This window comes from Chenopodium album, chromosome 16 (genome assembly GCF_948465745.1).
Source record: "Chenopodium album chromosome 16, dcCheAlbu1.1, whole genome shotgun sequence".
Classification (NCBI taxonomy): Eukaryota; Viridiplantae; Streptophyta; class Magnoliopsida; order Caryophyllales; family Amaranthaceae; genus Chenopodium; species Chenopodium album.
The window spans coordinates 3319632-3391720 of NC_137849.1; the positions used below are offsets into that span (position 1 = coordinate 3319632).

Here is a 72089-nt window from a genome sequence, read left to right on the forward strand (position 1 = left end):
AGCTACTTTCGGCCTGATTCCTAATGGATACGTAGGCAACCTCACATTGGGGTGCGGCCGTAATAAAAATACATTCATATTCATATTCACGCACGTACACCATGATCGTATCAAGGAATTTCTAATGCTCATCCCTATCCATTTAGAGCTAGACTTGGGGGCTTGATCCCTACATCATTAGCTTACCTAGCCTAAGAGTCACCATCATTTGACTCTTCTTTAAATAATATTTTTCATACTGTTAGCCTTTGCAGCCTAGCTTTAGTGTCACTTTCACACACGTCACAGATACATGACCAAATAATCCACCTCTTAGGAACCTTTTGTCATAAAGTCTTAGCATAACGTTGAAGCATGCCTTGTCATATCAAAATCACTCATCATTGCATCATTAAGTATGAAATACTTAGCCTCCGTGCCTAAGTTACCTAAATACTTTCACTATCAAGTCACTAAGATAGTCTAGGATGTTACAATCCTTGCACTATGAGATACAAGGTGGAAATCTATGAGATACAACGTCGACGCCTACACTTGACTAAGCTCATTCAACATGCACCTTCAAAAACTTCACTTCTTCCTTTTTTGTGTCTTACCCTCCACAAAAATGACGGAAATTTTTATTTTTCTGCGTTTTCGAGTAACACATTGAGTCATGAGTCAACACTTTGCACACACGAGTCACATGAAGTGAGTCATCATTAAGTCAAGTTTATACTTTGAGTCGAGCCATGACAAGTCATATGTGTTGAAAACAAATTAAATATTGTGCAACGAATCAAGCAACACTAAGTCTTAGGACAACCCTAAAAAAATGAGCAAAGTCCTATAGTCCAAAATATAAATGTAGGTACGAGCAACCTTTACAAAAGATTTAAAGCAAAAGGACGCAAATGGCTTAGCAAATCAACCGCTTCCAGTCATGGTTCCAAACCTTTTGGACACAAATATTATGCAATGGATTTGTACCTTCATCCCCGAACTTCCAGTCATGTTTCCAGTCCTATTGGAGTTAACGATCTCCTGGATCGTTAAGGGGTGTAACCTTCACCCTGTGAACGATTTACAAGTTCCTAAAACTTGTTGGCGACTCTTTTACTCTAACTTCTTTCCCTTTGGACGCCACCATGCTTAAGTGTGTGATTACAGTGGGGCTCAAGTGTGGGATGCTTGAAATATTCCCTACAGGTAATTTCACTACTTTTAATTAGAAAAGTAATACGTAGTAATGGTTTTTTAACAAAAATATCATGAAAAAAAAAACAATTATAATATACTCCCTCCGTCCCATAATTTCGTGTCTGTAATCCATTTTGGGTGTCCCAAAATGTTATGCTTGTTTCTAAAAATAACCCATAATCATTACTTACTTTTTATCTTTCCCATACAAAATACACATATACTTAAAAATCATTATTTACTTTTTCTCTTTTTCATACAATATTCTCTAGTTTTTATCTTTCCCATACAACATTCTCTACTTTTTATCTTTCCAATAGAATATTCTACTACTTCCACCATTCTCCTTAATTACTGTGTTTTTTGAGAAATAGACACGAAATAATGGGACGGAGGGAGTATTTATTAACACGACTCAACCTGACTAAAAAACCTAATAAATTATGGAAATTTTCATAAATTTATTGAATGAGGCTAATATTTTTTCATATAGCATGACAACATGACATGAAACGGACACGAAAAAAGCGGGTTTGTGTCAAGATTTTTCGACTTGTTAATTAAACGGGTCAGCATTTTTTTTTTGGTGGAAAAGAGGGGCAAGCCCCAAAGAGAACTACAAGAAACAACTAAAAACCGAAACAAAAGCACACAAACAGAACAAAAAACAAACAAACAAAAAGAAAAGAAAACCAGGAAACTAAAAATAGCTCTACGCCTTAGTTCTTTGAAAGAGAAACCATCCGCGGCCGAGCCATTCCACCCAAATCCTCCAATAAAACGGAAAGAAGATCTCTGGGGACCGCTTCGAAAATCACCATCTTTTGATCCAAATTGACACCATAGTTCGTTGACCAATCAGCCGTGTGATTAGCTTCCCAATATCGATGCAAGATGAGAGCCTTACATTTCCTAATGATGTGAATATATGGAGAGGTGGGAATGGGATTCCTCCACCAAAAATCGACATGACACAACACATTTGTCATGACGTACACGACACATTTGTCAGCTCTAATTTAAAAATTAAAATATACAAAGTAAAAGATAGGGAGAATATTGTATTATAAATAAGGAAAATACATGAATCAAAATTATTACAGTTATATGATATGGTGAATATTTTATGCAAATTTAAAGTAGTAAGTAGTTGATAGTATATATTGACATAAAAATGAAAAAAAACAAAATAAAAAGGGGAAGGGGATTTTTAGAGGGAAAAAACAGCATCATGAATAGACACGTGTCACTTCTGGTGTCTATTTTAGTAATATACTAATTTTTGGCCCCGTGCAATGCACGAATTTAAAAAGATTTATTAATAATAAAAATAATAATAGTCAATTGAAATTAAATGAGTAACAATTTTTTTCAAATTTGAATTTATTAATAGAATTTTTTTAAGAAATTAAATAAATAGCATTTTGGAGGGAAAATTTTTTACAAAATTGTGCTAAGTGTCCTGTTTGGTGATTATTTTAGTATATAGTATAGATAGATATATATTGATTGATTGATAGATAAGAATTGAACCTACCCATAGATTGAAAGATTCCATACTTCCTTTAATTTCTTGCACTAAGCCAAAACTTTGTTAGTCTTTACACTTTATATTTTGCTGCTAATATTTGCTAGTGTCACTAATCAAAGTTGTTGATAGTTAGCAGCTAAACTCATCTTGATTCTTGATTCAGCGTGCCATGTGCTAAATGTGACACTTTTTGTAGCTAGTTATTACTTATTTAATACTATGATTGTACATTTGTACCTATGTACAAAATATTGTCTTTATTCTACATATACTCACTATATAAATGTACTATATATAACAAAAAATACATATATTCCTTAAAATCATTCCAACTTCCATCTCAAAATATTACTACATACTTATCTTAAATGGATACATGCACTTTACATCCCAAAAGAAGAAGAGTTCGAAAGCATAACAAAAAATTGCAAGGAGCTAATTTTATCCCATCCTAAAGTTAAAGGATGGAGAACACCAAATCTCTATCTTTTCCAACGTTTTTGGTGTCAGCCCAAAGAAATTCAGGCCATAATCTCAGCTCAAACCCACTTTGAAGCTCATGATAGTGATGTGATCATTGCTACTATTCCAAAATCCGGTACTACTTGGTTAAAAGCTCTTGTTTTTGCCATGGTGAATCGACGTCGTTTTGATGTCAACTCCATAGACCACCCCTTGTTAAGGTCTAACCCTCATGACCTTGTACCTTTCTTGGAGTACAAGGTTTATGCAGATAATCAAGTTCCAAATTTGTCAAATCTTGATTCTCCAAGGCTTTTTGCATCTCATGTACCTTACAATTCCTTGCCTAAAACCATGACTAAGAACACCTCTAATTGCAAGGTTGTTTACATATGTAGGAACCCTTTTGACACTTTTGTATCAATTTGGCATTTCATGAGTACAAAAAGGCCTACAAATCTGGGGCCTTTCTCATTAGAAGAGGCCTTTGATATGTATTGTATGGGTCAAGTAGGATATGGCCCATATTGAGATTATATGTTAAGTTACTGGGAAGAAAGTCTAAGATCACCTCAAAAGGTTATGTTTTTAAAGTACGAAGATTTGAAAGGGGATATTAATCTTCAAATTATGAGATTAGCCGAATTTTTAGGGTGCCCATTTTCAGCACAAGAGGAGAGAGATCATGTTGTCGAGGAGATTACAAAGTTGTGTAGTTTTCAAAACATGAAGAATGTGGAAGCTAACAAAGATGGAAAATCTATACTAAACTTTAATAATAAGGGCTTATTTAGGAAAGGTGAGGTGGGGGATTGGGTTAATCTTCTAAGTGAGGAAATGGTGGAAAGATTGAGTCAAGTCATGGATGAAAAGTTGGCTGGTACTGGCTTGGAGTTCCAAACATATTGAAATCTTAGAGTTTGATGGTTTATAATTTGTTTGTGTATCTTTATATTTTCAAAATTTGCTTAATATGTGTTTGTAATATATGTAAAGTACTTAGGTTGTCTTATCTTATTCCCTATTTCACCTTTATATGAACTAGTTTCGGGTTCAAGAGATGTTATGTATTGTTGATTTGATTTTGGAATTCATATTTTGACTCGAATGTCAATCTGTTTTAGCTATTGTCATCATGATCTTAGTTACTTATATGCATTTCTCTCTCCTTCAAAATGATGTACTTTACTAGTTTTAATAGAAGATATAATACATATGTATGCCTAAACTAATTTTTTTTTTGTAACCATCAATGATAATCCATGGTTTTACTTCCAAAAAGAAAAAAAAATGTTTGACAATTTTCTCTCTTCTTTTCTTCTCTCGCCAAGTGGAAAGGATAAGATCGAACTTAGTACATATTTATCTTATGGTAGTCAATTTTCAATTGACCCACAATTTTAACTTTTGATGATGCTAAATTTAAAAAGTATGAAGTACATTGAAAAGTTTGAATAAACAAATCCTTACCGGAAAAAAAAAAGGAAAAAAAAGCGTGAATGTGTAATGAATTGTCATAGTACGTGCTTCCCATAATATCATTTGCCGTACTTTTTTAATCTTTAAATTAAGGGATCTAATTAACAACTAACGATTAGAAGGCTTAACTTTAATTTATTCAATTTTTTTTCTTCTTTGTTTATGAGAGGATAAATATGCTTCCATTTTTCAATAATTAATTTGACGTATTATTATTATTTCACCCACCAAATTTCCACGAGAATTGTAGAAAGAACAAGGAAATGGCAAAAATGGAAGCCAAGCTTCTATTATTCAGCACAATGTTGATCTTTGCCTATGTCTCCTTTCCAGTCTATTCATGGGTAAGAATCAAAATTTTTGTTTGTTGTTAGATGATGATTCTCGTTTTTGTTCTTTTTCGATTGATTTAGTTGATCACGAGTTTAGCAAATACTCTGGCGTATAGTATTGTTTTGTTGACCTTTAATTGATAACTCTCAAGAGTCATGCAAAAAAATAAAGTAACAAGGGTAATAAAAGCAAGAGTTAGAGATAGAATATACAGAGATTGTAGGATCGGTCTTTGGCAAAATAGATTGAGATTGTCGAAACATCCAATAACACGAGGCAATCAATTAAACTACTTAATTTAAACCGGTTATATTAATCAGCTATTATAGCTTAGCGGGCAATATATATTCATTTGTTTTGTTTATTTATTATTTTTTATATTTGGAACGGACTTGTTTTGAATCTTATGATAAATATTGATGATTAAGTTACGCCCCATAATTCAATCAATCTAATGGTGAATGGGATTTAAACCCGTGACATTTGTATCATGCTGGTTCAGATAGCATGTTACTTAACCATCTCAACCAAAAATTTAAAGTGATGGTTAAAGCCCGTGAATATGTTTTTATTCTCTATCAATTTACACTTTTTTTTTTTGACGGGATCAATTTACACATTCAATCAACCTAAAATACTTAATTTGTTCAATATTTTCAGTATGATGATGAATATGTTTTTATACTCTATCAATTTATACTTTTTTTTTTTGACGGGATCAATTTACACATTCAATCAACCTAAAATACTTAATTTGTTCAATATTTTCAGGATGATGATGAATGCACCTACGTAATTTACGTGCAAACCGGCAATGCACAAACCGCAACAACGTATGCTAAAGTGAACCTTGAATTACGTGACAAATATTTCAATCGCTTAAACATCACAAACCTTCAATCTTGGGGGATTATGAGCAAATATCATTACTACTTTAAAAGGGGAAATTTGGATACATTTGCTGTGAAAGGCAAATGCTTTAAAGGCCCCCTTTGTAGCATGACATTGAGTCATGATAACACCGGCGTATCTCCCGGTTGGTACGTGGACTATGTTGAAGTTACCTCTATTGCACCAAGTCGGGGTTGTCGGAAGATTAATTTCCCGGTTAATGCGTGGTTGGCCGTCGATGAGCCACCGTTTGGTACCACTAGTAGGGGTGTGTATTTGTGTGATGAGATTATTGGTGATAATGGTAAATGCTCCTAGCTAGAAGATTTGATCCTCAAACTTGGTTATGCTACAATTAATATAACTTGTAGTGCATTATTGCTTAGTTATTGATTGAGTTTTTCCCTTTTGCTTTTATTGGAACGTGAGATGAAAATGAGAAATGTGTTGTATGTATTGGGATATTTTTATATTTAAGTAAGTAGATTAATTAGGTCATGTAATACGCACATTAATTTTTATTGTTTGTAACTTCTTATGTTCATTTTTATTTGTCCTATTAGAGATAAATTAACAATCTATAAGCTTTTATTTAAAACGATCTTGTTAGATTCATCTCGTAGTGTAGTATTGAAAATATGTAATGTTAACTTTTTTTTTATATACTTTTTTCAATATATATCGCATAGTTAAAAGTATTAATGTTTTAACTAATGCGTTGAAATTATGAAAAAACAAATAAAACAAACAAATAAAAAGGAATAAAGCCGGTATTAATTTAACAATATTGTAACCTTTAATGTATTTCATAACTCTCACATTTAGTGTAGAACGTTGGAGAAAGTATTGAAAGTAGGGCATAGCATAAGAAAAATTATACCTGGTACAAAAGAGTGTTGCAACTTGCAAGTAGAAACTCTGTTATGGGCACCATCTGCAATCCTCATGTTGCAACAGTCCTCAGATGCTCCCGTGGCGCATAGCAATTCGGAGTGCATGACTACTTTTTCTGACGTTGATAGTCATATGGATTCACATGAATTGGTGGGAGAAGTTAGTGATTTCAATTTTCAGTTTTCCACTTTGCATTCAAGTGCCAAGTCTTCGGGTCAACCAGTTCACCGACAACAGTCTATTTCTCATCCACGGTTTAGGGGAATAAGTTCTTTGATTGTTCGACTTAGGGCCTGCCCACTTCAGCTTAATTTCAGTTCAGTTCAGTTCAGCTTCTAATTTCCTTCTCTCATAAAATATTCATTTCAGCTCTATTCAGTTCAGTTCAGTTCAACTCCAATCAGTTCAGTTCAGTTCAGTTCAATTCAGCTCCAATCAGTTCAGTTCATTTGAGTTCAGCTCAGTTCAGTAAATGTGAACAGGCTCTTAGATCATCTATAGGTTTCCAAGTGGCTCGTGTGGGTGCAAAGCGTGATCGCAGGCCTAGTGTGGACTTCAAGTACTCCGACTTGGCTCAAACAAAGTTTGCTCGCAAATGTTTTTGCTTAGTCTAGTTTGTTGGTTGTCTTTGTTTTCAATTTTTCTTTAAAAGTACTCATTGTCAAAATAAAAAATAAAAAATAAAAAATTTGCAAGTAGAGCTCTTCTAAAAAAATTTGACATCATAATAAGAAAAAAAATTATAAAACAGGTGGCAATTGAGTAATTTTTTGCAACTTTTTTTTAAAAAAAAAAATTGAATAAAAAATCAGATATTGGAATTTCAAATCTACTCAGTAATTCAGTATCACGATCGCAAGTTCGCAACAACCACCACCACCCAAAGTCCATCACAGCTACCACAATCCGTTTTTTCGTCGATCAATCACGGAGGCTTTCCTCTTCTTCCTGCCGCCTCTTCTAGTCCATCCTCAACCACAATAACCCAACGCCGCTTTACGATGGTAATAAAATGACACCCTATTAGCAAAGAGTGTAAATTGGCGCCTCTTCTTGTTCATCCTTTCTCGACCGCAATGACTCAACGCCGCGAAAGCGGCGATAATGTAATACCCCGTATTTTTAAGTCGTTTAATAATTATTAAATATGGATTTTCTGAAATATTTTATCATACAAAAGTATTTATATGATTTTACGAAGATAATTTTATACCTATATTTTATAAAGGTTTTAATTATACGAGTCAACTTAAATTTGTCGTATCCAAAAATCAGACTTTTAACCGTTAACACTTTGTAACCGATTCAGACGACAAAGTACAAAATTTGCTTTTATACATAGTTCAATTCACATGTGTAGTATACTAGTACTACACAAAAATAGTACGTCAACTTACCTAGCATTCTATTGCAATATAATAATAATAATAATAATAATAATAATAATAATAATAATAATAATAATAATAAATGATGAAGCTATGTCGGCAAGGAGGAAACTAACAATCCACTTGCCTCCTTCATTGATTGCTATGGTTGAAATAGTACCAAAACCTTCACTATAAATAGCCATGAGATCATGAGCTACTTCACCCCATCTCCTTCTCTAAGTTCCTATTCTTACTCTCTTTCTCCTAATAGCTTCCCTCTCCTCCGCATCACCACTGGTCGCATGCTACGAGGCCGACCCTCTGTCGTCCCGTTACCATCCGAACATCCACCCCGCCAGCCTCCTTCTCTTTTCTCCCCTATTCCTTCCCTTTATTCGGACCCCTGCTTCAACTAAGAGACCAAAGTGGCCTTTGTTCTTTGATAAATACTAAAGAGTAAGCTGGACTTTCTTCCTATATGGCCTAATAATAGTACTGTACTCCATATTTCTATTTCAAGAACATATATATTTGGGTCCTTGAATTACTTTATTACTATCATTATTATTGTTATGATTATTACTATTATTTTAAGTGGTATTGCTACTTACATCTACTATAAATAACTACTAACCCTATTCACTACTACTTACACCTAAATTACTACTCTTACCTACGTACTGCCACTACTACCTTTTCATTATTATTATTATTATTATTATTATTATTATTATTATTATTATTATTATTATTATTATTATTATTATTATTATTATTATTATTATTATTATTATTATTATTTCTCAAAAACAGACGAAGTCATATAACCTGTAAAAAGTTAGTGGGAAGTCGAGATACAATCTGGGCCCCCTCCTCTAGCTATAGCAAATCCTACCCTATTAAATATGTGTACAGCAGCACGCGCCCCAATGTCTTGCGTCGCGAGAATTTCTGAACCCGCTTAAGCAATGCAATAGCCTCCTTCTCTAATTCCCCAAGCGAAGAAAAGGAGAATGGAATGAAACCATATCCAATCGTTTGACAACTAGATTGGTACTTGACCCGCTTCCGATGTGCCGCATCAGCCACAACCCGTCCAGGAACAAAGTCAGATAGTCCAGACTGTGTCAAAAGAGAAGACCCTGTCAAGTCAACACAGACATCGCGACCACGATCCCAGGAATAAAGTAACTATTATTATTATTATTATTATTTTACTACTAGCTACAAATACTTGCACATTTACTATTACTGCTACCCACATATATAGTTATATACTAGTACTACTTACTTACGTATAGTACTACTACTTCTATTATTATTATTATTATTATTATTATTATTATTATTATTATTATTATTATTATTATGTTTTACAACAAAGGATTTCAAAGAGATCAAAAGAAAGCTTTTAGATACTCTGATAATTGTTGTGTATATTTCCTTCAGATTATGCGGGGATTTATAGTACCCTTGCATGAACAGTGTTTACTCGATATATTAAACATTCCGTGAAATGTCTAATCGAGCATGAGGTTTTGAGCGGCGATATTTACTCTTGCATGGGAAGCTAAACGGTGATATTTGGCGGTATCCTTAATCCGTTCATATTACGCATACGATGCGTATTACAACACTCCCCCTTGAACGAAGTTCTATAGGATGACTCCTATCTAAAATTTACATTTATGTAAAAATAAATATTACCGAAATTGTACCTATATGTTTACCTGCCTCATTAAAATCTTGCCAAGAAAAATCTTGTGGGATAAAAACTTGGACAAAGGAAAAAGAGTACAGCACATATAGGGCTCCCCTTAAGTTTAACACAGATCACAAAGACGATGCATGCTTGTCATATGCATGAGTTCTTGAAATTTGCTAGGTGGTAATGCCTTCGTGAATATATCGGCTAAGTTGTTGCATGTCTGGATCTGCTTGACATCGATCTTGCCTTCTTTTTCCAAGTCATGAGTAGAAAAGAACTTGGGGTCGATGTGTTTTGTTCTATCACCTTTGATGTAGCCTCCTTTAATTTGTGAAATGCAAGCAGTGTTGTCTTCAAAAATTGTAGTTGGGCCTTCTTCGATTGTTTTGATGCCACTTTCTTTTAGTATATGTTGGGTCATAGATCGCAACCATGTACATTCCCTACCAGCTTCATAAAGGGCAATCAATTTAGCTTGGTTTGATGAAGTTGTTGTTGATGTCAGCTTGGTTGACTTCCAAGAGATCGATGTATTGCCATAGCTGAAAAGATAACCTATTTGTGATTTTGATTTTACTGAATCTGATAGGTAACTTGCATCAGCATATCCCATGAGAGTAGGATTTCCATTTCTTGGATAGAAGAGCCCTAAATCGATTATTCCACGTATATAGCGAAGTAGGTGCTTCACTCCATTCTAGTGTCTGCTTGTAGGTTCAGAGCTATACCTTGCTAACAAGTTCACCGAAAATGCAATATTTGGCCTGGTGTTGATGGTCAGGTACATCAAAGCTCTTATTACACTTAGGTATGTGTAGGGAATATTTCAAGCATTAACCCCAAGCTTGAACCCCACTGTGATCATACACTTAAGCATGGTGGCGTCCAAAGGGAAAGAAAAGAGAGCAAAAGAGTCACCAACAAGTTTTAGGAACTTATAAACCGTTCACAGGGTGAAGGTTATACCCCTTAACGATCGATGAGATCGTCAACTCCAAAAGGTCTTGAACCAAATAGGGTTCGGGGATGAAGGTACAAATCTAACCTAAAAAAGATTGAACCTGCCCTAAAAAGGCCTCTACTTTATTCTTCTCGTATTCATGTGCACTTTCTGACTAACATGCAATCAACAGATTAACCCTAAACCTGTTTATCTGTGTTGGTTGAATATTAATGCACAAGCAAAACTATTATTGGTGATCACTTGAATTATAATAATATTATCCTAAACAAGATTATTAATTATCTTATTAAGCGTGATTACAAGTACCAATTCCCTTTAAACATGCATAAAAGGCGTGATCAAGCAATAACAGTAAATAAATATCAAGCAACATAATAATAATCATCACAATTATAATCATGTTAAAGCATAATAATAGCAAGATCCTAGGCATGATACTAACAAGATTAATAACAAACCCTAGCATGTCACTAAGCAATAAAGATCAAAGCTTTAGCCCTAACATGATACTAACATGATATTGATATGATATTAGAAAAGAGTAAAAGGCACCCTAAACATGATACTAGAAAACAATAATAACATCCTAACATGATACTAGGAATTAAACAAATTTAAACATGCTTTCTACAAGAATAGAGCAATAAGACTACATACATTGATGCCTCGTGCCTCTTTCTAATAACAAAATACACGTGTTAGTAACTTCAAGGAAAATAATAAATCAAACAATTAAATTAAATAATTGAGAGAGAGATTAGGGACCAAACCCTCAGAAATTATAACCTTTCACGTCTAGGGCGAAGGTAACTTCGAACTTGGCTAGGTGTTTCTAGATCTCGTGTATGCGGAATTGTGTTTATGAAAAGCTAGAGAGAGAGAAAGAGAAGATTGATGATTGTAGATGATAGTTTGTTGATGATTGTGAATGATTAAAAACGGAGGTTCAGGACCCTATTTATAAGAAAACAGTCCGGAAATAGGTAGAATTTGATAAGGAATAAAACTCCACGCTGCCGCCGCTAAACCGACCTTGTCGCCTGGCGACAAGCTCTGTCGCGTGGCGACAAGGCTTGTCGCGTTGCGACAGGCATGTCGTTTGGCGACAGCCTGGATTCCTACGCGCTTTCAAACACGGAGTCCACTTATCAATTAAATTGTCTCGTAAAGTCCGTATGAAAACTGAAATCGTATTTTTCATAAAATAATATTTTATTCCAAGTAAAACTTATCAAAATATAATTATTAATTCTAATCTTATTAGGATTAAAGAACCTTTTAGAAAATTCTAGAAGACTATAATTAATTCTAATAACCTTAGGAATAATAATTAACATTGGGCCCTTCCCTAGATCATCGGGCCGCATGTAAAGATCAAACCGGGCCCAGTTTAGTATTTTGGCCATAACTTCCTCATCATTCATCGGAATTGGGCTTATAATATATCGTTGGAAAGCTCTTTGCAAGCCCCATACAACTACACTATTATTGAACCCTTGTCGTGGACAAACTAAACTGGATTGGTCATTTTCATAAAATAGAGTTGTTTTTTCGAAAACAGAAAGAAAGAATTTTAATAAAAACTAGCCGCAACACCTGACCTTTCACACTTTCACCTTATTCGATTATCATTCGACGCAAAAGGTATTCATTACTGGGTTTGATTTGGGGAGACACATTTGGGTGTCTACAGTATGGCACCTCTAGGCCTAGTACAGCTTCACCTTCTTCTCGGGGTCGAAATGGATCATCTTTGATGTTTAGAGCACGAACAATCATTGGTGAACTCAATGGGTGTGCTTTGTCCATATAGAACCTTTTTTATACTTTCTCGGCATAATTGGATTGATGAATTAAGATACCATCTCTTAGATGTTCAATTTGTAATCCGAGACAAAATTTTGTTCTTCCAAGGTTTTTCATTTCAAATTCTTTCATCATGCATTTAGCGGTTTTCTTCGATTTCGTTATGTGTTCCGATGATGTTTAAATCATCAACATACACCGCTATTATGAAAAAACCATTTTCGGACCTTTTGATGAATACACATGGACAAATTTGGTCATTCTTGTACCCTCCTTTGAGTAGGTACTCACTTAACGGTTAAACCATATCCTCCCAGATTGCTTTAAACCGTAGAGTGATTTTTCAATTTTATGGAATGTAGCTTTCGAGGTTATGACCATAAAGGTTCAGGTAGTTCAAGTCCTTCGGGGACTCTCATATAGATGTCAGTATCAAGTGACCCATAAAGGTATGCAGTTACAACATCCATCAAACGCATTTGCAGTCCTTTGCATGCTGATACACTTATGAGGAACCTTAGTGTCGTGGCATCTACCATAGGTGAATATGTTTCCTCATAGTCGATTCCTGGTCTTTAAGAGAAACCTTGGGCTACAAGTCTAGCCTTGTATCTTACAATTTCGTCCTTTTCATTTCTTTTTCGTATGAACACCCATCTATACCCGACGGGTATCACTCCTTTTGGAGTCTGGACTGCAGGACTAAAAACTTCGCGTTTTGCGAGAGATTTTAATTCAACCTGAATAGCTTCTTTCAATTTTGGCCAGTCACTCCTTCATCGACATTTATCTACAGATGATGGCTCGGTTTCCTCAACATCAGTGATGATTTCTGCGACAATTGAGTATGTGAATACATCATTGACATATGTTTTTACTCTATCCCACTGTTTTCTAGTGTGAACGTAATTTATTGAAATTTCATGATTGTCGACGATTTTGTTTTCACGCTCCCCCTCATATGTACCATCCGACTCTTTAGATTCATCTTAGGGGTTGATGATATTTTCATCATTTTGGATTTGATCCACTTTATTTGAGGAGTTTTCACTCTTTTTATTCCTCATTTCCACTATTTTAGATTTTCTCGGCTTTAGATCTTTAGCTCCGAAGGGTTTGCCACGTCTTTTACGTGCTGCAAATTTATCTGAAAGTGGATTATCCATTTTCTTTGCTGGAATTTCAACCCTAGCAGGAGCATTTACTAAAGGTACATGTGACTTTGTCACTCCTTTTGTATCAGTGAATGCGTCTGGCAATTGATTTGCGATGTTTTGCAAATGTATTATTTTTTGCACTTCTTGTACGCACGCATTTGTCCTTGGATCAAGGTATGATAGATTTTGGGAATTCCATGATATTTCTTTCCAGCATGGGCCCTCTTTATCTCCCCCTAAGGTTGGGAAGACTATCTCATTAAAGTGACAATATGCGAACCGAGCTGTGAAAAGATCACCAGTCAATGGTTCGAGATATCGTGTGATGGAAGGTGCTTCATAGCCAACATAGATTCCCAACCTTCTTTGTGGGCCCATTTTAGTACACTGGGGCGGTGTTATGGGAACATTGACTGCACATCCGAATGTTTTTAGATGTGCCAGGCTAGGTTCATTTCCAACTACTAGTTGCATTGGAGATAACTTATGCATCACGCTCGGTCTTAGTCGTTGCAAAGCAGCGGCATGTATTATTGCATGTCCCCATGCAGAAGATGGGAGTCTTGATTTCATGAGTAATGGCCAAGCGATTAATTGTAATCGCTTTATTAATGATTCTGCAAGGCCATTTTGTGTATGAACATTGGCTACTGGGTGTTCCACGTCTATCCTAATTGACATACAATAGTCATTAAATGTTCGGGATGTAAATTCTCCGGCATTATCTAGCCTAATCCTTTTGATTGGATAATCAGGGAATTGAGCCCTTAAATGTGTGATTTGTGCAAGAAGTTTTGCAAATGCAACATTCCTGGTGGAGAGAAGACTAACATGTGACCAACGTGTTGAGGCATCAATTAACATGAGGAAATATCTGAACGGTCCACATGTCGGTTGTATTGGCCCACAAATGTCTCCTTGTATTCTTTCTAGGAAGGCAAGATTTTCACCTTCAAGTTTACCTTTTGAAGGTCTAATGATTAGTTTTCCAAGTGAACAAGCTTTACAATGAGGTTCATTTGATTGTGGGATCCGTATATTATTTAACGGGTGTCCATTTGAACTTTTAATGATTTTTATCATCATGCTTGTTCCAAGATGACCCAAACGGTCATGCCATATATTAAACATTTCCTAGTTGTCTACCTTGTGGTTAGACACCAAATTTGTTTCAATTGGACTGATATAAGTAAAGTACAATCCTGAGGAGTATGTTTCTAATTTTTCAAGAGTCTCGTTATTTCCAGATTTTCTTTTGACGAGATACATATACTCCTTCTTATTTTCATTGACGGTTTCCATGTGATAACCATTTAGACGTAAATCTTTGAAACTTAATAGATTACGTCGTGTTTTGCTAGAATATAATGCGTTTTTTAGTGTTACTTTTGTACCTTTTGGTAATATTACGCAAGATTTTCCTGAGCCCTCAACCATATTGACGATGCCGACAATTGTGTTGAGATTGGGTTTTATTGGCTTGATATGAGTAAAGTATGACTTGTTGCTCAAAATGTTGTGTGTAGTTGCGTTATCAATCAGGCATTTTTCAGCATTTGTGTTGTTATTTTCCATTGTCTTCAAATGAATAGAGAAAGGATTAGTAAAACTTTCATCTACAAAAACACGTATGAGAGAGAAAAAACACATTTTTATTATAGCATATTTTACAAGATTAAATAAAACACACTTGATACAAGGAAAAACATGCTTAGGAAAAACTTAAGACTCTAGATGAGAAGGAAAAAGCAATTACAATGGAAAAACAAATCGAAAATATATGACAATGTTGATGAAGCAAACACCACAGGACAAACACATGATCGATGTAGTCTAGACATTTTCTATGTCGTCAACAAGATAATCGGCTACATCGAGTTCTGGGTAAGGGGAACTTTGTGTGACAAAATTAGTTTCCATTGTTTCCCTTGGCCCCATCTTGAGGCAACATATAAGTCCACGAGGCGTTTTGCCGTACGGAAATCCTTGACCCAATGGCCTTGTATTCCGCATTTAAAACACTTTTCTTGTGGCCTTCCTTGGTTTTGAAAATTTCCCCTTCCTCTACCGCCTCTACCTCTTTGGGTGGAAGTATTGGAAGTATTTTGATGCCGGTTTTGACGTCCTCTCCCCTTTCCTCTACCCCTATTGTGGTACTAACCTCTGCCCTAAAAACCTTCTCGTACAATATTGTTATTCCAGCGCCTGCCTATTTTTGTGGCATTTGTTTCTGGTATTGCACTGGTACCTACTAGTCTCTGATTATGATTAGATAGCAGGATTTGACTGTTTTGTTCTGCGACTAACAGTATGGAAATTAAGTCACAATACCTTTCACAACGCCTTTTTCGATACTGTTCTTGTTGTACCATATTATTTGCGTGCATTGTAGTCAGAGTTTTCTCGATCATGGCTCTTTCAGAGATTGGTTCTCCACATAATCTCAATTGTAAAGTTATGCGGAGAACAGCAGTGTTATATTCACGTACTGAGCTGAAATCTTGAAGTCTCAAGGTAGACCATTCATGTTGGGCCCTTGGCCCAATTATTCTCTGTAAGTGTTCGAATCTGTCTCGGAGGCAAGCCCAAAGTTCTCTGGGATCCTCAATGAGAATATACTCAGTTTTTAATTCGTCATGAATGTGGTGTTTTATATACACCAAAGCTTTAGCTTGTTCTAGAGGAGTAGGGTTTCCCTCTTCGGCAATAGCGTGTTCTAGGCTTTGTGCCCTTAGGTAGGCTTTTGCGTCCACCCGCCATTCCAGGTATCTTCCTCCAGAAATTTCTAAAATTTCAAAGTCCCGGTTTGCAATTCGAGCCATTTCTGATTACACGAAAATTTTTAGAACACTACTAGAAAAAGGGTCATTTCCGACGGAAAATTTCTGTCGGAACCACCCCAAAATCCATCGGAAAACCCATTTCCGACGGAATTCCATCGTAACCAGTTGTCGGAAAAGCGTTTGTAGGAAATTTGTCTTCTTCCGACGGAAATTCCGTCGGAAACACTTTTCTGACAGAATTTCCTACGGAATTTTCCGTCGAAGGAGGTTTTCCAGCACTAGGAAATTCCGTCTCCGTCGGAAATTTCCAACGGAAATTCCGTCGGAAACTGTTTTTAAGAAATTAAAAAAAAACGCCGCGCCACCACGGCACGGCGTATCAACCACCACCAACCACCAAATAAACAACCGCCACTACCACCCACCTCAAACAACCGCCACTACACCAGCCCCTAACTAACTCCCCACCACCAACCTCAAACCACCACCGCCGTCGAAAACCACCAACCTCAAACCCAAAAATTAACAAAAAAAAAAAAGAAAATGAAACACAAAACATACCTTAATATGGCCGAACCTTAGACTTTCATCTCGAATTTGGTTTAATACGGCCAGATTCGACCATGAAACCTCTAGATCTAGGGATTTCAAGGTCGAATTTGACCGTAAAACCATGAATTTGACAGTTTATACCAAGAATTTGACCATGAACCTTCGAATTTCGTTTTGATTTCGATGATTCTTGACGGAGAGAGAGAGGAGGACGGAAAAGACAAGAGAGAGAGGAGGACGGAGAAGACAAGAGAAAGAGGAGGGAAAGGAATTCGAGAAAGACAGAGGAGGGAGGAGGAGATGAGAGAGAAAGATAAGGATTAGAGAGGGAAAAGAACTGAAGAAGATAAGAGGAGAGAGAATGAAAACGGGTAAGAGTAACGACTGGCTGAGATAAAAGGGGGGTTTAGGGTTTCGGTTTAATTTTTTTTAAAATATATTCCGACGGAATATTCCGTCGGAAAGCCCATATATTCCGACGGATTTATATGCCGTCGTAAATTTTCGGCGGATTTCCGACGGATTGTTAAAATCCGTCGGAAATCCTCGACGGAATAAAAATCCGTCGGAATTTCAAGGTTTTCCGATGGATTTACGTGTCCCTCGGAACCAATCCGTCGGAAATAGCCCTATTTCTAGTAGTGGAAATTAGTTAGTGTGAGAAGAGAAGAAGATTCCAATTACTTATTTGTCCCCAATTTTATTGCTGAAATTATTAATATACCCCCTGATTTACATTGTTGGTATATCAGCCTAATTAACTTGTATTTTCTCGAAATAAAGAAAGTACTTTTTTTTTTAATAACAAAAATATTTCACTAATTAAAAGTCATACAACATCTACAATAGAGATTCGGCGTTAATAAATACATAAGATATTGAATCAAATAAAATTTTCCTTCATAAAACTACGATCGTCGAGTAGATCTTGCACTGTAGAGCATCTCCCGCTTATGTTGCTGGAAAATACAGCCTTGTTGGAGAGACAATCTAACGATCCTCTGTAGTCGTCAGGATGTTTTCCTTCTGATTCATTTGTATGTATTCGAAAACTTGATAACTTTCTCACCAACGAAATAATTTCATGACAACCCATTAAATCTAATATCATGGATTCAAAACTAAGAAATTCCTCCCCCGAAAAGAGGAGATAAACCTTGTCTTTCGAAGAAGGTCGAATAACCCTTGTCTTATGAAGGAGATCAGAAACATTTTCTTTCGAAGGAGAAAAGTTCCTCTTAAAAGGAAGAAACATTATTATAAACCTAAAAAAACTTTAAAGAAATAAGAATTGGGGTATTCCACCGGTTAAAACTGATGGAAGCCCCTTCAAAATTCAACAAAGAAGGCTAGGGTTTTGGAGAGAGGAAGGAGGAGAGAGGAGAGAGAATAATTACTTCATAAATTGAGTTATTTGAGTACAATATATATTTAAATAAAGAAAGTACTTGAATAGCCTATAATAAAGAAATAAAATTGGAAAAATGAAACTAATAATCCCACATTTACTCGGTCTTCCATAAACAATCCCACCTTTCGATTATCCCAAAACAATCTCACCTTTGACATGGATCTTCTTTAAACGATCCCTGACCGGTTCGATTATTTTGGTAACCTGTTTTCTTAGGTCATAAGACACGTGTCGACTTTTGATAGGTTTATTCTAATTTTTGATAATATATTTTTAATAGTTAAAAAAAAAAAAAACCAAAACCACCAGCCCTCGCCACTCCTAACGCCTGAATGACTACCCCTGCGTCGTCCCAGTCTGAACGGCCATCCTCTTCCCCGGCAAACCAACGACAATCCCACCCCTCACCCCTCCGAGCACTCTGAAAACCTACCCACCTCCCGAAATGACAAACCCCAATAGCCACCCCCAAAAACACCACGCACAGGTCACTTTGAAAACACCACAAGCCACGCCAACAAGCTTAATTGCATTATTTTTTCTATTATTCACAACTTTTCTGCTCTAATTTGCTAATTTAGCTCTACAATGTTTCAATTCCATTGTTAAATTTTTTTGGTATATCTTCTGAATATTGCAAATTTGCAATTATAATCGACTTTTTTTTTTGCCCCAATTTGGATAATTATATGTTTCGTGCCTGATACATCATACATGGGAATCACATTTCTGGTGTTTAGTGTGATTTTCTTTGTTTAGGGATGCATGGGAATGAGATTTTTGTAGTGGGTATGTATTAGAAAGGCTTAATTTTGCTACATTGATGAACTGATAGCTGAATAAGAGGGAAGAAAGGAAAATTATGGAGATTCGGGGTGGGCCTTGGGTGTTTAGGGGGCTTTGGGGCGGAAGGGGTTAGAGTTGGATTGCATCGTCGATCCGGCGGTAATGGAGGGTGGCAGCAAGGGTGGTGCGGTGGCACTGTGACAATTAAGGTGCAAGGGGGTAGTGGTTATGGTGATAACGTAACTCAACTGCTATTTGTCGCTCCCATTTTACCAGGTAACGCTCCCTTTTTTTCTTGAAATTACCACTATGCCCTTTATGCAATATGGGTTATAAAAATGAACTTGTTCCCCATTTGGACACCATACATGAAACGGTACCCTTACTTCACGACATTGTTGTCCCGAGCTTCCCAAAATCGGTCCCCACGACCTTGCAACCAAATCGGTCCCCACGACCACCTAAAATTTCTATTTTCAAAAATCGTTAAATTTTCCGACGGGTCTTGGGTCATGGACGGCGAGTGGAACATACGTACGCCGGAGAATGCGTCGGATCATTCTGTAAGTATTTTTTTTTTTTATTTTCGGTAAGTAGGACATCCGCCTAAAATTTCCGGATGTACCATGGAACATCCGGAAATTTCAAGCGGAAGTTGGGATCCGCCTAAAAAATCCGGATGTTCCATGGTACATCCGGAAATTTCAGGCGGATGTACCTAGGCACATCCGGAAATTTTAGGCGGATGTACCTAGGGACATCCGGAAATTTTAGGCGGATGTCCCAAATTTTATTAATTTTTTTTTTTTATTTTTTTTTTAAATTGTTAAGTACGTTTATCAACATATGTCTTGTGATTATTGTTGTGATTTAGTATTTGATAATTAATGTAATTTTGTTGTATTAATATGATTATTAGTAATATGTTTAATTATTATTATTATTAATATTATTATTATTATTATTATTATTAATATGTTGATATTATTGTTGTGAGAAATGTTGGTTGGGAAGGAAAAACCGTATTTATATATTAGGGGTAAAATTGGAATTTCAAGAAAAAAGGGGAGCGTTACCCGGTAAAATGGGAGCGACAAATAACAACCCCCTAACGTAACCATGGAAAGGGGGGATGTAGGAGGAGAGTGAACTTAAAAAAATAATAAATTATTACCTGTTTAACAGGTTAAAGGTAAAATGGATCGTTAAAAGAAGATCTCTATCAAAGGTGGGATTGTTTTGGAATAATCGTAAGGTGTGATTGTTTATGAAATACCGATTAAAGGTGGGATTATTAGTTTCCATTTTTCCAATAAAATTTGGCCAAAGGGACAATGCCCATGGTTTTACAAAACCACCCGCAAAACATGTATGCATCCATTATCCAACACATACTTTCCGTATTGAGGGGTATGGGCGTATGACGTATGGTGTAATTAAAAGACAATTAATTTAATTTTTCGGCTATTTCACCAAATGCCACTGAGCACTTTAATAATTCACCAAATGCCATCAAGGTTTTCAAAATTCACCAAATGCCACTTAGTTTTTAAATAATTCACCGAATGCCATTAATGACTAACGGCCGTTAACTCCGTTAGTCATTAAGGTTTAATCATGACACATGTCATGATCTGATTGGTCTATTTATCTTAATTCATAAAAATTAAAAGAAAAACAAAAATTTAAATAAAAAACCAAAAAAAACACCCAAAATTTTCCCATCCACCTTCCCACCACCGCCAAACCCTAGCCCCTCCCCTTATCTCAGCAGAAAACGGCCGGCCACCCCTTTAACCACCAAAAAATGGCCGATCGGCCCTTTTGCACCCCCACCTGACCCGCCGCCGACCCCTAAAACCACCCACACAGCCTACCCCGACCCCAAATACCACCAACACGAGCTTTGATCAAACACCCAGCATTTTCCAATCACCGCGCAAAACCACTCCTCCTATCCTCCACCCTTGAAACTACGAAATCGACCATAAAAATCGAGCATTCTAGATTTCCATGGTCGATTTCGGCCGTTTGAGGGTGAAGGGTTTCCACAGTCGGGTTCTATTTTGGGTTTCCATGGTCGGTTTCGGTGGCTATGGTGATGCGTCGTGTTGGTGCGTGAGGTGGTTGGGGGGGGGGGGGCTAGGGTGGAGATCAGTGCGGGGGTCGTCGGGTAAACGGAGTTTTGTGGGTCATTGTCTGGGAGCCGGAGTCGGGCAGGTAGAGTTTTGGGCATTGCGTGAGACGGTTGCGGTGGCTGGGGTGGTTTTTCGGGAGGAGGATAGGGGCATTAAGTGGAGTCGACGGTTTTAGTGGGGTCAAGGGATTCCAGCGGGAGGTCAGGGGGTTCCGACGGGTTCCGACGGAAGGTTAGGGGGTTCCGACAGAAGGTCAAGGAGTTCCGACGGTTGGCTTTGGATGTTGGTTGGCTTTGGCAGGTGGTTATGGTGGTGGGGCTGGGTTGGGTTAGGATTTAGAGTTTTTAAATTTTATTTTTATTTATATTTTTTAAAACCAATAACTGACTGACACGTGTCCACATGTGTCATGATTAAGCCTCAATGACTAACGGAGTTAGTCATTAATGGCATTCGGTAAATTATTCAAAAATTGAGTGGAATTTGGTGAATTCTGAAATGTCCGATGGCATTTGGTGAATTTTTAAAGTTCTCAGTGGCATTTGGTGAAATAGCCGTTAATTTTTTTTTTTCTTTTAGAAAGAATTAAAAAAAAATATTTTTGGAGTGATAATTTAATAAAAAAATGTTTATGACCCTTTTTCAAAAACTAGACATAGCATGATAGTAATTAATAGAGGTGATTAAAGGTTTGGGCTGGACAAAGGTAGAAAAATAATATATATATATATATATACTAAAAGACACACCAACAATGACACGTGTCATTTTCTAGCATGTTCTTAGTTTTTTTTTTTTTTTTTTTTTAATATTTATATAGGAAATAAATCTTATACATAAATAAAAGATTACAAAAGATTTTCCTTCAAAGAAAAAAAGGATTAGAAAAGATTTAATGTGTCACTCAAAAAATATATTGATACCATAAACTTCTTAACATAATTTATGACATATATAGAGTTACGTACTACTTTACCATTAATAAAACAAGGATTTTTTTTTAATTTTTTTTTTTTTTTTTGTATTTAATCATGTATGAACCTCTGGCACACGGTGCGACTAGCCACATACGTAAAAAAAAAAAAAAAAAAAAAAAAAAAAAAAAAAAAAAAAGTTTGTACTTGAAAAAAAAAAGTAACCCCTATTACACCGACGAAGTAACCTCTGGCACATGGTGTGACTAGCCACATACGTAAAAAAAATTCTATTACCAATCGTGTTCTTCAAGGCATACGTAAAAATATTCTTTGGGTTTCAATAATACCAAGAATGTTCGTTCTTTTTACTTTAATAGTATGTTCTTATACTTTCATTTTCATGTTTTTTTTTTTTTTTTTTTTTGAGAAAAAGAGAGTATTATGCGTACACATGTTTGTGTGGTTTAACCCTTATATTATTATTATTATTATTATTATTATTATTATTATTATTATTATTATTTTGTTATCCACATTTTTTTGATTTATATAACTTTTTTTTTCTTCTTTGTAATCAGGATTACCGAGGTTGATGAGAAATTTTTTGGACAATGATGGACTTTCAAATCTAAAGAGCATCTACAATATTGAAAAAGGACATTCATGTTATTAATAAAGAACATGATACTATCATGTAATGAAGAATACGTTAATTAACCAGTATGATCAAAAGACAAATTTTAAATAATAATTAACAACAAGCTATGAACAGTAAATTATGGGATAGTAAAAGTACATTACGATTACAATTGATGACATGCATATTTAAAATAGTTTACCAAAAAATCGAATAAAGAACATACAATATATGATATAACAACGACGAACATGCAAAAATATATTATTATTAACTAATTATACATTACAATAAAATATAAAGCACATCTTGTTTTCTGATAAAGAACATTATTATTAAATCATCTAATGAACATTACAAGAGATACACATGATCATAATTTAGAAAACCATTACAAGATCTAATAAACTAATTAAATATAAAGAAAGGATTTTTAAGTGAAATATATGACCGTTTTTTTTTTTTTTTTTTGAAAATATAGGGATTTAATTTTGTTTAATGAAAAAAAAGCCCTTTTCTAGTACAAATTTGAATGATATGTTTTGGAAAAAATTAAATTTTTTGGGATACAAATAATATGAAAAGACAGAAAAAATGAATTTGGAAAGTCAAATATTTTGAAAAGATATGACAGCTAATATGTGGGTAATTAAAGATCAATTGATAATTATCTTTTCTTAAATTAAAGGAAATTGAATATTCATATCTAATGTCGCGTACTTTGCTGATGTTCTTTCCGCCTTTCTCTGCTCTAATAAGCACGCGTTTTATTCATATGGGCCTGTCGTTTTTACCCAGGTGTACCGTGCGCTATAGGAATTACGCATTAACTTTAAGAGATTCTTCTCAAAACAATCCCTAACATATTTTTTTACTAATTTGACCGATTAATATTGACACGTGTCTTGTTTCGTTAGCCGTAAAAAATAAATAAAAACAAAAAATCCTCGACCACTCTTAATTAAACATCTATCCTTCCCGTTACACCTTACACCATCTTCATGTTAATTTTTTTTTATTATTTTTTTTAAAAAAACGGATCACAAAAATTTCAGCACGTGACAATTTCAACTGGTACATTTTACTCTTGTCATTATAAGCCAAGGATTGTTTTAAGATGGACACCCCCCAAAGTTGGGATTGCCATTTGAAGAAGAATATAGCTGGGATTATTAACGTTAATTTTTTCCATTTTTCTTTTATGGTGTACTGTTGACTGTTGTACTCCCTTTATCTCAAAAGTTGTAGAATTTTCAAGATGTTTTCAAAGTTAAGTGGAAATTTCAGGAGCAAGTATGAGTATAGAAGTTTCCACACACTTCTTCTATCTCTATATCCATCTATACATATTAATGTTGGACATTCTTGGGAGTATATATACACCTACATCCTCCAATGCTCCGATCCTATTTACAAGTGTCCCTAGATTCTTTATATATTTATAATCTCTCTAATCAACTATTCCTATTTCTATACCACTCCTTTGTGAGTTCCTATATATAGTAAGAGTTTGCATGTACTATAATTTGATGTTATTTCCTATTATCTAAGTAATTTCTAAAACTCTAATTATAGCAATTTTTATATTTTCGGTAAATATGTTTTTGGATTTTTTGACTTTTATCACCATAAAGTATTTTTTTCCATCAAAACTTTTAAAAGTTTATTTTACCACCAATAAAAATTCTAAAAATTGTTTTTTGATCACCACATGTAGTCAAAAGAACCGTTAAATCTAATAGTTAAAATAAAAATTAGATATGATTTCCATTCTAAAAACATGATCTATAGAGGTTTTAGGTGTCAGTTTGTCCCTTTGGATCCAATTTGAGGTAAGAATTGACAAAATTTATCGCTAATGCCTCGTTTTGCATGTATTACACAAATCGAAGTTTCTTTCAGTAGGAAAAACAAATCATTTGCACTAATTTATTTTGACAGAATAGTTCACAAAAAAAACTACAATATAATACCGCTTACCTTGCTTTGGGTTGATGTGGCTCAAGAATTTCAGGATTGTCACTAGCCAAACACAGTCCAATTTTTGATATCCAACTCAAAGTGTGTCCACTTCAATGTGTCCTGGACATCTGTCAATGAGTTCTTGAACAGACAGTTGTATCCTTGTTTAATACTTTAAGGTGAATAGTGCCTGAAGTGCTTTACTGTCAAAGTCAAATTACAATATAGAATATAAAACTTACGCCCTATTTGTTTTCGAACCAGGCCAAGAATGAATAGGTTGGTTTTCAACCAATTCAAATTAATAAAGTCGAAAATATCGACAACTTTTTTTTTCTTGCATTCACCAAAATGATGATAATAATAATAATAATAATAATAATAATAATAATAATAATAATAATAATAATAATAATAATAATAATAATAATAATAATAATAATAATAATAATAATAATAAGCATATTTGATATTATAATACTGCATTATTTTTATGTGTATTGTAAACAAATTGGATATTTTTCTTTCTATCTCCTTTACTCCTCAGTTCTCTCCGTTCACACACACCTTCATTTTATCTCATTTATGCGGTTCCATTGGAGGATCTATTTTCTTTTGGGGCCGATAATTTTTAATGTAATTGGATGACTATCTTCGTCAGATATGAATTTGTGTTTATTTGTTCATCGGTCATTAATGCCTTAATTTATTTACCATTTATGCATCACAATTTATTTCACAAGTATTGAAAAAGTTAAAACACGCTGTCAACTATTCCTTAATAGATATTACTCTATACTTTTATGTGAGATATTGATAAATTTTGATAATATTGTGTCAACTATAATAATCAACTAGATTCGGGCCCGTGCCATACACGGTAATTTCACTACTTTTAATTAGAAAAGTAATACTACCTCTGGTTCTTATTACTCGCAACAAAAGGGGTATTATTTGTGAGACATAAATATTCCTTTGTTGCGAGTAACAAGAACTGGAGGTAGTAATATTTTGGGAAATTCTCAACGATAACCCCCCAACTTGTGTAACACTGAAATGGTGACCTCCTATTTTTTCACAAAATGACCTCAATTAAAAAATTTATCCCAATTATAACCTTATTTCATTAATTATTTAATTAAAATTAACCATAGTTAAGGTTTTTTCAAAAAAATAAAAATAAACCCTTTAAAAAAATAATAACCACCAACCAGCCACCCACAGCACCACCTCCACCAGTCAGCCCATCCATTCCCCCTCCCCTTTCACTGCCGGCGTTCGGCACAGATTCCCCACCGGCGCCCACCCCAACCGCCAGCGACCCTAAACCGACCCCTAGACCCTACCCCGACTCTTTCTCCCAACCCCTACCCTTTCTTCCACCTCGAGCGCCGCCTGAAACTCACATCCCCAACCCCATCGCTTAGTTGCCTGAAACCCATAACCCATCTCCAACCCCCTCACCGGAAACCCGTAACCCATCCCTCACCCCTTGCCTGAATGTCGTAACTCATCCCCCACCACCTCGCCTGAATACCGTAACCCATCCCCCACCACCTCGCCTGAAACGGAGCGGTAATCGAGGTCGGGGGTTCTGGGCGCGCGGTTGTTAAGGTCGGAGGGTTCTGGGCGCACGATGGTCAAGGTCGAAGGGTTCGGGGCGCGCGGATGTCGGGGTTTGGATTAGGGTCAGGTCTGGTGGTGGCTGGGTGAAGGTGAGGGTGGAAGTTGTTAAGGTGTTGGCTGGGTTGGTTGGTGGTGGACTGGTGGTTTTTTTTATTTTTAATATTAGTATTTTATTAAAAAAATAAAAATAAATAACCATAGTTAATTTTAACTAACCTATTTATTAAAATAAGATTACTTGTGAGAATAAATTTTTAATTGAGGTTATTTTGTATAATAAAAAATAAAGAGGGTTACCATTTCAGTGGTACACAAGTTGGGGGTTACCATTGAGAATTTCCCTAATATTTTTTTAACAAAAATATCATGAAAAAAAAAAACAATTATAATATACTCCCTCCGTCCCATAATTTCGTGTCTGTAATCCATTTTGGGTGTTCCAAAATGTTATGCCTGTTTCTAAAAATAACCCATAATCATTACTTACTTTTTTATCTTTCCCATACAAAAAACACATATACTCAAAAAATCATTATTTACTTTTTCTCTTTTTCATACAATATTCTCTAGTTTTTATCTTTCCCATACAACATTCTCTACTTTTTATTTTTCCGATAGAATATTCTACTACTTCCACCATTCTCCTTAATTACCGTGTTTTTTTGAGAAATAGACACGAAATAATGGGACGGAGGGAGTATTTATTAACACGACTCAACTTGACTAAAAAAAACCTAATAAATTATGGAAATTTTGATAAATTTATTGAATGAGGCTAATATTTTTTCATATAGCACGACAACATGACATGAAACGGACACGAAAAAAGCGGGTTTGTGTCAAGGTTTTTCGACTGGTTAATTAAACGGTCATCATTTTTTTTGGTGGAAAAGAGGGGCAAGCCCCAAAGAGAACTACAAGAAACAACTAAAAACCGCAATAGAAGCACACAAACAGAACAAAAAACAAACAAACAAAAAGAAAACCAGGAAACTAAAAATAGCTCTACGCCTTAGTTCTTTGAAAGAGGAACCATCCGTGGCCGAGCCACTCCACCCAAATCTTCCAATAAAACGGCACGAAGATATCCAAGGACCGCTTTAAAAATCACCATCTTTTGATCCGAATTGACACCATAGTTCGCTAACCAATCAGCCGCACGATTAGCTTCCCTATAGCAATGGTTCACGACCACTTCCCAATCCCGATGCAAGACGAGAGCCTTACATTTCCTAATGATGTGAATATATGGAGAGGTGAGAGGGGATTCCTCCACCAAAAATCGACATAACACAACATGTTCATCATTAAATGGGTTGAGTTAGTGTTGAAGCTTCCCAACCTGTTCAAACCGGAACATAACACGACATGACACGACACATTTGTCAGCTCTAATTTAAAAATTAAAATGTACAAAGTAAAAGATAGGGAGAATATTGTATTATAAATATGGAAAATACATGAATTAAAATTATTACAGTTATATGATATGGTGAATATTTTGTGCAAATTTAAAGTAGTAAGTAGTTGATAGTATATATTGACATAAAAATGAAAAAAAATATAATAAAAAGGGGAAGGGGATTTTTAGAGGGAAAAAACTGCATCATGAATAGACACGTGCCACTTCTGGTGTCTATTTTAGTAATATACTAGTTTTTGACTCCGTGCAATGCACGAATTTATAAAGATTTAATAATAATAATAGTCAATTGAAATAGAGTTAATTGAAATTAAATGAGTAACAATTTTTTTTCAAATTTGAATTTATTAATGTATATTATTTAAATTCTTATGTGTTGCATATTATATATATATAAATAAAATTTATTAAAAAAATTCATTAATAGAATTTTTTTTTAAGAAATTAAATAAATAGCATTTTGGAGGGAAAATTTTTACAAAATTGTGTCAAGTGTCCTCTTTGGTGATTATTTTAGTATATAGTATAGATATGTATTGATTGATTGATAGATAAGAATTGAACCTACCCTTAGATTGAAAGATTCCATGCTTCCTTTAATTTCTTGCACTAAGCCAAAACTTTGTTAGTCTTTACACTTTATATTTTGCTGCTAATATTTGCTAGTGTCACTAATCAAAGTTGTTGATAGTTAGCAGCTAAACTCATCTTGATTCTTGATTCAGCGTGCCATGTGCTAAATGTGACACTTTTTGTAGCTAGTTATTACTTATTTAATACTATGATTGTACATTTGTACCTACGTACAAAATATTGTCTTTATTCTACATATACTCACTATATAAATGTACTATATATAACAAAAAATACATATATTCCTTAAAATCATTCCAACTTCCATCTCAAAATATTACTACATACTTATCTTAAATGGATACATGCACTTTACATCCCAAAAGAAGAAGAAGAGTTCGAAGGCATAGCAAAAAAATTGCAAGGAGCTAATTTTATCCCATCCTAAAGTTAAAGGATGGAGAACACCAAATCTCTATCTTTTCCAACGTTTTTGGTGTCAACCCAAAGAAATTCAGGCCATAATCTCAGCTCAAACCCACTTTGAAGCTCATGATAGTGATGTGATCATTGCTACTATTCCAAAATCCGGTACTACTTGGTTAAAAGCTCTTGTTTTTGCCATGGTGAATCGACGTCGTTTTGATGTCAACTCCATAGACCACCCCTTGTTGAGGTCTAACCCTCATGACCTTGTACCTTTCTTGGAGTACAAGGCTTATGCAAATAATCAAGTTCCAAATTTGTCAAATCTTGATTCTCCAAGGCTTTTTGCATCTCATGTACCTTACAATTCCTTGCCTAAAACCATGATTAAGAACACCTCTAATTGCAAGGTTGTTTACATATGTAGGAACCCTTTTGACACTTTTGTATCAATTTGGCATTTTATGAGTACAAAAAGGCCTACTAATCTTGGGCCTTTCTCATTAGAAGATGCCTTTGATATGTATTGTATGGGTTAAGTAGGATATGGTCCATATTGGGATCATATGTTAGGTTATTGGGAAGAATGTCTGAAATCACCACCAAAGATTATGTTTTTAGAGTACGAAGATTTGAAAGGGAATATTAATCTTCAAATTATGAGATTAGCCAAATTTTTAGGGTGTCCATTTTCAGCACAAGAGGAGAGAGATCATGTTGTCAAGGAGATTATAAAGTTGTGTAGTTTTCAAAATATTAAGAATTTGGAAGTTAACAAAGAGGGAAAATCTATACTAAACTTTGATAACAAGGGCTTATTTAGGAAAGGTGAGGTAGGGGATTGGGTTAACCTTCTAAGTGAGGAAATGGTTGAAAGATTGAGTCAAATCATGGATGAAAAGTTGGCTGGTACGGCCGTACGGGCTTGGAGTTTCCAAACATATTGAAGTCTTAGAGTTTAATGGTTTATAATTTGTGAGTGTATGTTTTCTAAATTTCCATAATATGTGTGTTTGTAATATATATATATAGTACTTAAGGTATCTTCTTATGCCCTATTTCACCTTTTTATGAACTACTTTTGGTTCAAAAGATGTCATGTACTGTTGATTTGATTTTGGAATCAAGATGTTATGTATTGTCAATTTGATTTTGGAATTAATATTTCAACTCGAATGCCAATCATTTTTTTTTTTTTTTTTTTTTTTTTTTTTTTTTTTTTTTTTGGCGAATGCCAATCTATTTAATTTATTGTTGTCATGATCTTAGTTACTTATATGCATTTCTCTCTCCTTCAAAATGATGTACTCTGTACTTTACTAGTTTTAGTAAAAGATATACTAATAAATATTTATACCTTCAACTTAAGTTTTTGTAACCATCAATAATCAATCCAAAATCATTGGTATTACCCTCAAAAAGAAAAAAAAAAAATGTTTGACGACTTTCTCTTCTTTTCTCCTCTAGCCAAGTGAAAATGATAAGATCGAATTTAGTACATCATGTTATCTTATGGTAGTCATTTTTCGGATGACCAACAACTTTAACTTTTGATAACAATTCCTGTCAAATATAACTCCCTACGTACGTAAATATAGAAGAAGCTGTATTTGTACATGAATCAATAAAAATCATATAAATGGTAAATTTGCTAATGAATATGAAAAACTAGAATCTGTATTGAAAATTCAACTTAATGGAACTATTCAACAAACAAACAAAATACAAAAAGGCCACAATTTGTCAAAAAACTCACTAAACTCACAGGGTAGAACCAATCATTCTATCGTCATATGGGAAAGCATGATATAAGTGAACATAAAATACTCACAGAAGTTTATTGTACACATATGAGAAAGCATTCACTCATAATTCATTGTCCAAAAAAAATGCAAAATGATAAAACCTGAAAATCATAGAATACCTTAATGGCTACAAACCATCTACTATCAATATGCAGAAGTCAACTCCATTGCCCTTCATTCCCTAACAGATTATAGGATACAATAGTTCAATGCCACTGAATTTTTCATCCTTCATGTATAGCTTCTAGCGCAGTCATTAGCAACAATTAGCAACATAAAAAAATTAAGATCGTTAATGTGTTATTATATGCATGAGATCAAATACTAATAGTTAGGTTGCAACTAAGTGAATAACTAGCATCATTTAGGAACGTACTACTAAGTTGGGTACATGAATGAACACTAAATTTTCAGTGGGCGTTCAACCACTCACAAGATTATTACTAAAGGTAGGAAACAAAAGCAGCAGGAAGTTTTATCAACAAAGCAAAAAAAGGAGAGTAATATTAATAAGCTATGAGTGACTACAAGATTAAAATCTGAATATACTAGTTTGGAATTATCAACCAATCACGACAATAAATAAGCAAAGAGCTTTTTTTTAATCAGAGATACCTCTGGAATAACACAAGCCTAAAGAAGAAAACCAGGTTCTAATTGAACTACCAAAACTCGAGAACAGATTAATGGTACATTCATCACATTGAAAAACAAATCAATATTTTTGAGTCTTTGTTGAAGCTGAACTGTGCCCAAACCAAGCTATAGTTAGAACCTAAAAGCTATGACACATTTTCAAGGTCCTGTGGATTTTCTATGTCAGGCAAGCTAACTCAACTCAGGAAAACCCACCAAAAGCTCGTTGATTGCACAGCATTTCATAAGTTCATCATCTATACTGATAAACCCAAATTCAAGGTGGTTGGTTCAATTGGATTAAGAGTAAGAGACATTATAACAGCTAGTCTTGGTCTTCCAATCATGATAGAAACAATTACAAAATAAACTGATTATATAACACGGTAAATTAGACACTCTAGCCTTATAGAGCTGATGTGTGTTAATGGTTAGCATCAATAGAATGGCTTTGTGTTTAATTCAGTAAAAACCAATGGTTTAATAATATGGCATATTTAGATTAATTTCCAAGGGAAATTAATGTGTGATGTTGTAATTACCAAATATAAAAGACGCTTCATGCTTGCTGCTATTTGGAGGATAGTATTTTCTAAATTAAAGGAACATTAAAGAGGAGTAAAGTTAGAGCATCTTTAGTTGGTAACAATGATCAAGCATGCAGTGAACATGGAAATCCATAGTCTTTATATAAGCATCAAATGATCATACATCGATGGATTTCATCAAAATAAAAAAATAAAAAATAATAATCAAACTTCAAGCTGAGGAGATACAGAATTGGAAGAACAAATGAATAAATTCAGAAATAGAATTAGATTAAAATAGTTATGGGACAGCCAAAAAACCCAAATATCTAGACAGTAAACACATGCCATGAGTTAAAGTTCAAATCAGGTAACATAATTCTTCAGATTACCATCAGCAGCACTCGAAAATACATCTTAAATTGAAAATTAAAACAAGGCAAGCTTTTCCATTATATTACCTTAAAATGGTAGATGTTATTACCACTGTTAGGCTTCTTAGCTTCTTGAGTTCTTAGCACCATAGCATGAGCAAACAGTTGCATGTGAAGGTCAGGTACCTGATATTACAATATATCAAAACATTGCTCATATATTCTATAACTTTTCCAACAAAATAATAATAATATTATTTATAGCTCATCTTAGAAACATCTAAAAAAGTAAATTTGAAATTATCAAGTTACATAGAGAAGGTATTTACGACTACAATGTTCATTAATTTCTACAATGACACAAATTTTAAATCCATTTTGAAGTTAAACTGCAGTGTGTTGTGAAAGATATGTAAATATATACAGCTAGTTGATTGATCAAGTTCTCTCTCCAGCCACTATTATTAAATTATTTGCAATATTTAGCTAGTTGATTGTTCAAGTTCCTACATATTTCTAGAACTTTAAACTAATCATCTGTTTGAGAGTGCAAAAATAAAAGTAGGCACAAAGGCAATACAATGTACTAATGTTCCTAAACAACGTACTCCGTATCTCTTAATCAATACAATTTCCAATGCATGTATTTTGAAATTACAAGATCAGCCTAGTTTAGAGACTAAGCCACCGCACAGAATATCTGAAATTTAGTAATCAGCCAAAGAAAATGTCTTTTTAGAAGGTTAAAAAAAAAAAAAAAAAAAAAAAAAAAAAAAAAATTCATTGCATACAAAGTTTGTATGACATTATACCCCTCCCCCCAACACACACACACACACACACACACACAAAGAAAAACGAAGTGTGAAAATATGTTCTGACTGAATGATTAATTAGGCTCAAAAAGGACAAAAAGTTGCCAATTAAAATGCATAAATTAGGCTGAGATGGTTGAATTCATACTAACCAGTTTATGATATTTTGCTTGAGTGAAGTTGCGTTGATTGTTAGGCTTGTTGTATCAACAAGCTGTCAGAAGTGAGATATTTTAACATGTAAGTGGAAGCAAAAATGAAAAATGTATGTGAGGTTATCATTTATAAAACTTACTTGAATGGGCAGAGCTTGGTTGACTTCCAGACAGAAGCAATGAGAATCTTCCATTCTTTATTGTTATACGGCCATTGGGATCACTTATCAATTGTTGTTGTATCATATCACACTCTTTAATATAGACACGAATGTATGGAGGAAGGCCATTGTCACCTAAGGATTCCAATTTGGGGCAATTTTTGATATTCATAACTTCCAGTTTGGGAAGAGTGGAACAACATATTGTTTTCAAATTTCGGAAACCCTCTATGCACAGAAATGCTAAAGAAGAGGGAAGGTCAGGATAGCTAATGTACCCTAGTGTATCAGCACAGCTGCCTACATTTTCAAGATCAAGAAAGCTAAGTGAATGAAGGAGGTGCAATTCCCACTCTGTTACAGCCTGCTTTATGTTCGCTTCTCTTATTTCAAGGGATCTCAGGTTTCTGGGTAAACCACCCTCTGCTAAGCTATGGAGTTTAGGACATTTTCGAATCTTTAATTTTTGGAGGGAGGTGAAATTGAGCAATTGACCAGTAAGCCTTTCCATATTTTTCAATTTTTCGATTTTCAGAGTTGCAAGAGAAGGCAAAAGAGGAGGTAGATTGCCTTGCAATGATGGACAACCATACATATCAAGGGTTTCAAGGACGGAAAATGCCTTGTAGTCAACTGGTGGGTGCACCCACTTCTCCCAGGATTTCATATGAGAACATTCTAGAGTCTTCAGAGATGGAAAAGGAAGAGTTGAGAAATTCCCATACAATTCAAGACCAACCTCCTTAATACCATTCATATCTCTAATCAGAAGACTCTTCAATAAGGGTAGATTCCCCAGTGGAGGCAACCATTCACATTTCTCACACTTCACCAACACTATGCCCACCATGTTAATGAAAGAGGAATCTCCCAACCAACTTGGGAATCTAGAGCCCATGTACCCATCCAACTCACACCTTTTGATGGAAGTGTGAGGCTGCAACTTCTCAATAACATCTCTCCTAGTCTTGTCATCAACCTCATCAGTACAAGTTCTCCATTTCAAATTCAACCCATCTAGATTCTCTTTTTTACACAATTGGGCTTCCTCTGCATCCTCAACCTCTGTCACATTTTCTAGCCCGGAAACGATAAACAACCTTCCATGGAGCTGATTCAACTTTCCCAACTCCCTTACCCTGGACCCACCTCCAATTGCCAAAACAAATTTGTGCAAAGTCTGCAAATTTGTTAACTTCCCGATTCCAGGCGGCATTTCCTTTAAAGATGTGTCATCAATGTTCAGATGACGAAGTCTAACGAGTAATCCAATGTATGGAATCTTCTCAAGTTTGTTACAACCTTTCAAGCACAGTGTTTGGAGATTCCAAAGATTCCCGACAGATTGTGGCAACACTTTTATGCTTTTGAAACCGAGACTGAGGTAGCACAAGTGTTTTAAATCACCAATACATTCTGGCAAAGCTTCAATTACATACGAATATAAACTTAGAGTGCGTATGTAATGTAAGTTTTTAAAGAGATCTAAATGTTCAAATTTCAAATCATAGTTGCATAGAAAAGTTCGCAATCGAGGAACCATGATTTCATTACCCAATGTTTGAAAATTCTCAGAGATAAATAAATGGCGAATTCTTGTAACATTTCTCAGTGTATCGGCATCAGCCACATAACAAACTTCACCTGCAACCAATTGAGCCATATCATGGATGAGGTCATGCATGATGAACTCGCCTCCACCAAACGGACTTTTTTCAAATAATGACCTTGATAACAAGTCATTGAGGTATTTGTGGCCCATATCTTCCATACTTTCAGTTTGGGTTTCTGGCAGGAAGCCTTGAGCCATCCATAGTAAGACAACTTCCACCTCTTTGAACACGTAATCTTTTGGAAACACTGAACAATAAGCAAAGACACGCTTCAAATGATATGGCATGTGATGGTAACTCAGCCTTAGAACTGGCAAAACACTACTCTTCTCACCCCAAACTTTGCTCTCTAATATCTTCCGGTGTTGGTTCTTATCTGTAATGCTTTTAAGGAGACCTCCTAGAGCTTTTGCGGCCAAAGGCAATCCATCGATCTTTTCTATAATAACATCCCGCAAGTCGGTGAGGTCAGAATCTACTTTTGCATGCTGCTGAAATATAAGCCAACAATCATCTTTTGACAAACTTTCTAACTTGATGATATTGCGTTGAGTAGGATTGTTAACCATCATCATTGCAATACTTTCAATTCTGGTTGTCATTATCACTCTGCTTCCTTCTGCACCGTGTTGGAAAGGTTCCTGTAGCTTGTACCAATCATCATATTCGTCTCTCCAAATATCATCAAGAACAATTAAAAATTTCTTCTTGTTTAGCACTTCCTGCAACTTCACTTGTGCCTGATCCAAGTTGCTACAGTCGAAACTGCTCTTGGTGACCGAGTCAATTATATCTATCGTGACACGTTTGACATCGAACACATCTGAGACACACACCCATGCCTTAAGATCAAAGTAACCGTTCAGTTGCTCATCGTTGTATACATACTGAGCAAGGGTCGTCTTCCCAATGCCACCCGTTCCAACAATAGGAATCACAGCATAATTCTCAGCACTCTGATCATCTTTCAGTAGCATTGTAATTATCTCTTTTTTCTTGTCATCCCTTCCAAAAACCTTGCCAACCAAAGAAGTGGATTCTCTCTGGCGTCGAATAGTTTCTGTTTGGAGGGTCTGCTGCTGCAACATGTGTGCTGCAGTGAGGCTCAAACTCTGGGTCTGGTCCTGTATATCTTGCAAGCGCTCTGTAATGTCATCAATTTTGTCTCGAATGTCTTGATCAACAGGGTTGAACAAGGTGGAGAGACTACCCGCGGCTTTTGAGCCACTTGCATAAATGGTTTGCACCTGATAATTGAATTCAAGAGTTATTAAAACTTTCTTTTTCCCCTCATATAAATTAAAACATAAACTTCAAGGTGTTTTTCTTTTTCTAAACTTTCTGTACAAGACTCCTTATTTTAATTGCATACAACATTACATGATTGATTACACAGGTTACTTTCGGTTCCATAATCAATATGCTTATATTAATTAAAATAGTCATATGGATTAGCTTACTATATGTCCAATGTCAATGTAGAAGTAAATGTTATAAGATCTCATCTTAGTCTCTTAGATAGTTACAAAGTTGAACTTGTTTCATGAGTTGCAACTTGCAAGTACCAAAAAAAATAAAAAAAATAAAAAAACAGTACGAAGTACGGAATAATATCTAACTAGTATTATGGCAGCACAAACCATATTGTCTAGAATCCCTTGGTTAGAGTGATCATCTAGTGCATTAACTTGATCTTCCTCTGCCTTTTCCAACTCGTAACGCTGGGCTTCAATTGCGAAATGATCCAAGAGATCCTCCATGTCGTAAGCTAAATCTTGGAGCTCATTTAACCATAACTTGACAGGTTTACTGTGAAACTGCTGCAGCTCAGCATCATCCAACAGAGCTTCCAGCCTAGTAAGTTGTATCTTCCATTTCTTGATCATTTTAGGCAAACCAACACCACCAATCATCTTCAAGAAGTGGCTACCTCCGGTAGTCAACAGCTGATCAAACAACGCCTGCAGAAATGCAGACAGAAACGTCTCACCAATGGCCATCCTTGATAAGATCAGCTACTATTTTGATTAATTTTGTTTTTGGTTATTTTTATTTTTGGTTAATCTTTGTTTGGAGTTGTTGGGAAATGAATTATTGATGTGAATAGTTGACATTATAGCAGGATTAACTGTGGTAGATAGTTGTAAAGTGACTATAATTTCTAAATTGGTGTACCCACAAAGTCATAAAGTCACAAAGGTTCAATTATTAGTATAAACTTTTTCTTCCTCTCTCCTTCAGTTTTCAAACTCCTCTTTAATTATTAGTATAATTTCTAAACTTTTTCTTTAATTTTTGACCGTTCAAAAACATTTACTATGGAGTACTGTTTATTGTTTTATTTATTTTCAAAAAAAAAAAAATACTCGTATTCAGTAGCGCATTTGTGTTTCACTCCTATAACATCAACGAAGAAACCTCTCTCTCTAATTTTTAAAATTGTATGGAACTTAAATTTTTTAAAATTGTTATAGTATAATTTATATAAGAAGAAATCAAAAATATACTTGTATAATATACTCGAGTACGAGTAGCAACAAAGGGATTAATATCTTGATAATTTGTAGACAGTGGCTTAAAAAAAAACGCAATCTACCGAGTGCAAAGATTGCATACTATAAGTAGCTAAAATTACTAGTAAACATAATATAATTCCCCATATTTACTCCTAATCCCTAAGTTCCTTTTTATTGGTTATAACATAGATTATTTTCAAATTTATTTCCAATACACGTAATATAGTTGTATAAGGTCTAGTTTGATTTTGCCCCTTTTTATTGGTTATAACATAGATTATTTTCAAATTTATTTCCAATACACGTAATATAGTTGTATAAGGTCTAGTTTGATTTTGCCTCAATGAATACTTTAATACTACTAGTAGATCCAATGATATAGACATTACGACTGGGCTATAATTTAATTAGTTATATAGTATTGCGTAAATATTATAGGTGTAGTAAGTGACCCATGGTACAAGGTAAAATTGAGTGGGGGGATTTAATCAGAAAAATGAGATACCAAAAGATGAAAACATCCAAAGAGTATTCTAGTGTAAACGAACATTGTTTCAAAAAAAAAAAAAGTGTAAATGAACATCACTCTTTTTTGTTTAGAAAAAAATAAAAAAAAATTAACCAAAGACATCCCAAGTTAGAAATTGATTTACAACTAAAGTTCAAATGTAATAAGCATCAGACTTCCATTAGCAATTATAAGCAACAATTTCCAAAAAATTCAGCGTTAGATCTCAATAATAAGCATCAAAAGGTCCAAAAGAAAAGAATATAACAAAACACTACTGTTGATGCTAACAAAACACATTCTTTTCTTATCAAAAGTGTTTATACTACATCCCACGAGTCATGACAGACTTTGACATTTCCTTAATCTCATTTCAACTTGATGCCAAGTATGTCTATAGTCAATTTGAAAGCAAAAGAGGGGGCGAAGTAGGAGAGCTTGAACCAACTACTACTTCTACAACATCAGTAGTGTATGCAAACTTCTTCACAAGAATTTATCATTGTGTTAAATAGCCAGAAAAGACTACTGAGGGCAAGAATTTAATTTGGATACACTACTGATGTTATACACTTCTATAACATCAGTAGTGTATACAAATTAAATGTAGCTCAAGACTACTGAGGGCGAGTTTAGCAACAGCAAGATAATGAGTTTTCCTTCCAATCACATCCTAAACATAGCACCATGATGTAATTAGACAGCAGAAAAGACATTGCCTACTCTTATCTAGAAAATAAAAATATCACTTACGTGAAAAGCTGAGGCCACTTCATTTATAAGAGAAAGAACCACATTCCTGAGAGCCAGGAAAGGATTTGAATTTCAAAATCCTAAAGGAGGATGGCTACTGGGCTGTCTGTTTCCAGCATCATTTGGAACTTGTGCTCACCTTGATGGTGACCAATCTGAGACATCAGAGGTTCCTCAAAAGTTGCATTGCCGGCCAGATATCCTCTTTTGGTCCTTGAGTATCAGGACTGAAAACCAATCGATCTGCAACAAATGAGTCAACTGAATTTTCTTGAGCAACATAACAATATAATGCAAAGAAGCCAATCTAACCAGCATGCTAACAAAAAATAAATATATTGCAATTCATGAGATAACAAAACACATTTTTTAACCAAAGATAGAAAAAATTAGGTCTCCACAACTTAAAAATGGTACAGTAAAAAAGACCAAGACCCTTTACTGTTGAAGTTTGACCTTTTCTTAGTGTAAAAAAATTAGGTCTCTATAATTGAAATGAATACAAGGGAGATGATTTAACCTTTACTTAGTGTATCTTAATTATCCATCAAGTTGGATGGGTTTAGAAAAGAGATCTGCCTAATATTTAAAGTAGAAATTGTTTGCAAGTAGTAAGGCTAAACGTAATTCCAAGGTGAGCCGAAACAAGTAGAAAAACACCTCAGAAATGCAGCTGCATTTGAAGACTTTATTAAGAATTGAGATGAACTCAGAGTTTCGCATCAAAAAAAAAAAAAATTAAATAAAATAAAAACATGTGATCAGATGAATAAGGGTAACAAATAACAACTAACAAAGCATCATCCGTGGAGTTTTAATATAGATACATGAATGAACACTACAACTTCAATAGGCACAAAACACCTCTCAACATTCTAAAGAGTCAAAATGCCAGAAAATTATTCTTAGCACTGGTTCTTCCTGAAGTCATTGATCATCAGTAATAGAGGACAAATTACTAAAAGGTGAGAAACAAATTTTGTTTATCTTTCGTAAAGAAATCAATAAAAATTCTCGGTCATCGTGGCATTTTCATAAATAAGTCAACATTTATCGGACTCCCATATTAATAAAAGTTGTTCACTTATTTATAAAAATGTCATGCTGATTGGAATAATTTGTTAATATATTTACGAAAATGCCATAAATAAATTTTGTTTATCAGGATGAATGGGGGCTCCCTCTCTTCTCTGCATCGACAACCGTTGGAATCCAGAAGAACCAATAAACCATCAATTACTAGCTCAAATCAGGCATTAAAACCCAAGCTCAAATCACACATTAAAACAAACTCAAATAAAATACAAAATCATAATGAAAAACTAGAAAATTTTAACTCAATTAACAAACACTTACTCAATGAGCTTGGCAATAATGAGGAGGAAGAAAGCTAGGGTTAGATACAACAATGGAGGAACAGGAATGGTAAGCTGGTAGTGGCCTTTTTCGATTGAGCCCGAAAATCATCATTAAAAGAGAATAAGGAGAGAAATTCATCAGAGATGACGAAGAGGAATAAAGGTTTTTTTTTTTTTTTTTTCAAGGAGGGAGGAGAGGAGGGGAAAGAGAAAGGGGTTTTCTATTTTGTTTTTCCTTTATTTTTGTGATTAAAAATAAAATAAAAAATAAAAAAAAAAAAATTAAAATTACATGGTGTTCATGTAATTGGTCATTTTGGCCTAATAAAAAAATGGGTTATAAAGTTTGGATTATTGTACAATAATCAAAAGATTAGATTATTCAAATTTAGTTTTCCTTAAAGATATTAATGGTTGAATTTAATTTGTAACGTGACAAAATAAACATGTTAACAAAAAAGAAGGAAGGGCCTGAACTACTTTACTGAATTGAGCAGAATTGAACTAAACTGAACTGGTTGGAGCTTGAATATAATATTTTATGAGAGAAGGAAATTAGGAATTGAAATGAAAATAAGCTAAAGAGAACAGACACGAAGTACATACTATTACATAGTAAAAGCAAAACTACAGGGACGCTTGGCAACTTGTTATTACAAACTTATCCTCCAAAATTACTTAAAAAACTCATTGTAATACTTCCTCTATTTTTAAATACTTGCTTCATTTCTCCATGTGCAGAGTTTTAGGAGAAATTGGAGAAAATAATACTCCCTCCGTCCCTAATTGATAGTCTTTTATGGTGAAATTTCATAGGATTTAAGAAACTTAAATAGCTTAAATAGGAAGTAGTAAAAGTACTTTAGAAAGATAAATTTACATGGGTATGCAAAAAAGTAAAGAGAGAAAGTAATAAAAATATATAAAAATGCAAAATTTACATAAAGAAATTAATTTTGCACAAATATTATTACAAATTGGAGGTAATTTTGGTATAAAAAAAAAATATTAATAGTAGTTAAAAAAAAAAACAGATATTAATATGTGGAATGGTAATAGTAGTTTTTTTTTTCTTCCAATATTATTAATTTGTACCAAATACTTCATTATATTAACATTTTTTTATGGTGAAAATAATACTCCCTCCGTCCCTAATTGATAGTCTTTTATGGTGAAATTTCATAGGATTTAAGAAACTTAAATAGCTTAAATAGGAAGTAGTAAAAGTACTTTAGAAAGATAAATTTACATGGGTATGCAAAAAAGTAAAGAGAGAAAGTAATAAAAATATATAAAAATGCAAAATTTACATAAAGAAATTAATTTTGCACAAATATTATTACAAATTGGAGGTAATTTTGGTATAAAAAAAAATATTAATAGTAGTTAAAAAAAAAAAAAAAAAAGCAAATGACACTAATACACTATCATTTTGGGACTTAAATTAGGTCATAAGTGACTATCAATAAGGGTAGAGTGAGTAAAATATAAAGGTAGTTGGGTTGGTGGAAGAGTAAAAAATTGTAAAAAGCAAGTAGTTGAGAAAATTGGAGGAGTGATAATATAAAATTAATTAAATATGATTTATATTGGATCTGCCAGTTGAAAGAAATAAATTAAATATTGTAAAAACTTTCTAAATAAGGAAATGGAGCAAGTATTTAAAAACGATCGAAAATAAAAATTGAAACAAGTATTTAAAAACGAAGGGAGTATAAAATTAAGGATTGTATCTAAAAATTATACAGATTTACTTTTACTTTTACTTTATAATTTTATATTAAATAAATAGAATTGTTTTGTTTCAAAAAAAAAAATAGAATTGTAATGTCAAAAATTATGCTAAAAAAAAAAAAAATTATTGCATATACCGATGTACGTTATGTAGGTCTGTACAAAACTATCCGAGAATCCGAAAATCCGATAATCCGATCCGCAACCGATCCGAAATTTTGGATATCCGATCCGAGTTTTCATTTCGGATCGGATATCCGATCCGAAAAAGCGGATATCGGATGTGGATTTGGATATTAATTTTCAGAGTTTCGGATATCCGATATCCGAAAGATATCTGAAATATAAAGCCTAAAATAGTGAAATATATATATAATTTTTAAATTGTTCATATAAAACTAACCCTGTATTATTAACTTATTGTAATATTCTTAATATATTTGATGATAATATTAATTCCAAAAGGACTACTATTTTTGTTAAAATATTTTGTACAACTTAGCGATAAAAAAACGTTACAATTAGTGAAATTTAGAAAGTAATCATAACAATTTTACTTAATATTGGATAATGGATATCCGAAGCATCCGATCCGAAAATTTTGGATATCCGAATATCGGATATCCGAATTTTTCAAATCGGATTTGGATATCAATTTTTGATATCCGAGTCTTCGGATATTGGATCCGAAATCACATTTCGGATCGGATATCCGATCCGTGAACAGGCCTAATGTCGTTATGTGATTCTCACCATCAGCATGTTTCTCACCATAAGAATAGTTCTTACCATAATCATAATTGCCACCTAAACCTAAATATAAAGAAGAATATTTTTCAATTTTTTATTGCTACATGAGTAAAATAAATGAGTAAAGGTGAAGAAAAATTTAAAAATAAAAAATAAATTGCTACAAAACAGAGAAAGTACTCTGTATAAAATTGTAAACGTTATTAATACTGCAGAATAATGGTGGTGCTCTTTAAAAAAAGGAAAAATTGTCCGAAATAATCCAATCTTTGGGATGTTTGCTAAAAATAATCACATATTTGGGTTATTTTTATATAATCTGACCTTTATACCTAATCCGTTCTTAATGGTCCCAAGTGACTTGAAACCGGTTAAACAGGTTACTATTTGTGATTTGGGATTGTTTATACACGTGTCACCACGTGATTGGTCAAAAAGTTAAAAAAAATATAAATTAAAAAAATATTAAAAAATAAAAAAAAAGAAAGAAAGAAACAGGCTACCCCTCTTCCGGCAGATCCACCACCGGAACCACTGCACCTCTCCTACGCAGCCCACCCACCGAAACCACCTCCTCTACCCATCCTACCCGCCGAAATCGTCCCCCTTCCCTAGCCCACCACAAAAAACCCCTTCCCTTCCCCTTCCTAGAACCGAATGATACCCCTGAGAGAATCGAATCGCCGCCGAAACACCACTATTCCAGCACTAAAATACCACCTCCCTTGAGGTTTCGAGGCTGGAAAAGGAGAGATGGTGGGATTTCGGGACTTGAAGGGCAGTAGGTGGGATTTTGGCGATTAAGCTAGGTAGGAGAGGTGGTTTCTGTGGTGGGCTAGGGAAGGGGGGTGGCCGAAATCGGGGAGGAAAAGTAATAGAGTGACCGGAAACGAGGAGGGGATGGCCGTAAACGGAAAGGGATGGCGGAATCCGGGAGAGGAAGGAGTTGATGGCCTGAAATCGGGGAGGTAGATTGTGGCTGGGTAGGAGGGAGGCCGATGGCTGCCGGAATCTGGGGTTTTTTTTTTTTTTTTTTTTTTTATTTCTGTTTTTTATTTAATTTAATTTTTTCTATTTCATTTTAATTTTTTTACCAATTAATGGCCGGCACGTGTCAAGTAACTTGTAATAACAAGTTGGATGAGTGGTTAGGACCATTTTAAGCGGAAAAGGTATAAAGGTCGGATTATTTAAAAATAACCCAAATGTGGGATTCTTTTTAGCGGATGTCCCAAAGGTCGGATTATTCCGATCAATTTTTCTTAAAAAAAAAAAAGGAAATTGTGTTAATATCTAACAAGTTTATAGTCATTTTTCAAAATAGCTACCATGTTTTAACAACCAAAAAAAAAAAAAAAAATTCTATTAAACTATCAAATTTCTTCCAAAAGTTTTGGTAACACTACCCTACATAATTTTTTGTTAAAAATTTGATGGTGCACATTATACAACCCTACAATTTATTCGAAGGTAAAAAGAACTACAATCACATCAATTCGAAATTGCATAGGTCAATTTAGGTTGAATTAGCGAACAAGACAATTTGAGAGTGGGGGTATTCGAAAGGATAAGGAGGTTTCACCCTTAAAATATCTCTAGGGAAGATTGAACCCCTAGATTGGAAGATTCCAGTAATTCCTTGCACTAAGCCAAATTTTTTTTGGTTTTTACACTTTAAATGTGGAGAAATTCCAAGTTTCTCTATTGATAAATGAACTGAAATATGTTTCTCAAATGACAAATTTGTGAATAAATGCATCTTTTTTCCATTGTTCATAGATACAAATATACAATTACAACCACTTCTTAAAATAATAGTTTTATTACCCATAAACATAAAAAGGTTTGATAATAATACTACCATTTGATTCCTTTAATAATGATTAATACTATGTTTATCAACAAGAGGAATTGAGGGTCTCTCTTAAACTTGGTTGCTAATATTTGCTACAGTCACTTATCAAAGTTGCTGATAGTACTGAGCAGCTAAACTTATCTTGATTTGTGCTAAGGTCCAATACAAAACATGTGTTCTCCATGCAATACATTCGGCTTGCCATTTGCTAAATGTGACCAACACATTTTTTGTAGTTAGTTATTAATATATATAACAAATCATAAATATATATTCATTAAATCTTTTCAAATTCTATCTCAGAATATTACTACATACTTATCTTAAATGGATACTCTTAACATCCCTAAAGAAGAAGAAGAGTTCCAAGGCATAACACAAAATTGCAAGGAGCTACTTTTATCCCTTACTAAAGTTAAAGGATGGAGAACTCCAAATCTCTACCTTTTTCAACGTTTTTGGTGTCAACCCAAAGAAATTCAAGCCATAATCTCAGCTCAAACCCACTTTGAAGCTCATGATAGTGATGTGATCATTGCTACTATTCCAAAATCCGGTACTACTTGGTTAAAAGCTCTTGTTTTTGTCATCGTGAATCGACGTCCTTTTGATGTCAACTCCATACACCACCCCTTGTTGAGGTCTAACCCTCATGACCTTGTACCTTTCTTGGAGTACAAGGTTTGTGCAAATAATCAAGTTCCAAATTTGTCAAATCTTGATTCTCCAAGGCTTTTTGCATCTCATGTACCTTACAATTCCTTGCCTAAAACCATGAATAAGAACAACTCTAATTGCAAGATTGTTTACATATGTAGGAACCCTTTTGACAGTTTTGTGTCAATTTGGCATTTTATGAGTAAAATTAGGCCTACTAATCTTGGGTCTTTCTCGTTAGAAGAGGCATTTGATATGTATTGTATGGGTAAGTAGGAAATGGTCCATATTAGGATCATATGTTAGGGTATTGGGAAGAAAGTCTGAATTCACCTCAAAAGGTTTTGTTTTTAAAGTACGAACATTTAAAAGGGGATGTCAATTTTCAAGTTATGAGATTAGCCGAATTTTTAGGCTGCCCATTTTCGGCACAAGAGGAGAAAGATCATGTTGTCGAGGGGATTACAAAGTTGTGTAATTTTCAAAATATGAAGATTTTGGAAGTTAACAAGGATGGGAAATCTATACTAAACTTTGATAATAAGGGCTTATTTAGGAAAGGTGAGGTGGGAGATTGGATTAACCTTCTAAGTGATGAAATGATGGAAAGATTGAATCAAATCATGGATGAAAAGTTGGCTGGTACTGGCTTGGAGTTTCCAAACATGTTGAAGTCTTATTAAGAGTTTTATGGTTTAGTTTGAGAGTATTTTTTAAAAAAATTTCTTAATATATGTTTGTTATATATATTTCGTATGTACTTTGATAGTATTCTCTTATGTCCAATAATATCACCTTTATATGAACTTAACTACGGAGTAGTTTTGTATTCAAAAAACAAACCGAATAGTTGATTTGGTTTTATAATAAATTTTTTGACTCGAATGTCAATCTATTTTAGCTTTTACAATTAACATGATGATGATCATGATATTTGTTACTTATATGTATTTCTCTCTCCTTCAAAATTGATGTACGAAGTATTTACACTAATTTTTTTTTAACTCTTTTTAGTAGAAGATTTAATAAATATTTTTTTTTTAATAAATATTTATGCAATTAACTACTGTAATTTTCTGTAACCATGCATCAATCCAACATCATTGGTTTTAACCAAAAAAATAAATAAATAAATAAATAAACAAAATTGTTTTTTGTTTTTAATATTAAGTGTTAGACTTACAATAATTGCGAGCTTGTTCACTTCAGCTTGATTTCAGTTCAGTTCAGTTCAGTTCAGCTCCTAATTTCCTTCTCTCATAAAATATTCAGTTCGGCTCCAATCAGTTCAGTTCAGTTCAGTTTAACTTAGTAAATGTGAACAGGCCTTGCACCTATGTTTTTGTTAAGTGTTACACTAACCTTCTTGGCAAAAAGCTACTCCCATTTGTTGAAACTTAGTAATGCATTCAAATGAGTTAGTTCATGCTCCTTGCACTTAGCCATGTTTAACCTTGTTAATACCTTGCTTAATATCACAATCATGAACCTCTACGCATCAAGAAACTTGAACCTCGCTGCTTTAGTCCGTTTGTAGGGGTGTGTGGGCTGCTGCGGGCGCGGGCCCAGGCTGCGGATAGGCAGTGGCAGCAGCACATCGTGAAGGTCGCAGGTCAGACCCGCGGGTTTGGAGCTGCGGGCGCGGGTTCGAACCTTCCGGCGCGGGATTTATCGAGTGTGTGAGACGGTTTGTGTTGTGAGCTTTGACCGTTTCTTTCCTTAAATGCTGACAAATTCTTTTACTTATCTTTTTGGTTTTTTGGGCCCACGTGAAGCTTGTATATATATGTAGTACATATATATATGCCAACCATCAAGAAAGTAGTCAGATTGAATTTCCATTCTTTCACTATTAATATTATTGTTATTCATTCACCATTATTATTCATCCGATTATTTTTATTCTTGGTGGAAATACAAAAAATAAAATAAAAACCCTAAACACAAAACACAAAACCTAACCTTTGAGATCTGAACAGTTCTTGAGCAATTCCAACCTTCAAGTTCGGGTACAAGAATTACGAAGGTCGTTGTGTAAATGTGGGGGAGCATGCGTCACTAGGATATTTGTACCGGTGGTGGCGTATTTCGCTTCTAAGACAGTGGGTCCCAAACCACGACACTTAAGGAGGACAAGTCATTGATCAGGAAAGTATTTTAATTTATTATAGTCTTTGATTTCAACAGATAATTTTTCCATCACCTTTGTCCCTATCTTTTTGCCCTATTGCAAATAATAGGGTCAAACATCAAAAACTTTGACTATAATTCCCATTAATTGATAAGAGGTAATATAGTCATGTAGTCTAGTTGGATTCGTTTCATTGTATATTATATTAATATCAAGTTTTTATAATTTATACACGTATAGAATTATTTACGTTACAAGACGTGTCTTGGAGATCGTGCAAAGTCCAATTAACGGGACAAAAAAATAGAGACAGGGGTCTTTATACGTAGTATTATATCTATTCTTCTCATGGTGCCCACTCCAACCCACTAAATATTATTATTATTATTATTATTATTATTATTATTATTATTATTATTATTATTATTATTATTATTATTATTATTATTATTATTATTTCAGTAAGAATATAAAGAAGTGAAAAGGCTATATTTGGCAATTTTCCCTTCTCTTCTCCTCTTCTAATCAAGTGGAAAGGATGAGAGCTTAGTAGGTAGTGCAGTATTAAATATTTATTATTTTTCTTATCATTCGATCTGCAAATCTCAAAAACAATAATTCCTCGTGTACATTTGGTGCAAATATGTAAATAAGATTCGACCTGGCAAACGGGTCATTTGGGTCGGATCAAGTTCGAGTCAGCAAATGTTCGGGTCGGATTCGGTTCGGTTCGGGTTGTGTTGATTCGGGTTTCGGGTCAAATTCAGGTCAATTTCGGGTCGGGTTAATTTCGGGTCGAGTCAATTCGAGTCGGGTCTATTCAGGTCAAGTTTGTGTCAGGTCACCAAAATAAATTCACTTAAAAAAATAGTTGGAAAAATAAAGTAAAATCGTTAAAAAAAATATATAAAAATCGTGAGTACCCATTACTTAGGAAAGAAAAAAGTCCTAAACTAAGTAATTCACCATTTCACCCTATTCACTTAAGGATTCGGGTCAATTCGGGTCGGGTCATTACCGGTCGGGTCGATTCGGGTCAATCAATTCGGGTTAAAATCAGGTCGGGTCACTTCGGGTTTCGGGTCATTTCGGGTCGGGTCAATTTTGGGTCAGGTCATTTAGATCGGGTCATCGGGTCATGTTCGAGTCAACTCCATTTCAGGTCGGGTTCGGGTTTGATCGGGTTAGTTCGGGTCATTTTTGGGTCAAATGGTTTCGGTTCAACTTTCAGGTTAGGATTGCCAGGTCTAGATAAGACCACTAGTCTTGAAATTTGTATATATCCTCTTACATGAGAGTCCTATAATTAAGCTTAAAATGTCCACATGAAAAGGAAAGGTGGAGAAATTTTATTGAGATATAGATGTATATTGTGATAGGAGAATAATATCATATGATATATTATTGTGAAAAGATATACTACAACTTCCTCATTTTATTTTATTTTATTTTATTATTGTACCACTTGTTTTCAAGGAAGTTTCACAAATATTGCACCATATTCATTTTTGAAAAAGAAATATTTGAGTTTACACTACAAATACCTAATACGAAGTATATCCTAACTTTTCAACCCTTACTTTTTATTGTGTATACAATCATATGAACAACTTTGTCTATATATATTGTAATATGTGGGTGAATGAGAAAATGCAATGAGATAATACAGCAATATAATTTTTGTCACATTGGCTGTAATACCACATGTTTTATTTTCAGTCTTTTACTTGAACTCCAAGGCCCAAGGCCTTAAACTTGTATACATTGTAAAACGCTTCCGTTATTCAAGCCAAGTCAACTGACATAATTTCTAAAAATTCTTTCAATTTTACAATTCTAATCTTGTGAATTAATTACAATATTAGGCTAAAATTACTATTCTGCTGCATTGAAGCCTGTGTTTTTAACGAAACCGCAGAAACAACAATCACCAGTAGTTGTTATACAACCAACAATACCACAGAAACGCCGTACTTCAGAGAATACATGGTTTCATTCTTCGAAACGACATCTTGTGCAGGAAAAGGAACTAGAGCTTATTCAGGAGCAGTACTTGGGTTCCAAGAAACCTCACAACAAGTCCGTGATCAGGAGGCCTAATGACAAGTTTCGCTTTCGTTTTGATTGGGACAACACTGAGGACACATCTCGGGCGACATCTATCAGAATAATATACATCATGCTCAAATGCTGTTTAGAAGAGGCTTTAAAATAGTATACGTACAACCGTACAAGAAACACACAATGGTAGATGAACAATAAGACAAGTTTAAAATCGCAAATTAAACCGAATCAAGACAGCAATACTGTTAAGGTTTTCTGCCTAAATATTAAGGATATGGAATTACGGATCTACGACAACGGGTTGTCCTATAACGACAACCGAATGATCTGCATTAGGATTATCTACTGATACAGTTACTTGTGCCGGTGCCTCAGGTGGAGAACGACCAAATACTGCATCCAAAATCTGACCAACAAAAAGTTTTCTATGAAGATCGTGTTTTGCTGGTTCGTTGGCCACCAAAGGACGGGTGGCTGAGACAGCCATGAGAAGCATTGCCATGGCTAGGAATACTACCGTACACTTTGTGATTTGACTCATTTTGTTGTGGTATATGATTAGTAGTATAGAGTTGAATTGGATCGAAACAGCCATTTATATAGGGGTAACAAAATTGCTGTAACCAGTTGTTAGAGTTGAAGCTACATAATAACATAATGCATATAATACAGCTATACAAGTATATATTTAGTAAATTAGTTTAATTAGATGTGGTTTCCACTTTCATTATTTGGTACTTAAATGTATTTTAAAGCAATATGGCTCAAGTCAATCCTTTACAACTTAGATTACAGCTAGATGGATACTCATTGAATATTCATTTGATTTATATGCATAACTAGCATAGTGCCCGTGCGATGCACGGTTTACAAATCAACCTATTAATTTATAATTTTACTTAATGATTATTTATGGGCTCACTAATATTTACAAATTAAACATTCATCATCGTATATACACACAAATAAAGACTCACAATAATGATCAATGAATAAATTAAGAAATGACAATGTAAATACTACGCTCACGTATATACAAACATTTATCATTGTAGTAATATTTTACGTTCCCGTAAAAAATAAAATAAAATTTTAAGTTATTCTCATTTCTAATTTATTTTTTATTTTTTCAAATTGTGGGTTTCAATCCAGTGGAAGAGTCAAACTAATAAAAAACATCATAATAAAATATTTTTTTTCCTATGAATGAAGGCTTTATAGAGGTTTTACTTATAACAAAAAATTTAAGTTTGAAACTAACTTTATTTTGTTATTAGCTGCAAGTAACAAATTTTTTATATCCCATAAATAATACCCTCTTGTTACAACTTGCAATTAAAAAAAGCGGGGGTAATACTAAAAAAACAAATATGTTGAACATTAGTATGATTCATATAACTTTTAGAATATGTTCTCTCAAGTACCTAGCCAACCCTAGTAATGCTACTCATCATGTCTTTTTTTCCCAATAAAATTTCTATTTTTAGACCCCGCATGATACCTGTTTTACATTACCTCGGGAATGACAATGAACATACACGCAAATGTATATATACACAAATATAGACTCACATAATGATTAAGGGATTAAGAAATGACAATGCAAATAATATTTTGCATTCCTGTGCGTCAAATATAAAATAAAATTTTACGTTATTTTCATTTCTAATTTACTTTCAATTTTTCATAATTGTAGGTTTTAGTCTAGTGGAAGAGTCAAATTAATTATAAACACCCTAATAAAACCTTTTTTTTTCCTATGATAAAGGTATTAATGTATTATATAGATTTTACTATACACATGCAAAAATTTAAGCTTGACTTTTAAAAACTAATACTAACTCCGTTTTTTATTAGTTGCAACTAAGAAATATTTTTATATCTCATAAATAATACCCCTTTGTTGCAAGTAATAAGAAGCAGGGATAGTATTTTTTAAAAAAATATGTTGAACATTAGTATGTTCATTCCAAAATTAATTATATATACTGTGAAAAAAGATACTCTGTATTATAGTTATAATAAAATTATATATATAGGTTATATTTCAATCAATTATTTCAAAAAATTGTTAACATATTAGCATAAATTCATTAAATATAAGTTGCCATAAATTAACTTATTTCCAAATAGTTTAGATTCAATCAAATTTTATTAACAATATTCTGAATCAAAATGATTTATACAATAAATTTTAACCAAAATTATTGTTATAAGGTTTCTTTAAATTATTTTTTTTTTACCATTATAAGACAAGCAAATCATAGAGTGACATGTGTCAGCCTCACATTGATTTGTTTGTCTTTTAGTATCTATAAATATTACTAAAGTAACAACCGCTGACATCATTACTTTTTTCAAATTGTACACATGTCAGCTTCTCATTCATTTTTTTTCCCGCCTAAACTTTTTTTTTCAATTCGTTTTAGGTTTTTTTTTTTTTTTTTTTTTTTTTTTTTTTTTTTTTTTTTTTTTTTGAAAAAAACAATCTAACTATTGATTGCAAAGTAGTTTAATACAGTACATTAAACTTTTTAGTTTTCAATACTTTTTCTTTCAAAAATCTTAAGGAAAACAAATATCAACCTTTTATATATGTGATTACTCCATCTAATTACGAAGTTTGTAAAATTTTATTGTAAACATGAAAATTTTCTTTTGTTTATATTATTTTAATTTTTATAGTTTGGTTTATATTAATAATATCGTATGTAATACAAAGATTTTACATATTTTGACAGATATGTATTTGAAGTTTACACAATTATGAATTCTTTTATTATATCCATGCATCGCACGAGAGTAAATCTAGTAATATATTGATTGATTCCAAAATTCATTATATATACTATGAAAAAAGATACTCCATATTATAGTTATAATAAAATTATATATATATAGGTTGTATTTGAATCAATCATTTCAAAAAATTGTTAACATATTAGCATAAATTCATTAAATATAAGTTGTCATAAATTAACTTATTTCCAAAGAGTTTAGATTCTATCAAATTTTACTAACAATATTCTGAATCAAAATGATTATACAATAAATTTTAACCAAAATTATTGTTCTAAGATTTCTTTAAATTATTTTTTTTACCATTATAAGACAAGCAAATGATAGAGTGACATGTGTCAGCCTCACATTGGTTTGCTTGTCTTTTAGTATAATATATTGATATATTGATTGATTGATGATTCTATCAAATTTTACTAACATTATTCTGAATCAAAATGAGTTATACGATAAATTTTAACCAAAATTATTGTTCTAAGGTTTCTTTAAATTATTTTTTTACCATTATAAGACAAGCAAATCATAGAGTGACATGTGTCAGCCTCACATTGATTTGCTTGTCTTTTAGTATAATATATTGATGATTTTTCACGGGATGCTCGATTGCTCGTTCGATTTATTTTTTTTTAGTTAAGGGCATATTTGAGTTGAAGATGCTAAGATGAGAAAGGGGAAAAAATATTCTGCCAGCTTTACCCCTTTTGATTTATTTATTGATGATATTTGTAATCTTTCTCGTTCTTTCGTAGCTTATTCTATGTCTCATGTTAAACGTTCAGGTAATACTCTAACCACGATGTTGCTAGATGAGATTCTAGAGGGTGTAACGAATATGTTTGTTTGGGTTCTTTTCCCCAAAGTCTCTTATCTTTGGCGGAAATTGATCTCTATTAATATTAATCCCGGGGGTGTTTTCTAAAAAAAAAATAAAAAAAATAAAAAAAAATTATCAGCATACAAAGACTCTTAAATAGGACCCGGGTATACAGTGCATTTATGATCGAATATCTTATTCTCATTTTGATGATTGTTTTTCATTTAAATATCAAATGAAGATCGAAAACTAACTTATAGTATATATGTACTAGGTTAGACCCCGTGCCATGCACGGAAATTTTTAATAATTAATTTTAAATTAACATTATTGTATAAGTAAATTTACATATGTAAGTAATTAAATTATAATGGATTATAAAATAGCCTACTTGCCAAACAAATATAAAATAATATGCATTTGTCTATACTGTATTGTGGAAGGATACATGCATACATCAAATATTTTATTTAGGTAAATAAGAAATTTTGTTGTATACTTAAGTTTATAGTTGGCAATAAATATAAAAACGCATCAAATCTTTTATTTATGTATAATATTTGTTTTTTATATCGATTTTTAATTTTTTTTTTAAAAAAAATAAGAAAAACACCAGAAAATGACACGTGTCATTGCTAATATGTCTTTTAGTATATAATATTGATAAATAGAGAAACTTGGAATTTATCCAAATTTGTTGCAAGGAATTACAGGAATCATGGAATCTTCCAATCTAACGTTTCAATCTTTTCTACAAACATTTTTTTAAGGGTGGAACCTCCTTGTCCTTTCGAATACCCCCACTCTGAAATTGCCTTGTTCGCTAATTTAAACTAGATTGGTCTGTAAGCAGTTCTGAATTATGATGGTAATTCTTTTTACCTTCGAATTAATTATAGGGTAACAAGGGTTGTATAATGTGCACCGTCAACTTATAGTATATATTTCGTTCAATGTGTACCCAGTTGTTTGGGGTAACTCATTTTAAGGAAATTTTCACTTTTGCTATCAGCAAAACAAATGCATTTAACTTTTGCTATCGGAGAAAATTTTTATTTTATTTTGCTACCATACAAAAGCAAGTTTGTTAAAAATTGCTACCACAAAACAGAATTTGTTAGGGTTCCGTTAAGTTTATTTTTTTTAAAAAAATAATAATAAAATTAAAAAAAAAACCCAACCACCCTTAAATCCAGCCCAGCTCCTCCCGTTAGCCACCTTCCCCCCTACCGGCGGCCGGCGCCCAAAGCTGCGAACGGCGTCGGTGACCCCATCCCACTCCCTTTCCCCCACAAACTCAACCAACCCCTACCCTTTTCCCTTTTGTTCTTGCTGCCCCGACCCCAACCACCACAGAACACCGAATAGGGCTTTTGCTTCTCCGAGGGATATGATTGCAGATTCTACGGCGAATAGGACTTAGAATTCGCCGGAAAATAGGGGTGTGGCTTCGCCGGCGAAGGTAACGGTCTTTGGAGTTGTCGGAATCTAATGAATAGCGGTGGTTTCGGGGCTCTGGAATTTTGATTATGGATGAAAGTCGACCCATTTTTTCGATTTTTGAGGGAAATCTGATTGTTTTCGGTGTGGTGGCTGGGTCGGGGCAGCAAGAAGAGGGAAAGGGAGGGGGTTGGGTTGCGTTGATCGGGGAAAGGGAGTGGGGTGGGATCGTCGGCGCCGGCCCCAGCTTTGGACGCCGGCTGCCGGTAGGGGGTAGGGTGGCTAACGGAAAGGGTTGGGCTGGTTTTAAAGGGGGCTGTTTATTTAATTTTTTTTTTGGTGGCTGACGGGGAGGCAATTTGGGTGGCTAAGGAGGGAGTGGTGGACGGATGGTGATAGTGAGGGTGGCTGGATCTCACTAACGGAATTATTAACCGAAAGTGTTAAGTGGTAACAATTTTTAACAAACTTGCTTTTGTATGGTAGCAAAACAAAATAAAAATTTTCTCCGACAGCAAAAGTAAATTGCATGTGTTTTGCTGGTAGCAAAAGTGAAAATTTCCTCATTTTACTGTGGTTTATGCTTAATACTATAAAGTTGAATTGGATTAGAACAACCAAGTCTTGTATTATATGTATAATAAGACTACGGGCCTGTTCACTTCAGCTTAATTTCAGTTCAGTTCAGTTCAACTCCAATCACTTTAGTTCAGTTCAGTTCAGCTTCAATCAGTTCAGTTCAACTCCTAATTTCCTTCTCTCATAAAATATTCATTTCAATCACTTCAGTTCAGTTCAGTTTCAATCAGTTCAGTTCAGTTCAGCTCAGCTCAGTTCAATAAATGTGAAGAGGCCCTACATAACAAGACTTGTAGTCTTGTAGTATATATAGTATAATGAGATCTTGATTTCCAACCTAAATATTGATTTCATTGTTAACAAAAACATATATTGCATAGATTGTAAATCTTACAAATTTATTTTTATAGTGTAAATATAGTAAAATACTACAAATAAATAAATTTAAGTTTAAAATTTGCAAAAATCATTACGACCAAATATATAATTAATATATATAGAAAGTTATTCTATACATAAGACAAGAAAACGAGAGAGTGACATTTGTCATCCTCACATTGATTTGACTTTCTTATATTGTATATATATTTAGGAAAATTTGTAAAAAAAAAAAAAAAAACTTTTAAAAGCACTATTTTGCGGAAAAAAAAAACCTTTTGAAATCTTTTTGGTAAAAAAAAAACCACCACGTTCATTTTATTTGCGAGAGGAAACCCATTTCCTTAATTATCCTCTAATTAATTTAATTAGACTCTAATTTCTTCCCATCAATCTAATATATATATATATAAGAGTGTTTTCCCAGAGCCACGTAGGATTTAATTTTCTTAGCGCACCATGTAGGATTATAAATTTTTGTTGTAGCCAATTAAATAAGAGATAATTAATTTTTTTATAATTAAATAATTCAAAATCCACATAGGCAAAATTGGCGAATGAAATTTTTAGGTTTAAATTAATTAAATATTATATATTATCTTTTAATATTAGGAATTTTATCTAAATATATAACAAATTTTAGCACATTAATACAAAAAAAATTATTTTAAAAAAATTAAACAAACCGTGCATCGCACGGGTTTCATCTAGTAAATAAATAAATAACTATACACTAAAAGACACACCAGCAATGACACATGTCATCTCCTGGTATGTCCTTAATTTTTTTTTTTTGAAAAAAATTTAATTATAGTATAAAATCTTATAAAAATAATTTCTTATTAAGTTAACAAAGATAATTTACTTTAAATAAAAAAGATTTGATAAATCATTCCACACAAACATTTATGACTATATTAGAAAATATTAATATAATTTGTGACGTATTTTAATATACTTCCAGGAAGTATTCATAATTTTTCCCTAATAAAAATAGTTGTTCATTTATTGATTAGAATTCACATCAAAGTAGTGTGTATATTTATTAATTTTTTTTAGATTTTTAAAATTTTTGTAAAATAACCAATTATATTTAAAAGTTGATATGGAGTGTTGTTTTCTTAAAATTACTGTGCGTGACACGGGACCTAAACTAGTAACAATATACTAAAAGACACCAGCAATGACACGTGTCATGACTTGGTGTGTTCTTAATATATTTTTTTTTAAAAAAAATAATTTTTATTTGAGAAACAAATATTTTGCATATAAATATAGCAATATATATACTTACTTATTCAATATTCTAGAAGATTTTATATAATTTTCCAAAAAAATCAAACATGTATATATATAATATACTTAGGCCCTATTCTCTTCACCTTAAAAAAATAATATTAAGTAAAAATAATTTCAGTTCAGTAAAAATAAGTTCAGTTCAGTAAAATTCAGTTTTCTTAAAGAAGAATTATAATAGAAAATCAATAAAAATAATTTCAGTTCAGCAAAAATAATTTTAGTTCAATAAAATTAATTTAAGTTGAGTAAAAAATAATTTAAGTTCAACAAATATAATTTTGTTTCAATAAAAATAATTTCAGTTCAACAAAAATAAGGTGAAGAGAACGGGGCTTTACTTAGGCCTTATTTAATTCAACTTATTTTTACTTATTTCAGATAAATAAGTTCAGATCAGATCAGATCATAAAAAATAAGTACAGATCAGAACATCGTTTTATGTGTGGTTTTTTATCTCTAAATATCTTTAATTTCGTATTAAAAAAATTGCGAAAATTACATATTAATAAACTACACATTATTACGAATCTAACAAGATCCCACTTGATACATTTTTTCCTTATAGATTATCGTACACTTAAGGTTAAAGTTTGGTCAAATCAGACAATCAGAATAGACCAGATCAGATCAGCAAAAATAAGGTAAACCAAACAAGGCCTTACTCTGTATTCCAGAAGATCCCATATAATTTTCCAAAAAAGACACACCATGAAGTAATTTAATAATGGGAACTGAACGTCTACGACCCTGTGCAAACATCCCTACTGCATAGTTCACTTCAGCTTAATATCAGTTCAGTTCAGTTTAATTCAGCTCCAATCAGTTCAGTTCAGCTCCTAATTTCCTTCTCTCATAAAATATTCATTTCAACTCAGTTCAATTCAGTTCAGTTCAGTTCAGTTCAGTTCAACTTAGTTCAGTAAATGTGAACATGCCCTAAAAGGGCGTCAAATTGCAAAGTCTTTAACAAAGAAAGTACTATATAAAATTCTAATATGTTTAGAAGTTAACAAAACAAAATTTGTCAAAATGGTTTAAGCGGCAAGATTAGATCAACCATCTAATGATAACTAAGGTCTATAATCATTAATTTCATATTTAAATCTGTGCGGTTTTTAATTTGAAAGGCATATAATCATTAATAGCACAGAGCCCCTAAATTGCTTAAGATGGCCCCGCATGTAATATTATAGTTGACTTACATACAAATATTATGTTTTGACAATCTGAATGAAAAATTGCTTAAGCATCATTTGTTTATAATCATCGCGATCAAAACCATATTAGTTCAACAAATAATAAAAGAACGAAGGAAATATCTTATTTATTGCGATAGATTTAGGAAAATTAAGATTGTTAGGAATGAAACCATGTATTTTTTGAAGTACGGCATTCCTATTGTATATATTTATTGTAATTTGTGGATGAATATTATGAATGAGAAAATGCAATGAGATAATATAGAAATATAATTTTTGTCACATTGGCTGTAATGCCACAGTACATGTTTTATTTTTAGTCTTTTACTTGAACTCCTAGGCCATAAACTTGTATACATTGTAAAATGCTTCCGCTATTCAAGCCAAGTCAATTGACCTAACATCTGAAAATTCTTTCAATTTTACAATTCTAATCATGTGAATTACAATGTTAGGCGAAACTTACAATTCTGCTGCATTGAAGCATGTGTTTTTAACGAAAGCGCAGAGACAACAATCACCAGTAGTCGTTATACAACCAACAATACCACAGAAATGTCGTACTTCAAAAAATACATGGTTTCATTCTTCGAAACGACATCTTGTGCAGGAAAAGGAACTAGCTTAGAGCTTATTCAGGAGCAGTACTTGGGTTCCAAGAAACCTCACAAGAAGTCCGTGATCAGGAGGCCTAATGACAAGTTTCGCTTTCGTTTCGATTGGGACAACACTGAGGACACATCTCCCGATCACAATAATTTACATCATGCTCAACTGCTGTTTGGCAGAGGCTTTCGAGGTGGAATAGACCGTAGGCAGCAGAAGAAGCTGTCTGAGGATGATCATATGAAGGTCGACCGCCATTGGTCTGCCAAGAGGGTTTAGGATATGACTGAGAGGGACTGGAGAATTTTCAAGGAGGACTTTAATATATCTCTTACAAAGGGTCTAATGTTCCTAAGCCAATGAGGAATTGGGTAGAGAGTAAACTGTGTTCAGACCTGTTAAAAGTCGTTGTGGAATGAGCTGGGTATAAGACTCCATCCCCTATTCAGATGGCAGATATTCCTTTAGGACTACAACAGCAAGATGTAATTAGAGTTGGCGAGTTGCCGAGACTGGCTCTGGAAAGACTGTTGCTTTTGTTCTTCCTATGTTGGATTACATAAAGAATATGCCGCAAATTACTAAAGAGAATGAGGCTGAGAGTGAGGGTCCTTATGCTGTTGTCATGGCTCCTACTCGTGAACTAGTGCTGTAGATTGAAGAGGAGACTGTTAAGTTTGCTCAGTGTCTAGGAATTAAGGTTGTATCTATTGTTGATGGACAATTAATTGAAAAGCAAGCATTCAAAATCAGATAGGGGTGTGAAATTGTTATAGAAACCCCTGGATGTCTGTTGGATTGTTTGGAAAAGCACTATATTGTACTGAATCAATGTAATCATGTTTTTCTTGATGAATCTGATCGAATGATAGACATGGGTTTTATGCCCCAAGTTGTTGGTGTGCTGGATGCAATTAAAGGAATTGTGTCTTCGATAAGTGCAATTACTAGATATATCAAGGATCACTATTATGGAGATAATAAGTTCATTTTTTTGGGTCGTCATTGTCTGGTGCTAGATGTGGCAAATGATCTTTGGGCTAATTAAATAGTCCAAAGCCCAATAGAATGGATCTTACAAGGTCACACAACAAAGGTATTGGGTCAAACAAGTAAGAGGCCCATTAATGGGCCTCATGAGGATATGACAAGCCATGTAAGGAGTAGGGCTAGTGTAGTTAGAAGTGGGCTAAGAGTTTGGGCTTCACATGGACTCTAATTATATATGTGATATATAAATAGAGGTCATGCCTAGGATTGAAAGTAGAGACAATTCAACCATACAGTGAATTATGAAGCAAGCAACCAAACTCTCTCAACCCCTCTCTCTCACACGCCTCTTTCTTCCTCCCCCTTTGTCCGTACCGTAAGGACCACCCAAGCAAGGTGGTTGCTCACGGTGGTGGTGGTTCGTGGTTCGTTTGTCTCCTCTCTTCTCCGTTGAAGGTTGATTGAAGTGTTCAGTTACAACTAACTAACATTAGTGGAGGTTTGATCTGTGCCTGTAAACTAAGTAGAGGAATCATACTTGGGGTTCTTTATCTCCCATTGTTCTTGCTCGATTGCACGTGGATTCACGCTTCAAAGGTATTATTATTTGTTCTTTATGTGTTATGCAATGATCTTGGTTATTAGATGCTTATGAATGTGATTCATGAAATTCCGCTTAGAGTATCTAAAGTCCTACATCAATGCCTTCGAGTAATATGAATCCTAAAAATGAAGGAGGAGCTCGATGAGAAAAAGATTTACAGGACAACCTATATGTTTAGTGCCGCTATGCCACCTTCCGTTGAGCGACTTGCCAGGACGTACTGGAGGAATCCTGTGGTGGTGACTATTGGTACGCTAGGGAAAACTACTAACCTAATCACCCAACGTGTGATCATGATGAAGGAGTCTGAAAAAACTTGTAACCTACGAAAAAAACTTGATGAGTTAGCCAAATATAAGACAACAATAGTACTTGTTAACACCAGGAAGACTGCTGATGTAGTTTCGAAAAATTTGAACACATCAGGCTATCGAGTTACTACATTGCCCGGTGGCAAATCACAAGAACAAAGAGAAATTCGCCTGCAAGGTTTCAGGACCAAGAAATATAATGTTCTGGTTGAGACTGATGTTGTAGGACGCGGTATTGATATACCTGATGTTGGGGATTTTCTAGTAAACAAGGGTCACAAAGAAATGGAAATGAATTTATTGGAAAATTCTTCGAGGCGTGAACGGGATCACTTTCCTAAAAGTATAATTCCGACCCTATACTACAACCTATCACTGAAATTACTTAGAAGATACAACGAAGAACAATTACTATCACTTGTAGGATGATAGCAATTCAAAGTATAAAAGTGTTTGTGATTTTGTGAAAATGAACAACTGATAATAACTCCCTATGCCAAAGTGATAAAATAGAAATTATATTTCATCTCACAACTTTCATCCATCATATGAGGAGTTTCTCATATATATAAGATAGTAGCTTAGTATCAAAGGTAACAATGCATTAAGTCAAGCATTAAACAATGCTTTAAGTTATGCATTGAACAACGTATTAAGACACACATAAACAACGCATCAAACATCAAATGTTAACAGATGCATTAAACAATGCATTAATACACTAAGTTATAATGCATTAAGTATGTAACTGCCCAACTAAATCAAGAGAAATCAAAACTGAAACCGTAAGTAGTAACGGTTGCAATAATAGTGACGAATCAACCATTTTCTTCCTTTCTCTTAATTAGTTGTATACTACTACCTTAATCATATGTTGTCTAAGTCATGACACCTTAACCAAATGACTTAAACTTAACATAACATGAATAATAATCAATTAAATACTCTAAATTCTCCGACACCTGATGTAGTGATGTTGCTCATGTAATTAACTTTGATATGCCCGGGAGTACTGAGAAGTAGGGCTGTGCAAAAATCGGTCCAGACCGTAATTTGGACCTGAACCGGACTGGACCTGGATAAGCCCGGACCGGACCTGCTGATTCCGGGCCGGTCTTCGGTCCAAGAAAATTGTGGATTCCGGGTTTCAGGTCCGGTCAGGTCTAGACCCGGAAAAATCAGGTCTGGACCTGAAACCCGGATTTTAATAATAATTGGGGGAATTTTTTATTAGTCACTGACTCACTGACTTACCCAGTTACACATTTCCCTACCTTAACATTTTCAAACTCAAAAAACTTCTCTTATAGTCTCCACTCTCCAGCGCAGTCACACATACTCCATTTTTTCCGACGAGTTTGAGCATCATCGATTCACCGTCTGCGTCGCTTCTTCTTCATCGGGACTCTCAAAGTCGAGTTAAAGCTATGTCTCGAAGTTTTGCTTTTCGAACCTACTTGTTCGACTTCTACTATGTTCAATTACTTACTATAAATGGATAATTTCATTATTAAGGTTTAAGATATCTTCGCTTGCTGCCAAGAATTCAGTTGGTAAAGTATCAAATAGTTATCATCTTTGTAATAAATTATAGTAGATCTGAATATAATTATATAAGTAATAAGCTTGCTTTTCTACAAAATGCATAAAGATTAGCCCCAGGATTTATTTATTTGGTTTTTTTTTTTTTTCTGACAGGTTTAATTTATATGATTAGGCACTAATAGTTGGTTTATTTTATATTGTACTGATTTTTGACTTAATAAGTGTGTAATTGGCGTTGTAGTTTTTAGCTTAATAGGCTTTTGTGTAATTATATGTTTTTATTTTTCAAGAGTAAAAACAATAAAATTGCTGAAACAGGTCTAACAGGTCTAAAACCGGACCGGACCTGAAAATTCAGGTCCGGACAGGTCCAGACCTGATTTTTTCAGGTCCGGTCCTCGGTCCCCAAAATGTCAAAATGCCGGTCTTCAGGTCCAAGGGTTCCCGGTCCGGTCCGGTCCGGTTCTGGACCTGTGCACAGCCTTACTGAGAAGTACACCCATCGTATTGGTCGTACTGGGAGAGCAGGGAAAACTGGTGTGGCGACCACGTTTTTGACTTTGCTTGATACTAATATCTTCTATGATTTGAGGCAGATGCTTATTCAGAGTAATAGCCCTGTTCCACCTGAGCTTGCAAGACATGAAGATGCAAAATTCAAACCTGGATCAGTTATTCCTATTCAACACTGATACAAATGTTTAGCGATAACCATATTTAATAATTTTGGGCCTTTGAATGAGTTCTGTAAGGGCTAACTTTTGGGATGTTCTTCCCTTTTTTTTTTTCCTTGTATATCTCTTTAATTATCTATGATTTATTATTATTATAAATAAAAAAATTAGAATTTTTTATTTTTATTAACAATCTCTTTAGCATTTATAAAAAATAATACAAGTGTAGGACTAAAATAATTAGATTTTTTTGGTAGAATAGAAAACATATTCTTGGACTTTAACCATTAGCTGAAAGCTCCAACGTGACATAAAGGACACGGTTTCAAATCTCATCCACCCCCAACTTTCAAGTGGAATTTTATCCATACTCGTTTCCCTCTTCTTTTTGTCACATTTGTTTTTCTCTCCAAACTCCTCTGCTTATCTAGTTGTGGGCTTGTGGCTACTGTCTCTCTCTGTCATATCTCTCCATCTCTTTTCTTCCATAAGCAACTAGGGAAAAAAGTTATAGGTATGTATTTTTATCCTCCTCTTTCTTGATTTGTTTATCAATTTGATTTGTAAGAACTAGAACATCAACATGTTTTATTTTCTGAAATTGTGTAAAGGATTTTATATGAAGGCTTGTCTAAATTGGTTTAACAAGGGTCGAATTTTGCTTTCATTGTTTCTTCTTAAATGGTAAATCTTGGTGCCACAATTTATCTACAAGCATGCAAATAATACTAGTGTTGACTTTTTTTTTTTTTTTTATAACATAGTAGGCAAAATGGAGCTCAAGGAGTCGCTTCCAAAAGAATCATATGGTTATGAAATGTGTCTATACCAAAACTTTTGGTGCCCGGAATTTAGCTTGGAGCCGGTGATCGCCCTCCAGAATCATTTCGAAGCACACGAATCCGACATCTTTGTCATCAACATGCCAAAAACCGGCACAACTTGGTTCAAGTCTCTTTTATACTCTCTCTTAAAGAGGTCGGACAACTGCCTTTCAAACACCTCATTGCAAACCCATAACCCACATGAGCTCATCTTAAGCCTCGAAATCACGATCTATGCCAAGGATAAAACACCCGATTTGACCAATTTAACACCGCCAAGGCTATTCTCAACCCACCTACCATATGCTTCTCTACCAGAATCGGTGAAAAATTCTCAGTGTAAAATCATCTATGTTGCTCGCAATCCCTTTGACACGTTTGTGTCATCTTGGCATTATTACACGAAGTTGAAGAATGTCAACAACAATGCAGCTCAGCCTTCGAACATAGACGAGTATTTTGAGAAGTTCTGTGAGGGTAAGAGCCTTTACGGGCCTTTCTTTGATCATGTCATGAGCTATTGGAGAGAGAGCTTGGAGAGGCCGGAGAAAGTATTGTTTTTAAAGTACGAGGATTTGAAGGAAGATGGTGCATTGCAGCTCAAGAGGGTGGCTGAATTTGTGGGGTACCCATTTTCGAAAGAGGAAGAAAAACAAGGTATGGTAGAAGATATAATAAACCTTTGCAGTATAGAGAGCTTGAAAGAAATGGAGGTTAATAAGAATGGAAAATGTGATCCTGATTTTGACAACAAAAGTTTCTTTAGGAAAGGGGTGGTCGGAGATTGGGTTAATTATCTTACACCCGCTATGGTTGAGCGCCTGTGTAAGATCAAAGATGAAAAACTGAATGGTTCTGGGTTAAGTTTTTGTACTGCTACCGAACATAACGAACTCTGAATCATATAAGTGGCAAATGTGTCATTTGGATTAATTCTACTTCAACTCAAGTCGAGTAGATTCATCTTCAAGTGGTAAGTTGTTCGGTTTGGACTTTGGATCTGTTGACTTTTTTTTTTTTTTTTTTTTTTCAGTTGGTTTGTTCTGTTCCATCAATAAAAACATGAGTAATGAGGATTTATCTTTTAATAAATTATATATCCACCAGTTTCTCTGCATCCATCACTGAATACTGCTACTAGATTTCTGTATTGTTGCAGCAATTTTCACAGGATCCATATTTTTCAATCTTTAGATGAGGATAAATAATCAATCTTTCTCTCTTGTAAAAAAATAAAAAATAAAAAAATAAAAAAATCAATCTTTCTCTTGATATCAATTTAATGTATAATAACCATGCAGTATTGTTTCACATTATTCGGGCAGATCCCAGATAAATCAAGGTTTGGAAAATTTGTGGGATTACGGGTTGTGTTCTTTAGGAAATCCCGCACTACCATAGTACCGGTTGTTTAAACGACATAGTTTTATTACTCCAAAGAAGTTCTCTGGCAGCCTGCATTGTTTGTAAGGACAGTCCACTATTTTATGAGATAGAAATGGGTTATATAGTTACCAGATGCATCTTTAACTGACCACCTTTAAATAATCACTCTCTTAAGTCTTAAAAACAAATGAGTTGCTCTTTCAACTCTGTCACATCATGTATAGCACTCTCTGAGTAGGTCGAATTCAGTTTGCTTGGCCAATCACAAGCTTTTCAAATTGGATCCAAGCTTTAATATAGTTTTTTCAGCATCCTTGGTCAATCATTCCATAAGGTCACCTCATCATCTATGGTTCTGCACTCACTACCCATGATGCAGGCACAACTACTAATATTGATGATTCAAGTTTCTCTGTCATTGGTTACTTCTTACTTGGACTTTGATACAATCTATCATGGTTCGTCTTAAAAGTAACAGCCTAATCCTATATATACTGGCTAAAGTACGAGGCATCCACAAGAACTACAACTACGAGTACCACGAGAAAATAGAAACAGACATCAAGAAGAGATCAAGAAAGCATTGTGTTAATGTCACTTTAATGATAGTATGATACATGGGACTATGGGAGGTATGAAGGCTTTAAGCACCTAAAAACCCTATTGGGCCTATTGGCTACAGAGAAGCATACACTTCTTAAGTACATGACTAAAAACACTAGCAGTACTAATAACAAGAATGTTGCTAAGCTTCCTATTTGCTAGAACTTTGACAAGCTTTTAGAGTCGATATGAACAAAGTGCCCAAAAAAGGCCATGATTAATATGCCAACAAGGAACAAAGTAAACCATATAAAAGGTGAAGGGTGGAACTTAACAAGTCAAGCAGTAGAATGCAATATTAAGTCCTCAATGCAATGGTGACTTCCTTACACCATGGCCTTCTTGATCACCCATTGACCCTATTCTTAAGTAATTGGCTGTGAAGACTGCAAGAGCATCTGGCTTCTGAAGTGGTAACATTCGAGTGGTATCATGTATTTTCAATAATGCTAGACACCTTAAATACAGCTTCATTTCGGGTACCATAAAAAGACCAATTAGTGACCAAAAATTAAGCATTTTGATTTTCATGAATTTTGCTTGGAAAATTAAGGGAAGCAACCAGGTGTAGCTAATTACAGGATAGAGGTATTTACCAAGGTAAAACTACAATTGATTGGGGAGTGATACATAAATGAAGAACCAAAGCCCTAACCTCCAGCCCTATCAAAAACCGTCTCTCTTATCTTGTTCTTCAGCTTCCTTGTTGGCAACTTGAACAGATTTGAACCAAAGAAAAGCCTGCACATGATGCTAGAATTAGTTCATCTGACAATGACGCCATTTAGACTTATTAAGTGTTCCCCATTTCGTCGAAACTTGCATTGTTGAAAACTTGTGGAATAATTTGCATGAAATAAATTTTGGCATTACCAAGTCAAAATTCTTTTGTTTTGCACAATAGTGTTCTATCATTTCTATTACATTTGTTTGCTGCTTAAGTTTAGGAGTCAATCAGAATTTGGTCCTAGTTTCATATCATAATTCAGTCAGTCATTTGCCTATATATAGGGATGTAACTTTACAGAGAAAAATGTCGATGTAGTCCATTCATTAAACAATTCTTGGATCCTTTCATTCCATTTTCCTCTGCCTTAGTTGACAGAACTTCAAACAGTTTTGAACCTCATCTTAAACAGGGAAAGAAATAAAAATAAAAAAAAAAATAAAAATCTGAATAACCAAAAACTAGGAGAACATACCGAAGTTGGAATTCCAGTAATTGCGAAAAATCCCAGCACAGGAGCATAGAAAACGCTATCCGAGTTCAAAAGTCCAAAAACAGGCTTTTGATTGACATACTCAAATATTGAACCAATCTGCACAATCAAAAACAAAGTGAAATTGGTTAAGACATATATAGGGATATTAGAAGGTCCTGCATTGTATTCAATTCACACATAAAGGGAAACGATGAGGTAAAAAGGACTTAAAGGATTGACCTCTTCTTTTCCCTAAGATTATGTTTGGTTAAGAGGGAAGACTAGATTTCCATTTTCCTCTGTTTGGTTTGTATAGGAGCGAAAATATTTTCCATAGTGATAAAAACAAAGGTTTTCTAAAGGGTGCAAAAGATGTCCCTTGTTCTTACGTTTTCCCCCCTTTTTCTCACTACCCTCCTCTCTACTCTTCCACCTCTCTCCGCCATTACCCTTTTTGTCATAACCATTGAATTGAAACATACTGTCAATTGAAAATTAAATTCGATTTAAATGTTTTCATATGAACCAATCACAACCTGAGATTACCTAAGTGCATACAATCCTAGGGTCCAAATTATAATCTATAGTGAAGGAACTTACAGCAGCTATAGCAGTAATAGCCGAGGCAAGCAAATAAACAAAGAAAGGGACCTCAAATCCCTCCTTCAGTTCATTTGACTTGCCTTCATCACGAGCCCAAGGGGGTGGCTCATCCGAGTCAAGCTTAGCCCAAGAAGGGACTGATTCCTCGGACTTCTTACTCGCTTTTGCAAACAAAGAACCCTTCTTCCTGCCAGCATTAATCTGGTTAACTTGTAATCCCTTGATACTTCTTCCTAGGCAGGGCAAATTCAGCATTGTAAAAGTAACATCTTGACAACATCTTGTGTGAAGTAATTGTAGACCCTTCCCTCCAAAAATCAACTTTGTTGCACAAATGGAAGATGAACTTGCTGTAACCATAGCTTACAGACTTTTCTACTCTTAAATTTCCAGCTATATTGAACTGAAATGACATAATCACAAGACAAATGTATCAATTAAACATGAGTGAATCTCGATAATCATGAGCAAAATAATCAAATTTCAGTATAGAAATGGTAATAATTGTGACCTAACCAAAACAATAGATTACCAACACAATTTTCATCAAAGTTCTAATTTTTAACACAGAAACAGAACAGAAAAGTATCCATTAAAAATGGGTGAAGCTCAACGAAAGCAAATCGGCAATGAAAATTCAGTATAAAATGCTGATATTTGTGACCCTAAACTTAAAATTGAATTATCAACACAATTTTCATCATTTTTTTTTTTTTTTGGTATAAATTTTAATTTTCCTCAAGAACAAAAACTGCCTGATTAAAGTAATTAAAATGAGTATCAATCAAATAAATCAATTCAAGCAAAACATATGCAAAATTGGGTCATAATAGAACAGAAAATATGAGCAAATTATGAAGCAAATAAACAAATAAATTGATCAAAGTGAAATTTATTAAGGAGATTACAATTATATATTTATAGTGCTGATAATACTGATTGTATAAATTTGGAAAAAGTTTGGTGGAAGACATTACCTTGTAAATTCGGTTGAGAAGAAAGGATTTTGGTGGGGTTTTGAGAGTGAGGAGGGAAGGAGTGTTGAAAAACTCAGATATTTTTTTGGGGAAATTGGAGGGAGAGAGGTTATGCCTCCTAAGCCAGACAACTAGGGGGCTTGTAGGTGGATAACATTCTTAAATTTTCGTACACATTTATTCAACAATAAGTTGAGTAAAAATAAGTTAATATTAGTTAATACGGATTATAAGTAAATTTCAGTAATTTTAAATAATAAATATAAAATATAATAGCAAATTAATAGGAGTAATATTCGGCACACCCCAGTTAATCAGGCTGATTTACATGTTTTTGTAAATATAATTACCTCGATTTTCGTGAACAAATAACATATATATATATATATATATATATATATATATATATATATATATATATATATAAAGTTGAGTTTTTTTCCCGAGTTTTTAGAGAGCCATATAGGATTTAATTTTCTTAACGCGTCACGTAGGATTATAAATTTTAATTGTAGCATATAAAGTAAGAGATTATTAATTTCTTTTAAAATAAAATAATTCAAATGCCATGTAAGCAAAATTGTCGAATGAGATTTTTAAGTTTTAATTAATTAAATATAAAATAGTATCTTTTGATATTATGAATTTTATCTAAATATATAACAAATTTTAGCACATACATAAAAAAAATATATATATTTTTAAAAATTTAAACAAACCGTGCATCTCACGGACTTCATCTAGTATTATATATTTTGATCTGTTTGCCTTATTCCCACCCGTCTTCCCCCTTCATTGAAGCTCTTTCACTAAAGCTTCCTCTTTCGCCTCCAAACGCCCAAATTTAATACATGAAATACGTTCATGTCCTTGTTATAAAACCAACCCATTTTATCTCAACTTATCTCTCCCGTCTAGTGGTCACCAGCCACCAACAGCTACTGGTGAATCACTACACCACAACCACCTTAAATAAAAATAATTTTATTTCATTAAAAATAATTAAAGTTTTTCATTTTAAAATAAACCTGATATCAGTTCAACAAACCTAATTTAAGTTCAGTAAATATTTGGTGAATAAGTGAAAAATATGTGAAGGAAATAATATGCAATTTAACTAATTGATGGCAAAACAATTTATCAAATTATCTTTTTGTGGAAGAAACTGGTTTTTCCTCCGTCTTAAATATTCATAGCATAAATAATACGGTGTACTCGTAATTCATATGCTACTACCAAAAACACATTGTCACAATCACAAACTAGCAACACATACTTAAAAAATAGAAGACTAAGACGTACTATTCGTCTATTCAGGTACAACTCTTTTAAGATCCCACTTAAGTATATTTTGCTAATTCATTGATCAATTTTGTCTTTACTAGAGGAGTCTACGCGTGCGACATAATCGATATTTATGGTCGAGTTGTAATATCTTGTCATGACACCCAAAACTTACTGGCTACACTTTTGAATGCATATATTAAGAAATAAATTGTTGACAATCATATCCTTGCAAAGGTACGTAAATGTAACACTTGATATATACTATTCACTTTTTAGTTGTAGTTATAAGCTTTTTATGGTGCAATATGGCTTTTGTTATGAATTATAATATATATCATCCGTCACTTTTAGTTGCAACACTTGAAAATATATATACATTTTTCATTTTTTTTATAATTGATCTTTATTTTTATTGACTTTTTTTGTTGGGCAAAATAGTCATGTGGGATCTTATTAGATTCATCTCGATTTATATATATGTTTTAAATATTTGATCTTTAGATTTTTACATGTCTATAATTTGAGATACAAGAGATTGAAATTATGTATTGACAAGCGTGAAAGTTAAATTGTTGCAACTAAAAGTTAACGAAGAAAGTTTCAAAAGAAAGATGTCTAATTAGGTGATGAGGTAATTAAATTCGGTGGGTTTGTTTTATTTATTTATTTTTTTTTTATTTTTTTTATTTATTTGATTATTTTTTTTTTTTTTTTTGTGGAAATAGTAACAAAGTGGATTATATCCAATCTATTACCCCACCCTTTGAAGAGGACTATTATCAGGTTAAATAGTCTTGCCTTCTAACGTTAGAAGAAAAATAACTTTGGGCGTTGGAAGGGAAGGAAGACTAAAAAAACTAAGAGAAATGAATATGGAAAAGCATAAGAGTTAGTATGACATAAATGGGTATATGGATAAATAAACATTTTTAGGGGAAAAAAAGTCATCACACTATTCATAAGAGTTCTTTTGAACTCTTTATAAAGCAAGTTCTTTTGAACTCTTTATAAAGCAAGTTTAGCCCCAAATCTTAAGATTTGGATGTGACATCATTTTTGGTGGTCTCCATTGAAAATGATGTCATCAAATTCTTATTAAGACTCACTAAGGGTCTGTTCACATTTACTTAATTTCAGTTCAGTTCAGTTCAGTTCAACTCCTAATTTTCCTCTTTCATAAAATATTCAGTTCAGCTCAGTTCAATTCAGCTCCAATCAGTTCAGTTCAGTTCAATTCAGCTCCAATCAGTTCAGTTCAGTTCAGTTCAACTCCAATCAATTCAGTTCAGTTTAGTTAAGCTCCAATCAGTTCAGTTCAGTTCAGCTCAGTTCAATAAATGTGAATAGGGTCTAAGACTTGTACAAATTTATCACTTTAGCCCTAAGATTCAAATATATGATATTTTTTTTTATTATTATCTCTTTATATGTAGAAAAGTGTAAAAAAAAAGAATAATACAAATAAAATTAATACGGATCCCAATCTTAAGTCTTAAGAAAATGAGACTTTCTTGAGATTTGAGAAAAAAAAAAGGGTAAATTCAGGTTGATCTCTGAGATAAATTATGTGAATAAATCTCCTCTCACAACTTATTCATTTTCTTTTATTTTTTAAATGATGAAAGGAAAATAATAAAATGGCACAGATTTCAACACATAAAGTTGTGAGAGGAGATAAATTAGATTGTTGATCTCTGAGATTAACTGGGGCTCCCTAAAAAAAAAATAGGAAAAATCTTAAACATAAGTTTTAAAACTCGAGATGATGATGTCAGCAAGATAGGTAATCTAGAGGAACACGAGCATTAATTCTAATTCGTGTGAGAAAAAAAGTTTATAGTTTGGGCGAAACCTCCTCTAAAACCTCAGTCGTGTATGCTGCTGAAGCCACTAAACCCTTGAAACCCAAGAGAGAAGCAGAAATGAACAGAGTTGCGTCATTGTTGTTGAAGAAGAACAAACCTTTGAATTCCATTTTATACAATAATGTCAAGGGATTTCTGACTAATTCCAGCAGTTGCAGACCTTCTTCTAATGAAGGATTCAGATTCTTCTCCTCTGCAATTGGTTCTGCTGCTTCAATTACTGCTCGAAATGCCGCCATTTCTAGCTTCCGATCTTTTCCCAAGGTTTTTCTCTTGCTCAATTTTTCTGGGTTCTTTCTCATTTTCCCTGAATTTGTCAATTATTATGAGATCATGGAATTTTTTTATAATTATTCTAGCTCAAATTTTGTTGTTATATTCTTTTTTTATATGGAGATTGTTATTTTGTGTGCAATTATTAATTTGGGTGCTTACAAAATTGGAGTATGAAGTAGTATTCTTGTAAATTTTTGTTGTCTAATTAACATATCTTCAATCTGATGAAATTGCTGTTTCTTTTTATGTTGATTTTGGCATTGGTTAGTTAATTAAAAGAAGCCCCTTTAGATTGGGAGGATCATTCAGTTTTTAATATTTTTGAGAAATTCGTCGATTTGGTAAGGTTAAGAATACAATAAGTTAAAGCTAAATCAACAAACAAGAACCCCAATTATACATTGATCA

At 33.7% G+C, this 72089-nt stretch overlaps 3 protein-coding genes and 6 pseudogenes across 5 annotated transcripts in view; 7 read left to right on the top strand and 2 right to left on the bottom strand.

Annotated features, from left to right (window-relative positions):
- The first annotated feature begins 3070 nt into the window (after positions 1 to 3070).
- On the top strand, positions 3071 to 4225 carry LOC145586132 (cytosolic sulfotransferase 15 pseudogene; annotated as a pseudogene).
- A 698-nt stretch (positions 4226 to 4923) lies between these two features.
- On the top strand, positions 4924 to 6193 carry LOC145586134 (PLAT domain-containing protein 3 pseudogene; annotated as a pseudogene).
- A 21573-nt stretch (positions 6194 to 27766) lies between these two features.
- Positions 27767 to 29955, top strand: LOC145586136 (cytosolic sulfotransferase 15 pseudogene; annotated as a pseudogene).
- Positions 29956 to 30747: 792 nt separating this feature from the next.
- Positions 30748 to 40436, bottom strand: LOC145586083 (putative disease resistance RPP13-like protein 1). Of its 3 annotated transcripts, none has more exons than XM_081642815.1 (6): positions 40228 to 40436; positions 38872 to 39098; positions 36735 to 37055; positions 33461 to 36341; positions 33318 to 33379; positions 30748 to 32536 (listed from the first exon to the last, which is right to left on the bottom strand). In XM_081642815.1, the coding sequence occupies exons 3-5, from the start codon at positions 37005 to 37007 to the stop codon at positions 33372 to 33374; spliced, it is 3162 nt and encodes a 1053-aa protein (XP_081498941.1). In that variant the 5' UTR covers positions 37008 to 37055; positions 38872 to 39098; positions 40228 to 40436; the 3' UTR covers positions 30748 to 32536; positions 33318 to 33371. The 3 variants fall into 3 exon arrangements, with proteins under 3 accessions (XP_081498941.1, XP_081498940.1, XP_081498939.1); XM_081642814.1 differs by having other exon boundaries at positions 38872 to 39114; XM_081642813.1 differs by lacking the exons at positions 38872 to 39098; positions 40228 to 40436 and having other exon boundaries at positions 36735 to 38798.
- Positions 40437 to 44895: 4459 nt separating this feature from the next.
- Positions 44896 to 45908, top strand: LOC145586138 (cytosolic sulfotransferase 15 pseudogene; annotated as a pseudogene).
- A 12575-nt stretch (positions 45909 to 58483) lies between these two features.
- Positions 58484 to 62676, top strand: LOC145586140 (DEAD-box ATP-dependent RNA helicase 21-like; annotated as a pseudogene).
- Positions 62677 to 63433: 757 nt separating this feature from the next.
- Positions 63434 to 64690, top strand: LOC145584673 (cytosolic sulfotransferase 15 pseudogene; annotated as a pseudogene).
- Positions 64691 to 65968: 1278 nt separating this feature from the next.
- LOC145584674 (uncharacterized) lies at positions 65969 to 68397 on the bottom strand. Its single transcript, XM_081641486.1, has 4 exons — positions 68254 to 68397; positions 67274 to 67679; positions 66674 to 66790; positions 65969 to 66212 (listed from the first exon to the last, which is right to left on the bottom strand). The coding sequence occupies exons 2-4, from the start codon at positions 67634 to 67636 to the stop codon at positions 66138 to 66140; spliced, it is 555 nt and encodes a 184-aa protein (XP_081497612.1). The 5' UTR covers positions 67637 to 67679; positions 68254 to 68397; the 3' UTR covers positions 65969 to 66137.
- Positions 68398 to 71361: 2964 nt separating this feature from the next.
- LOC145584675 (heme A synthase COX15-like) overlaps positions 71362 to 72089 on the top strand; it is a 3995-nt gene continuing 3267 nt past the window's right edge. Inside the window, exon 1 of the mRNA XM_081641487.1 lies at positions 71362 to 71669. Coding sequence (XP_081497613.1) covers positions 71463 to 71669 — 207 coding nt within the window. The 5' untranslated portion in view covers positions 71362 to 71462. The remainder of the gene's footprint in view (positions 71670 to 72089) is intronic.

Coding starts and splice junctions, on each gene's coding strand:
- LOC145586083 (XM_081642813.1), bottom strand. CDS start 37,094: ATGGCCATTGGTGAGACGTTTCTGTCTGCATTTCTGCAGGCGTTGTTT. Junction 36,342..36,734: donor AAGGGATTCTAGACAATATG/GTTTGTGCTGCC, acceptor TTCAATTATCAG/GTGCAAACCATTTATGCAAG.
- LOC145584674 (XM_081641486.1), bottom strand. CDS start 67,636: ATGGTTACAGCAAGTTCATCTTCCATTTGTGCAACAAAGTTGATTTTT. Junction 66,791..67,273: donor CTATTACTGCTATAGCTGCT/GTAAGTTCCTTC, acceptor TTGATTGTGCAG/ATTGGTTCAATATTTGAGTA. Junction 66,213..66,673: donor TTACTGGAATTCCAACTTCG/GTATGTTCTCCT, acceptor CATCATGTGCAG/GCTTTTCTTTGGTTCAAATC.